Source organism: Sturnus vulgaris, chromosome 8 (genome assembly GCF_052056855.1).
Source record: "Sturnus vulgaris isolate bStuVul1 chromosome 8, bStuVul1.hap1, whole genome shotgun sequence".
Lineage (NCBI taxonomy): Eukaryota > Metazoa > Chordata > Aves > Passeriformes > Sturnidae > Sturnus > Sturnus vulgaris.
In genome coordinates, this window is record NC_142250.1 from 22369281 (window position 1) to 22420368 (window position 51088).

Here is a 51088-nt window from a genome sequence, read left to right on the forward strand (position 1 = left end):
TATTTCTAGTAAGTATTTGATGTGGACAATCTAACAGAGCAGAGATGGTTGTTGTGTATTTATGAACATTTGATATGCACTCATATGAATAAGTTGAGAACTCTATTTACAAGTATTACTTAACATATTACATTTTAAACATTTTGTACTTACATAATAGATGACAGTACAAGGACATATTTAGGGTGTCCTTGAGTAAGAAATAAACGTATCCTTGCACGAAGGCTTCTTTAGGTAAGAAGGTGGATTTAAAGGTTAATTCTCTGTCATCTTGCATCTTGCCAGCTTGGCTGAGAGTCAAATCCAATCTGCAGCAATCTGCTTAAGCATGTGCAACTTGCCCAAAGGGGCTTTTGTCAACTACATTGCTATATTTGTTGCTTCAAGTATTGTATATTAAGTAAGTGTTCTGAATAACTAGCTTCTCTTTGGGTCTTTAAAATACAGTTATAAAAAGTTACACTATACATATTAAATACATAATTTAATACAATTTGAATAAAATTACATTATCAAACAACCTTGAAATGGTTTTCTTTAGTAGTGGCATTTAATACAGAAAATAACATGATACCCAGTTTTATGTCATAACTGTTTGCATAAAATATTTGGCCCATTTATAAGTCCAGAATGGTGTAAGTGTTTGGAGTTTTTTGTGGATTCCTTTAATTCCTTTAATTTTGAGTGATAAATGTACACAGTATCTCTGTTCATAGAGCATTCTTAGAAAGGTTTAGAAAGAGCAAATTGCTCATTTTCCCTTCCATGTGGATGTGGAAGGTCCTTCAGAGGGAAAAAAATGTGTGGGTCTGCTTTGTTTAAAGGAGCAGGAAAAGTGGCAGGATTGAGTCTGAATGTTGAATTTCTTTATTACAGGAGTGGCATTTGACATCCATCTCCTTAGATTTGAAACTGGTTCCAGTGAATACTCAGGTCTGTGCCTAACACAGTGGCCATTTGCCTTCCTCCATCCGCAGGAGGAGCTGGCGTCCTGAGTGGAAGGTATGGAGTGCACTTGCTCCAAACGTTTGGGGAGGAAGATCAGTGTTCATGAAGAGCTAATTTGTGTGCAGTCTGTCTACTTGGTTGTAGAAAGACGGGTAATGGGAATTTCGATGTGCTTTACTTCTGCTTTGCTCTCCCTCAGAAGATTAAATTGGTGCCAATTATTTGGTTTTCAAATACTTTAATTTATTGCATTTTGAAAGAGATGCACTGGCAGTACGTGAGCCTTTTAAAATGCCCTTGAATGCAGATCCTGCTGTACATATGCTGGTGTATCTTAGTGAACTTTTACTTGGGTGTAAAGTATGATGTTTGTGGTCTGCTATTTTAGATTTTTAGAATAAAAGCTGGTCAGTTTAGGAACTGTGGGGGAGCCATTTGCATACGATCAAAAGGCTACAATGGCTATAATTTACAGATTTATCATTGATAATTTTGGAAAAAAATACATAGGCCTGCTTTTTATAGATAAGGGCTAGGGAACTGTGTGTGCATTCCTAAAGTGAAAGAAATGTTTTACTCTAGGACTTTATATAGTATTGAGAATGAAGGAAAATGACAAAATTACAGATTAAGGAAATACACATAATATAAAAATCTAAATATCCAAGTTACGAATACTGCAGTTTTTGAATGTTTGAATTTTACATCTTAGATTTCATTCAGTAATTTTATATAACAACTGTCAAAATTATATTTTTTCTGGACAGTGTGTAGAAGTTACATATTTTAATAAAAGTACTGTTTGTAAATTGAGTGACATGAAAAAATACCTGGAGCACACAGTTAACTAATTTTGCACCATTATTTTTTCCAGTTTTTAATTGTAACCATTTTTTTAATCCATTAAAAATTATTTCCAACAAATGGCAAGTGTTTAAGAAGATAAAGAGATGGATCTATACTATTCTATGCAAAGCAGAAATCCACTGGGGCTCATTGCAGTTCTTTCTAGATGTCTTTTCTTGTAGCAGGAACAGTGTCTGAGACAAAGAATTACAAAACTACACATGTTTTGGATTTTCCATCTTCACCACCACCTCCACCACCTCCAGCAGCACTTTCTGTTAAAAAACAAGGAAGGAAAGTAAAATGAGTATTTTCTGTTAATTTTAGCTGCTCTAATTCCTTATTATGGAGTGCTGCTTTTATTTTATGCATATTATGTGTGTTAGGCTGTCTGAAATTTCACTGCTTGTCTGGGATATTGGAATAAGAAACAATGACATGTTATATATACATATGTGTATATAGTGTAGGAGTTGATACCAACATTTCTCAAAGGACCAAACACACACTGAACCACTCTTACTGGAAAGTTTCAGTATTTAAGTATATGACTCTGTCCCACACATACAAAACTGAGGTATGTAAGCCATGCAAAAGAAAAAAATTCCTGAATCAATATAATCTGTGAATCTCTTTTTGAAGCAGATGATACAAAAACTTTAATTTTACCTAATTGCGTAAACCTTTTTCCAACCCTGCATGAATCCCTTTGTAATTACTAATTAAGAGAGAGAGACACTTTTCATATTTTTATTTATAGCTACTGATTCTGTTACTCTCTCTCAAATGATGCCACAGATATTCATTGATCATAGTTAAGATTCTTTCAAAGTAATAAATTGCATTTCCAGATTCACTTAAGGTAAGATACCAATATTAGAATTAAAACTTACATTTGAAAGCTGTGGATCACCATGTTACTAGGTCATTTTCGACCCTTTCCACCTGCATTGAAACATGTCACATAATCAGTGTCCTCCCCTCTGTAATTTGTGGATATAATCAATCAACACTATGTTACTAAATATGTATTTGATTTTTCTCAGTTTAATACTGTATTTTGCTTTATTTCAGTTCTGAACTTTCCACAGTAGTGGTTCAGCAAACATGTTTATTTTATATCTACTGAATGGCTAAGAATAGCCAGGTCAGTGTGATCTAGAGAAACCACCATGGTTCAGCATGTATCAAATCTTTGTTTGTATGAACTGACTTAACAAACCCATATATTTGCATGGCCTTGATTTGACAGTCAGATCTGTTCTTCACAAATGTCCACGGTCTCATTCCAGTGTGTGTTTTTAAAGGATGCAGAATAATTCCCTTTTGTTTTGTATTGCCAGTTATGATATGCAAAGACCAGATCCTTAGCTTCTGCAAATCAGTCTGTCCATGCTTTCCTGCATAAGATTTCCTGTTTTCTTATAACGAAAATATTTCTTAATTCAATTACTTAAATGATTCCAAAATACCAATGATGTAGGATGGTCCTAACTTCCAAGTGAGAGTAGAAATACCTGACTCTTCCTAAACTGATTATTTCATTTCTATTTAAGAAGCTTATGCTTAGGAGCACTGGATCTGAGTTTGGTAACTTTTTTTGGTAATATTCTTTGCTGAGAAAGCAAATGTATAAGGAGATTTGCTGAGAAAGCAGAGTTGTGTAAGGAGGTCTCAGGTCTTGTTTTGTTTTGTTTTGCTGGTATTTCTGTAAAGTTCAGATGGTTATGTTCCAGCATAAGGAAAAAGTACTTTTTTCATACTGACAATCAGCTAGTTCTCAGCAATAAATGAATCTTAAATAAAATTATGTGATTTAAAAAAATGAAGTGTCATTGAAAATAAATTTGGGAGCAAGTAGGAGGGTGGAATTTCTGTGAAAATGTGTGTAAGTAGTATCACAGTGTGAGCAGGCCAAAATATTGGACTCATTCTATTAAACCCTTTCAAAAATCTGCTTTGATTAAATCATGTAACTTACAAACCACTTTACCACAACTTTTTGATTTTTTTAAAACATTTTTATTGTAACCTAGTATCAATTTTGTAGGAGCTAATAACTAGTTCACACACTGACAGTAACTTGATGGGTGACTTTGAATAGCTTCTTTTGTGTGAAATGTGAAGAATACTCACCTATTTCCCACAGATACTGATTACCAAATAAATTATTTTGTACTGTTTTATATTTTAAAGATGTAAACACAGACTAAACTAACTTTTCTTCAAACTAGCTGACCATATATCGTTTTAATAACACATGGGGTTTTTTTAATATTTGAACCTTTTCAGTCATCTCAATCAATTGGCAGAGCTGTAGACCTGCTGCCCCACATGCAGTACAAAGAATAAAAGTATTTATTACTTCACTCTTATACTTGAGTGACAGGTTTCAAGTTTCTATAAAATCAGATTCTCTTCTAGGTTATGCTATGCAGAACCATGCTTCCAGTTTTAGGACTTGGTCTGTCTTTGGAAGATTAATGTTGAATTTGTTATATGACAGAGTGTATTTTAGCCAAGAAACTGGTGGTAGGGAACTAGAGCCAAAAGCTTTATCTTAAACTTGGAAGAGAAGTGGAGATTGGCACTGTTCTTTTATGTTCTGAATGCATACTCTCTGTTCCCTGATGTTTTTCATTTTCAACTGAAAACAAAGCACCTGAATACATTTGGGGCTGATGCCACACAGAATTTTGATACATCTCTTCTATTTCAGATAAGCAAGTGTTTAATTACATTCAATTTTAAGTCTTTTGATAGAAGAAATGTTGCATTCTCTTCACTTTTCTGGTGGTCATATTATATAATTCTGCAGGTCAGAAAACGAGGCCAATGTACTGGATTTGTATAATCTTTAAAGGTTACTTCTCTTTCAAGTAAAGATAAAGTTCATTTGGCTAATTCAGAACTTGCATACCATTAGTATAAAGTTTAATATTGCATAACTGCTCTGCATATGTGAATTTGAAAGAGAGAGAGAATATGTTGACTGCTGTAAAAATATGTAAATGAAAACCTAAGAAATTAACCTTTTTGGGCAGCTGCTTCTTCTTCCTTTTTCTTTTGCTCCTCAAGAGCTTTCATCTTCTCCTCGTATTCATCAGCTCGTGTTTTCCATTCAACCCTGTTGTTTTGAAGACCATCAAACATAGGTGTAATTTCCTTGTGAAACCTTGAGAATTCCTGTACAAGCAATTGAAATAAGTAAATTAGAAATCTGTAAGCACTGATGAATTTTTAAATCTGAAATTGTGGAAATGTTGCTGAGAAAACATTTCATTTTTCTATTACATCTAATTCCAAGGCATATTGTTGGAGTAATTGGAGTGTTGGTGTAATAATGCCCTATTGTGCACATAATCTGTAAGGAAAATACTGGAATTTATGTGATGCACATTTTAATATCTTCCCTAATCCCACATATGATAGTCTGACTTATATAATACAACTATGATACATGATATTTTATCATATGGTATCATATGATATATCAGTATCAGGATACAATTAAAAAGGTCTGTTATCCTGTAATATATTCCAAGCAGATGAGGATATTTCTGAAGATGTTAAAAAATCACATCACATTTTTGCTTGACGTTTTTGGATAATATTAAGAACTAGACAAGGATTAAGAATGTGGATATTTCAGTGCCTTACAGAAGAAACAGCATATCTATATGCCCCAAATATTGCATATTCCCATTCCCTTGGCTGTGCTATTAATGGCCTTCTGTAATCATCCCCATTGCTTGCTTATATTAAATGGGTCTGGGAAGAATCAAGCTGGACTTTGTAACTCAGTCTTTCAAAGCAATAACAAAACCTCAGCACCCCGAAGTTTCACTGGGATCTTCCTCTTTTATGAATTTACTTCACATCTCCTGAATTAACTCTATGGGAACAATTCTTGGATGTAACAAAATACTGAAACATTATGGTGGTTGTGATAGTTGTTCACCCTGTGCCCAAGAGTACTGCTGCTGTCTGGAATTTTTTGCTACAACATCTTGTCACTAATTGTGTAACAGGAAAACAAAACCAGTTATTCTTACCTTGTACACGAATGTACACACAAAGTCTATGAAACCAACTTGGAGCTTAGGTAGTTCATCTCCTTTGTTTCTGTCCATCATAGGCTAAAATAGAAGAGCAGTAATTTAGAATATGTAGCTTTTTGGTATAGTGATCTCATAAGCATCATGTTTCATTATTTATTCAATGTTTTAATAACAGTTAATATTGCTTAACACAGTTAAATTACTTAGTACTTACAATAGGTTGTTGCTGTAGCACAGTTCGTTCCAGGTCACCTTGCTCCCAGAATTCATTTGCAACCATGAGGGCAACCTGAATAGGTACAATTCAGTTGGATTGTCAGTAGAAAGTAGTACATTTAAATAAATAAAACAAGGCTTTCCAGAAAATGTGAAAAAACCTACAGACACTGTCTGCTGTACTTAAAGCTTTTCCCAGCAAATTATCACTAGTGCTATTTTGATGCATGCTGAGTAAATAACAGATTCTTGCCAACAGAAACAAGGCAATTTTAGCAATATAAGAGTCTTGTAATACCTGTAATGTGTATAACTTAGAAGTACAAATATTTGCAGTTGTATTTTGATGATGCTTTGTTAAAACATTTTCCTGTAAGGCTAAGTGATGAGCTTCAGCAGGATGGTCAATAATTACTGGAGCACTTGAAGTACTTACCTACAGAATTTTAGTGTGTTTAAGCTGCTTTGCAATGGCACCAAGATCTACAGAATATACACAATTCAAACCATACTGTTGTTAAATCTGTTCCTTAAAAATAGCTGGAAAGTAACAAAAGTTGTCTAGCAAAGAAATAATTGAGTGATATTTAAGGGTAGCCAGAATCAGCAGTGCCAGTTTTAGTGGAAGGACAAGTAGAGAAGGGTTGACAACTGTAGAGTGATTGAGACATCACTGATCACCTACACTCACAGTGAGAGAAAGGTAGAAGTTCTTTTCTGGAAGCAACAGGTACTTAAATATGTATCAAGTAATAATAGGTTATTTTTTTTTAATTTATCATGCACCAAATGGGCAATAAAACAGAGAGTAAATGCAGTATTGTCCACTTCAAAAGTACCTACCTTACTCTGCACTTCCCAGGGCTTGGTTATCGCAGACAGGTCACATCCAGTCATCATCATAGCCCTTTGAAAACAAAAACCAAAACAAGAGTATAGTTTTGGGTGTCAGGAGGATGGTACCAGACTCTTTTCAGTGCAGTGGCAATAAACTAAACCACAAGAATTTCCACCTCCACATGGGGAAGAAAAATATCCATTAAGGGTAGAAGAGCATTGGAACAGGCTGCCCAGGGATGTTGTGGAGTCTGTCTGCAGACATTCAAAACCTGCCTGGACCAGGTCCTGTGTGACCTGCTCTAGGTCACCCTGCCTTGGGAGAAGGGTTGGACAGGATGATCTGTCCCTACCAACCATAACTATCCAGTGCTAGGATGATTATAAAAAAATAAAAGGTCTAGATTTTAAGGAATTTAAGATGACAAATGAATTAATATTTTGCACATTTAAAGAAGATTATAGGCATCCATTTCTAAATTAAAATCATGGTTATGCTCATCATTGCATTTTTAGGTGCCCAAATTCTTTTAAAATCTAGTCCTAGATAATTGATTGAATAAAGAGTAAAATGTGAACCACCTACATGATGACTTCTTTTTTTGTTGGGTCAATAGATATATACTTAATTGCCTGCTCTTCTGTTTCCATTTTTTCAATTGCATCCACAATCTTTTGAAACATAGTTCTTTTCCTGTTAAAACAAACCAATAAGGCATATATTACTGAATGTGAGTTCCTGCATTAAAAATTTAATATAAAATAATATTTATTATATTTGTGCTTTTCCCAAGTACCATCCTAGTCATAGTAGTATCCAAGTAATACTTTCCTGCTGTCGAATGCAAACTTTTTAGGTTATCTAGACACTTTGATCTTTTTGCTATATACCAGTGACATGTGAAGTAATTTGTCAGAGTTCCTGACAAAAAAATAAATAACCAATTTCCTACCTCTTCATATTAAACTCTTTGGAGCAACATTATCATTTTTTAGCATTACATGTTCATTATTTCCTGTACTGAACATACTGAATTGGGAAAAGTGAAGCAAATACTAATAGATGCTCTACCACTCCCTCCCATCAAAAGTCCTAAGAATTGGTAACACCTTACTGAAAATATCTTTCAAAAACATAAGCCTGTCTTGCTATTGCTTCATAAATCTTCTAGTTTGTGCTTAGAATGAATCAAATAATGAAATTACTCTTCTCTAAATCTTAATAACTGCTATTAAACAGTTTTCTGAATTTTTACCTGTCTTCTGACTTTAAATTGTCCCAGTCATAAAACAAAAGTCTCCACATATCTTTAAGGAATATACCCGTTATTAAAGCACGTAAATTCACTAACTTAGGAACAAACCAAAATTGATAGTTTGATATTTGGAGTCTTTGGCATATTTAGCACTGGGATCAGTGGATGTCTGACAAGTTTTTTTTAGTTTTCAGCATGCTCTTGTTTACTCTATCTGTTGTATGTTACATATCACACAAGCACACAACCTTATGATTAGGCTACTGAATCCACACTTCTGGAATATAGTGTTTGCTGTAACTAAAAGTGTACTGGAATGACCTACTAAATGTATTACCTACTAAGTATTATATACATTCATGCATTCTCCAATTTGAAAGCTTATCATCAAACCAAGAATGTCTTGGTTTTGCAAGAATTAGACTCAACAGCAATGTTAAATAGAGCTCTGTTCTCTGCATATAAACATCTTTGTATGCTGCATATAAACAACTAAAAACTACAGTTATACATTCAATTGTATTGGTATTTTTTTCAGTAGGAAGTTATACAGAATTTAGTACTTACTTGAAATACAAAGCCAAGTCAGTTGCTATTATTGCAACTTCAAATAAGTGTAGAACGGTTTCATACTGGCGCTTATTTAGGTTCTGGAAGATGTTTAAACTCTGCAAGGTGGAAAGTTTAGGATTTCAATTCTTTTTATAACACTGCCTTTGGTTTGTACTATACAGATGGTCTCACAGAATAGGGTAAAAAAATTGGTCAGTTACAGTCCTTAAAATAATGATAAAAATTAAAAATTCACATTTGATTAACCTAATTTTCCTGACTTTTTAAAGCTTCCCAGTTCCCCTTCCTGTTAAACTGGGCTGGCACAATTGCCTGCAGCAGTGTATGGGACCTACCATGGCACGTGCAATGTCCTTTTCCTCAGGCAAAGGGAATGCAACCATCACATAGCATTTTTCTAAGTGTCTTGATTTTATTTCCTTCCTTAACAGAGATACAATGCCCGTGTGGGCCAGGGCACAGTGATGCTGCTGCTGAGAGCCTCCCGAGGTCCTGCCAGCTGCTCTGCCCAGGAGCAGGAGCCAGTTCCTGGCATCTCACACTTGAAAAAGTTCATCACCATCAATAAAGGGAAAGGTGTTTGTTTGTTTTTATATCATAAATCTTCAGGGTTTTTTATTAACATAATAATCCTTAGCATAAGGATTTATTCTGTGGCCTCATGAGGTCAAGCAACAGCATCATCACAGGGATTAGAAATGGAAAATGAGGGTGAAGTGGGTGCCTGCCCTGCTGCTGCAAACAAGGGATGGAAGGAGTGCCTATGTGCATGCCCTGCTGTTATATCACCCTGCAGAACACATGGTAGAGAGTTTAAGTAGCGTCCTTTGCTGTAGCCGTGGCACAGCCTGAGGTGGCTGAGGGCAGAGGGGCCGGTGCCAGTGGAGGAGCAGGGCCCTGAGGGGCAGTGGAGGGGCAGGGACCTGAGAGGCGGCTGAGCCCGGGAATGCGGCGGGAGCATCAGCCCCGCTGCTGGGAAGGGCAGCTGGAAGGGCAGGGGAAGGGCATGCAGGAACATCGGTACTGGAGCGGCAGCAGAGCCTGCCACTCCCGGCCCTGGAAACAAAGTAGGGTGAGGGGCGGGCCTGGCCTGAGGGCACGGGGCCCTCCAGGAGCATCTCCCTTTGTTCCTCAGCTCCCAGAACCTGCAGCTGAATTCAGACCTCATAAACCAAGCACAGCCTTTTAATGACAAAATTTTGTGTATCTATATATATATATATGTATGTATATTGCATTTTCTGCTTTGGTTTCAACATCACTGTGTTTTTGCAAACACGAAAAACCTGAGGAGGGTGAGCAAGGCCCAGAGGAGAAGCCTTTCTATCTGAGGTGAATCTGTTCCAGACAGAATCACTGGTGTTTCTCTAAAAGTGGAAAATGCATAATAATTCGTCTTAAACTTCTGAATTTTAGTGTTTCTTATGTGGACTGAGAGAATTGCATGAGACCCAGTAAAATTTGGAATATTGTCACTTGATTGGATCATCAGTGTTGATTGGTGTGAGCAGAAGGTCCATGACGCACCTCATCTTGCAGCAGGGTTTTACTGTACTCTAGGTGATGCCTTTCTAGAATGGAAGAGCCGTGAAGTTTTGCCAGGGGAGCAGCTGACCTGTGGAAAAATAATCAATCCTTTATATGTGTGTGTATATATATATATATATATATATATATATATATATATGTATAATTTTAAGGCAACAGTTTTTATTCAGTTTTCATATTTTTGGTATGATAGTGTAATCTGTATACATTAGCTATTGGTATGATGCAGAGAGAAAAACCCAACTTGTTTCCCTTTTTTTTTGTGACTGAGTCATGATGAAACTTAGAGAGCACTGGGTGTTCAGTGCCCACTAAAGTCAAAGTCATTGTTAGATGCCTCAAAACTCAAAAACTTTGCTATTTAAAATATGCCTTTATTTTGTCTTGCATGTTCAGTTTTGCTGTTTGTTTAATCTATACTCCTTTTATGTACCTTTAAAGTAGCCTTTATCCATCTTTTAGAGTTTATTCTGTGGCATGGCTTTTGAACTCTTATATGTCTGTAATGACTGGGCCATGTGCCCTGGGATTCTAGTTAACTGTAACTTAAATCTAAAGTAACAGTACAATGGAGTTAAATTCCTCTAATGATCTTGGGCTACTTCACTCCCCCAAAATTGCCATTTTATGGACAGCAAAAGTCCTGATAGCTCAGGTTTGTTCAGTTTTACCACAGGTCTTAAAGCATTCCCCTGACATTGGACTAAGCTTCAAGAAGAGGAAATTCCACATCAGATGATGATTGTGAGATGAAGGGAAAAGCATCCTACCTACATGGGCTCCAGGTAGTTCTACCTGTCTGAAAGGGTATTTTCCTCCTTTCCACCTTTTTCCCTTTTTGGTTTATAGCTCTGTTTCCCGAGGTGGATTGCTACATGGCACCTGTATTTTCTGATGTGATTAGGACTGCCGTGATAAAGCCTGATGAGTTCTATAAATAGCTTTACTGTGTATGACCTCATGTAGAGGGCTTTCATCTAGGGAAGACCACAGTGGAAGATTTAAACCCCACCCGCTACAACCCCCCCTTCAACTTGTTTGGATGAGAAGCTGTGTGTTGAATAAGAACCAGCATCTGTCATTCTCTTTCCTACGTCACCTGGAGAATCCCTGGGAATAATCAGAAAATCCCTTTGCGTCACTGCTCTAGCACACAGGCTGAAAAGGCTGAAATGTGAGGAGTGGATTCAGGGTCAGAGGGGTAGGATCAATCATTCTGGATATATAGTTGGTGGAAACTAACCAGAAAATTATAATCTTCTAGTACACATGACATTCTGAGAAATGTGTTCTCTAGCATATAGAAACAAACTCTCACAGATCACATAAAAGACTACACGGTAGGATGTTCACTCCTCAGGAGAAGAGTGTCTCTCACCATGATACATAATGTTTTAATACAAAGGAAAATATAAATGAATTAATATTGTTTCATAATAAACAAGGTAAAAATCACAAATCCTTTAGAATATTTTCTCAGAACATATTACAGCATGAATTGCAAAGCTTTAACCTCATTATGTGTAACATCTGGCCTGTGGACTCAGCAATAGAACTCAAGCTTGTTGACTCAGACTTTTGTATAATGTGAGGTGATTACACCTCAGGAAAGGACCTGTATCAGGAAACTGAGTGTGGGGAGGAACAACTGGACTAGTCAAATTAGACAGTGGAAAACAGAGAAAAAAATACTTTCTCCCTCTAAACTGGCCCTTGTCTATGTCACATCTTGAATCCCTCTCCAGAAAAGTGCTTATGCCCTGTCTTGAAAAGTAATCCAATTATGGATTCTAACTTACTTTACTAATTTCTTTGTGTCCTCATGCACATGAGGCTCTGTCTGCTACGATCCAAACATTGTTAGAGTTTTAAAAAGCTAGAGTCTTAAAAATGGATTGCAGCTTCAGAGATCCTTCTAAGATTCTGCCTCTGCCTTTTGTCTTTGTGTTTCAGCTGCCTGAAGTGCTCTGGGGCACTACAGAATTCTCCTCTATTCTACAGAATATTACAGATACTACAGAAATCTTCTGTAGCATAATTATTTGTTCATGCCAGATGAGTATGGAATATATACCTTATATTTTTTTGCAAGTTTTCACTTTTTTATTGTTTGTTTTCCACTAAAACTAGTACATTACCATATATTTGATCACTTATACTTACTTCATTTGATACAAGTTATTGGTCCCTCTGTGATCAATGTCATGGCAGAAAGCAGCAGCAACCATGGCAAAGGCTTCTAAATCAGTATAGTATTTCTTTATTTTGCCTGTCTGTAAAAGAAAACATAACTCTGAGTGCGTGTTTTCCTGAATTTATCATCTGGAATTGAAAGAATACTAATTAATGAATAGCAACATTACCATGAGCAGAGTAAACATGGTTTGTCCCACATTGAATCCATGTCTCCAGTTATGGTAAGTGATATCCCGATAACCCTTCCTGACTGTGTACATCCATCTTGTAAGGACCTGTTGGGAACAAAAGTGAGTCAGACAGCTGTTAATTGAAACAAAGGAGTTCTCATTAAATAACTAGAATATACTATGAAATTATTTAATTTCAAGTTCTTTGAAAACAAATGTTTTTCATTCAATTAAACATGGAAACAGCAAATTTTTCTTACATAGAGACATGTGGATTTAATTCCTTACTTAGCTTACACAATTCAGGGTTAATTTTATGTTTTTATGACAAATATGTAAGCGTTTCATTGAGAATGGTAGATTGTTAAGCATACCACTAATATTTTAGTATTGCCTGCTTCTAGATTAAAGTATGTAAAACCAGCTATTTTTCTTCTATTTAAAAATAAGTATAAACAAGAAAAATTAACCAGACCTCAGCTGGGACTTTGAATTTTTCAACAACATTTATCTCAAAGAACAGTCGTATTCCACAAGTTATCAGGCCATGTTCTGTAACAGGGAAGTCACTGAAGCGGAATTCATACAGTTCTAAATCTTTTGGATCAGGTAATTCTTCTTTCTGTTAGGAAAAATCAAAAACAAGGGGTTTTCTGTCAAGAACAAAGTTGGAAAAGCTTTTTAAATTTTCTTCAGAAATATTTCTCAAAGACAGTATGCTTACTATGTCTTCAAAGGTCTCAGGTGTCAGTATGAACTAATGTGTATTAAATTATGAAATACAATCATAATACTGCTGGCTTTCTTCTCAGAAGTAATAAATAAAAGCCTTGAGCAATTCCTACTCTGAATTCCAGCACAATGTGTTGTGACCATCTCAACATTTCCTTAGTTTAGAAATCTTGGTCCTTGGAAATTCTCTTCCCTAGTATAAAATCCCATGATTCTCCCACTTTTAACCTGATCTCAAGGCTTCTTCTCAGCCAAATTAAATTGCCAGTTTTGTATGTACAATATAGAGCCGTATTGAACAGCCTAACTGGTAATAATGCTATTAGTGAACTGTTCTCTAACCCTCTTCATCTTTCTCAAAGCCTAGGGAAAGCAGCATCATATTTTAAAGAATGTGTTCCAATCCAAACAGGAATTCTTCAAGGAAGTCTGATGCAACACAAAAAATAGCTTTTATTATCACAATGACTGCCTTCCTCCTCAGTAGTGGTCGTCTATAAATGATCTTCACTTTATGGAGAAAGAAAAGGACAAGTGAATGTAGGCATATATTGAAACAAATAAGGCTGATCCTCCCTTTCCTTCTCCCTGGGTTTTTCCTTTATATCTATGCAGGTCTGAGATCAAGGACAAAGAAACCCAGACCAGTGCTGTTTTAAGACCCATTACTTGGTGAATCATCAGATCTAGAAACACCTGCTTTATCCTATTAGTTATCTGGGATTCCAGGTCTTGTAATAGGATAAAGCACTTGCATTGGAATTTGGGAGTGCAGAAGATATTAGACCTTTGAATTTGTGACTCCACAATGTTGAAAGAACAAATTGATTTTTGTAGATTTAAAAATTCATACCAGTATTATGTTTTTAAATTTGGAGCCTGTATCAGAAAAATCAGATTTTGTTCTACCTGTGGAGAAATTTTATAATGTCTATTATTTTTTTTAAAGTTTTCATGTTGCTAAATTAAATTTCCTTTAAAAGGCATGTGAAGCTACACACTGTTGATGTTTTTTTATTTCACTACTTGCAAGCTATGTGAGCATCTGTTGTGTGGAAGCCAGTAAAACATTAGCACCAATGCATTCCAGCATGCACCTAAATATAACTAAAAAGAGTTTCATGAGATCTTTTCCCTATGCTTATGTGTACATTAGCAAATGTGGTGCAATAGGAGGAAACATATTAAATAGTTGGTACTGCAATTCAATAGATTTGTGTATATTTTGACCTTTTTTCTTCAACCTAGCTCTGTTTTGATCCATTAACAGTGGAAGTCCATTCAGTGTTTTCATTCAGAGTACGTCTTTACTCTGAATGTGAGGTTTTTTCAGATAAAGTAGGTCAATTCATGTGCTCCAGGACTGAAGTGCACTAAATGGGGAAAAATAGGAGCTTTCTTCCAAAGACACTGCCTTTCTAGATTGAAATGCTAAGGCAGCCAGAGGACTGCACTACAAACTCATTTTTGTTTGAGTAGTAGCAGAGTAGTAGAGCAGAGAACTCATTAGGTCAAATCTGGTTTGTCACTGTGGAGTCATGGGCCACTGTCTTTAGACTTCTCTGCCAAAGGAAATGCAGGAAAAATAATCTAAAAGTAAGTTTGTTCCACTGGACACTCCTACCTATGTTCTCTTACCGAGAATGACAGTGCCTTCACCACAATATCCCTTCTTTTATTTTCAGAATTAAAGAAATTAAATTCAGTTATAGATATAGCATTTCCCTTATGAATATTTTAAGAAATTTAACACTTCAAATGTTAATTAATATAAAAATGTCTATGTAACTCTGACTGTCCAGGTGTCTTGATGTACAATTGGGACAGAATGCTTCCCTGTAGGTAGCAGTGGGGTGTGCACAAAGAAGGAGAGAAGAGGTTGAGGATGTGTTATGAAATCAACTCTGTCTAGCCGGTGCAACTGCTAACATTGATTGTATTAATTGGGATTTCACCATACACAACCTTTTATATGATGAGGACACATTGCTGTCTGAAATAAATATACCACCAGACTTTTCAGTTTAATGACTTACCAAAATCCTGATGAGATCCTTTTGCTCACATTCATCTAAACTTTTTGCATTTAATTTCTCCTTGTATTTCTAAAAGCGAAAAAGAGTAAGAAAATTCAGGTTTTGTGTACTAAGTTTCCCATTTTAATTTTGTGGCTGTGGACAGAAACTTACCAGGATAGATTCAACTTCAGCAGGAGTAGCCTTTGTCTGGTACATAAGCATTTCCTGAGCAATGTCTTTCCTGTTTTCAAGTTTGTTCATTTTGTCATAAGTGTCAGTATTTAAAACAGACCACCCCAGGAACTGTGTGAGAGTCTGCAACAAAGTCAAGTAAAGCAGAGATGATGTCATGACAACAGAATGAACCTGACAATTTGAACTTAGTTTTCTTAAAGTCCCATTTCTGTTAGTGCCCTTTGAAAAGCAAGGTGCTACTCTGCTTGTTAGAGGCCTTTATCTTCCTTCAGCCAGTTCTGTTAGCACTCACAGCTTCTAATGACGTTTGGCTCAGCTTAGTAACTAAGTAATTAATATTCCCACTTTACATACAGGACTTTGAGGCTTATGAAGCTTAAGTCAGGTAGGTGGACTTGGGTACACTGTGTAGCATCTTATCTCGCCTGAGTGCATGCGATTATGAATGCTCTGTGAACCCCCACCATCACAGGCTTGGCATCCATTGGCAAGCAGCACACCATACCTGCTTACCCACTGCTACTTAATGATGCTGACCATCATTAAAAAGTCAAAGGATTAAAAGCAAAATTATAAGCAACTTTTGTTGATCACTGCAATGTAAATGATCAATCAAAAATGTTCAGTTTTATAAAGGGAGATAAAGTCTCAGATTCTTAAGAAACTGCATTGTGAAGAAGATAGACACTTGACTAGATGCTAATATGGCCGTTTTGAAAAATTTTTGACACATAAAAGTGACTTTTTCCTGCAATTTTTTTTTTAACATCACATAGCTCCTCCAACCCTTTAATCCTATTAAGCTTACTTCAATGATCTGTTCATCATACTCGTCAAAAGGTTTTCCATCTTTCCTATTGTAAAACGTTGCAACTCCCACAATTTCTTCTTTTTTGTTGACAATAGGCAGTGATAAGACGTTTTTGATAACCCATCCAGATTCATCCACTGGTCCTTTCTGTAGGAAAACCAAAAACCAGGAAATGTGTATTTCTTTGAAAGCAATAATAGAGCTGTGGACATAAGCAATGTAATGAAAATATTTTGTCTGTGCATCACAATCAAAAGAGAAATTATTTATGCGATCAACTGAATAACCAATTAGTGGCAAGCACTAGAATATTTTTCTACAATATTTATAATTATTAACATTATTGAATTTACCTGAAAATTAAAGTATTCATCTGCTGGTGCATTCATCATGTTACAAATCTGCAGTGTAAAGAAAATGACACATTGTTTAAATGGAATATAATGTGCGTCAAAAGTTGGTCTAATATTTTTTAAAGGAATATTTATTTTCTAAGCTAACAATAGTGAGCTAGCTAGCTACAGAAAGCAAAACTGTTCCTCTTAAATTAGATGTGGTTATTCTAACAGACATCATATTGGAATGTTTGCAGCAAAGTCCTTCAGTTTCTCACAGTGCAAAAGCATAATGGTTAAGAAAATCACTTCCAGTTTAAAATGCCATGGGGGTTTCTAGAAATAAATAATTGAGTACTAAGGGCTCTATTAAAAATGCCTCAGGATTACTCACAGCTGTCATGCATCCTGACTTTGAATTACTTATGTCTATGCAAGTAGATAAGAGGAAATTAAGAAAAATTTTAAGCCTTGCATGTGATGATTTTCTTACTTTGGCATTTTTGGTGACATTTAGCACACCTGGAAAGTGACATCAGACACACACATTATTCCTCTGATATCACCACAATCTGAGGGAAATTATCCTGCTGTTTTCACCATTTGTGCTGAGGCCTTGTCTCCACCCAAAATACTGACTCAAATGATTTCACTGGGAACCAAAGGCACTGGAAACATCATTTTTGTAGAGGATTTCGGCCATGGGGAGGTTTGGGGTTTTTGTGTTCAATTGGAACAACTGCATGATTTAAAATGCTAGTTTTGAGTTTTGCTATGAACTTACAAGACCATTTTCAGCAACATATGTTGGCAATCCACTGACAAGACACCAGTGATCTGCTGGAGGTGACCTTTTGAGAGACAATGAAATTAATTTATTTCTACAAGGTAGACATGCTATTCTATCCCAGCAATAACTAATTACCACACATTCACAAGCTGCCAGTGAATACTTACGGAATGACTTTGATTTCTTCTTGTCCATGTAACAAATAGTCAATAATCTTATAAAAGTTGACTTCCTAAATAAAAATATAAAACCATCTAGGTGACTTATACAACTTCAATGTCAAACTTAAGATTCATAAAAAGAAAAATTAATATCCTCACTCGTCCATCAGGTGTCTTGGGGCCTTTGTAAGGCTCTGCCTCCCCCAGCCGGATTGGCCACTCGTCATAGAACTCCTGAGAAAATGATACAATGGGAAAAAGAGAAAAACAAATCAGTTCTGTGTTCATAGATAATATTACATCTGTGTACTACAATTTGGATTAGACTTCACCTTAGAAGTTTCTAGCAAGTAGGAAAAATAGTTGTTACCTTCTCTTTAGTCATGTCCAGCAGACCAACAGAGTATCTTTCACAATTCAAATACATTCGAATAGTATACAGTGCTTTATGAAACTGTCGTTCTATATCTGTTAGCTCTTCAAATACTTTGTTGGCAGACCACAAAAGCATCTGTTTGCAACAAAAGAGAAAAATGTTCAGAAGAGTAAGAAAACAAACATATGAATCCTAAGCATTCCAGAATTAAATTATAAGGTGCATCACTGTCAACAAATTAAAAAGGAATAAATAGATTGTATCCTTAATTCAGTAAGATTGCAAGAATATAAAATAATGGGAATAAGAATTGTTTCAGAGAAAAATGAAGAATTTTTGTTTTAAAAATGCTTCTGTACCTGGCTTCTTCGTGATTCAATATTGTGGAGATATGATGTATGCTGATTTCTTACCACCAAAGATATAAAGTTGAGGTATTTTTTAAATACCTATAAATGAAAAAGATCAAAAATAAGACAAAAGTATTAAATTAAGATATAGAGTCACTCAAATTACTTGTTGAACTGAAAGCTGTATTATTGTGTGACATTTTACCTCTTCATCCTCTTTTGAGAACTCAGGGGCATTTAATTTGTTGAGTGCCATCACAACAGCAAGCACCTCTTTACCCTGTGTAATTGCAGTTGCCAACATATTGACTGTTTTATAGCCAGTTTTTTTGTCCATGAAGTCAGAAAAATGGTTGTTCTGAAAGAAAAGGGAAAAAATCACAACTTAAATGAACGACAATTACCACGCCATGGGCAAATGAGAATTTCATTTGATAACTGATGTTTGCAATGCTGTGAGCACTGTTTCACAGTGCAGTAGGTTTATACTTGAAAAAAAACCCCACTATCATTACTTAACTCAATCTTTTAGAATTATATGTACAGGCTTAACTGAGGCATTGGTTATGAAGACAGCTTCTGAAACCAAGATCTGTGCATATCTTTATTATAATGCTGAGGAATTAGAAATATGGGAAATTTAGAATAAGTGAATTAATAATATGACTTGTGACTACCTGTAAACCTAATATATATGGCTTGCATTTCAGAAAATTACTTCATAGATATGTTAATATTTGTTATTAATTAATTATTTCAGTAAATTAAATTCATTATGCATTTCCCTCATACAATATTTAAAAGTACCTCCTGTCATGTATAAAAGTATTAATGGCAGAGAAGCATCCCCAGCAAGTATTTGTCTGGCTGACTTGTTTCTTACTCCTTCCTGTTTGACACACTCCCATCCCTGTTACTCCCAGCTTTACAGGCTCTTTTGGTGAAAGGAAAGGATATAGGTAGAGGATACAGGATATAGGACCAGAGCTGCTTTTGTTGAGTGTGTACGATCCTGTGGGAATAAGGCCATGTGACTAATGAATGGGCCACAACTCACTACTCCATATTTACACTTTCATCCTTAAAACCAAATGCTGAGGAGGGTTTAACAAGAGCTATTTTTAAAAAAATTTTATGTAAAAATACTGAGAAGCTAGTTCATGCTTCATGGTGAGCTGTTTTATTTTCTCATATCCAAGAAATTCTTGGTCTTTTCTTCAAAGGCTTTAGTGTTCTCTTTAATTTAATAAAAAGGGATTTAAACATTTTCAGGGAAATCTATTTGTCAAGGGTTGTTATATTTTGTTATGTTATTACGAAAATACATCTGAATGAGGTGACTCATGAGTTGGAGGTTAGACTTTTCCTCTTCATTTCCTTTTGCTCCTCTTCCCTCTAGCATACTAGACTAGTACAGCATACTGTTTCTAGTATATGCTGAATTTATAGCATATACAACTCTAACAAGAAAGACAGAATTTTATTATGTCATCAAAATATTAGGGTTTGGACTTTTTCCTTGTTTTTCGTAGTCTTTAGGCAGTCTTTTATATTTGCATTTTATATTTCCTTCTAGGGCTGCATTTCAGTGAAACAAATTAAATGTCTGGAAGTAAATCTTAAATATTGTATTTATGCCCTGGGCTCTCTTATAGAGAAATGATTCCCTTAAGGACAGCCTGTGTCATCCCCATAAATCTCATTCATTGTATCAGGCTCTATTTAGATCTCTGGAAAGTGTAGTCACTTTTGAATGTATTGTCCAGGTGAAAAGGGGACACTTTCTCTGTTTCCAACAAACTCTCTGAGTTGTTATTTTCTGTTTTTCTCAGAGAAAGGTAGAGGAGTATCTCATTTAACAGACATCCAGAGAAAATGACAGGCAATCTGTCTCTTCTGTGTAAGAATAAAATAGTTGTCCTGCAGCCTGCTAAACAAATATGTTATTACATGAAAATATTCGTTTTTCTGTGGGATGTATTATCTACTGACAGAACCATTCTGGACTTGGGTGTGGTTTTGAGCTTCAGGTTTTGCACTTCTGACTGTTTTAGCCATTGAAAACCCAGTAAGTTAGACAGGTAACTTGACCCTGTTTTGTAGTCCCTCTGTCACTAAGAACATCTAGCATTCCTGGAGACGCCCAGGTTCCTGGGTTTAGGGTACTGTATTCTGCTGTGACGGAATAAACAAACATTTCAGACACTCCTGGATTTCTGAGCACTTAAAAAGGATCTGTAGACACCAAATGAGCTGAATCAGCAGGATTTAACTGCTTTGGCTTTCTTTGTTTAAAAACTCCAGAATGAAGGTACAAGCAGTAGTGATCAGAAGCGTTCAGAAGAAGCACTTTGGTCATGCAATTTTTGCAAAGGATAGAAACATTTTAATACAACTCTCTGTTAATAAACAGAAAGTTCAGTAATCACAAGCCATCCTATGCCTGGATAGTGTGAAGTAGAAAGATAAAAATACCTTTTAATGCATTGGCAGCATTCTCACAGCATACAAAAAGACCCCTGTCTCACATGATTTGCATATACACACAAAACATTGTGCTTAGATTTAGGTTTTTCATTATTGAATATTTTACACATAATTTCTAGGAGTTTTGAAGCTCTTATTTCTGACAGTTTAAAAAATATTTTCTCTTGGGAACATAAGCTCATTCTTTTTTCCCAAGCAAATAATTTTTCACAATATCTAAGAAATCATGTTCATAGACAAATCAGCAAGAAATGTGATCTGCAATACCAGAGCCAGAAGAGCACCTTGGTGCTTCCATGACTTCATGAATGTGAAATTAGTCTACTTGAACCTGATCTTATGAATCAAACCATCTTTTAGAGCAATGTTTTGAACTTTCAGCTCTCAGTTAAATCTCAAAATAGGCTTTGAAAGAGAAATTATGGAAAAGAATTCTGCTGCTAACTCCCTAACTGTAGTACCTTTGCAGACATTTCCTACTAGCTCCATTTAATGCTGAGCTACCAAGCCATTTACGATACAATGACCAATTCTTTAAATAGGCCCTAAGATGTGCAACATATCCTGGGTTTGCAGGAAGCCAGCACAAGCACCTAGCTAGCACAAGCAGCTGCCACAGCCCTATGGATGGAGGAATGTTTCCTAATATCCAATCTGAACCTCTCTAGGCACAACTTGAGGCCACTCTCTGTTATCCTATTATTTGTTAGTTGGGAGAAGTGGCTGACCCCCATCTTTGAGGGATTTGTAGACACTGATAAGGCTCCTCTGAGCCTGCTTTTCTTTGGCTCAACACCCCCAGCTATTTCAGCCACTCCTCATAAGACTTGTGTTCCACATCCTCCTTCAGCTTTGTCACCCTGCTCTGGAGATGCTCCAGCACCTCAATATGTTTCTTTTAGTGAGGGTTCCACAGCTGGACCCAGGATTCAATGTGTAGCCTCGTCAGTGCATGGTGCAGGGCAGCAATCTCTCCCCTGGTCCTGCTGGCCACACTGTTTCTGATCCAAGCCAGGATGCCCTTGGCCTCCTTGCCCACCTGGGCACTGCTGGCTCATGTTCAGCTGCTGTTGATCAGCACCCCCAGGCCCTTTTCTGCCAGGCAGCTTCCCAGCCTCTCATCCCTGCAATGCTGCCTGCGGGTGAATCACCCAACACAACAAGGGGTAAGACTTCATCCTGCAGCTGATGTGATAGGGCCAAGACAGCAGATGCCTGCTTTCCTTCCCCCTGGTAAAGCACAGAGGAAGAAGGGGTGACTGTGAGCCATTGCAGTTAGGACTGTTTTGCTCCTGTTGGGTGGAAGGTTCTGTGTTGGATAGATGAGCTCAGACTGCACGTATTTCTTTGTGCTATCTCCACATGTTTCTGGTTTTATTTCTGGTAATTGTACAATATTTTCTTCCTGATATTTTGTTCTTCCACTGATTGTCTTGCACTGGCTCAAATTTGTCAAAATTGTAACCTCTTGATAGATGGTATCAACGTGCTATAATGCTTCATCTCTTACTTCTACTTAGCCTAATTTCAACTCACAAATGTTTTTGTTTCATAATGACATAATTGTGTATGAATAGAAAAGAAAAAGCATGTACTAGCATTTACCTGGCCCTTTCTTAGGCCGCACTGCAAAAATGACATATTTTTGGAGATGTAAATTTCATTTTAAGATGTAACTTACTAGCATTACTGAACAAATTGACTTTGTTGTTGTAAATATGACTAGAGTTCTGAAATAGACTCAAGGAGAAATTAATATATATTTAATAGCACTTGGGTGTTGAACTTTTCAATTATGTCAATGAAATGCCTGCTTGTTATTTGCCATGTGTTGACTATTTTGCAATTTCTTGAAAATGAACTTGTGTTATATTTTTTTTTCATGTGAAACAAGAAAATTAGATAAAAGGGAGCTTTTAATTTTAATTTTTAATGTACATTTTCTCTTCAGTTTTGGAAACTTTCCTCTTGGAATAGTAAATAAAGGAAAGAATTGGTTGAGGTTTTCTTCTGGTAGGCACAATTAACAGAAATTTGTTCCTGTGTTAAAATATTTTCTGGTAAATTGACTAAATCTGCCCATAATAGAAGATTGGAACGTGTTTCCATTTTTCCAGTTAATATTTGTTGAGTATTAATTTCTGACAATGTGGTGTTTATTATCAAGATGAGATAAAATGGAGGAGCAGACATTAACATTTACAGTACATATTTTTCCCATGCAAAAAGCTACCTCAGACAGCCTGGAGTCTGGGGACCAGAACATCCACATTAATCTGAAACGTTTGTCAGTTTAGACAGGCCTGGAATTAAAGTCTCTCCCACTCTTGGGTTAAAGTGTGGAGCTGCTGCTCTGAAGCTGGATCAGCTTACAAAGGGATGATACCAATGCTTGCAAGTTGAAGATGTGTTTAAGTTGATTTGTATCATAGGTTTCCAGTGGCTAACTTAGGTGCCACAAGGATCATTCTTCTGGATGCTTAATCTGAGTTGGAATCTCCCATGGTCTCTTGTTTCTTCACTTCACTGAGGGTTGTGAACTCCAGTGCAAAACCTCTAAAAATGAGGACTGGTTATTTCAGCATCAAAATATTTCGGCCCCTTTCGAGATCTAATCAAAAGGCTGCACTTCTTTTGAAGCATTTTTTCACCATTTTTATAATTTTATGCTCAACTAAAACAAAGATATTATTTCCTGAGTTTCCAGTCCTTAGTTAAATCTTCGTCTTCAAACATCTTTGAATTGAAAGGAACAGTGCAATAATTTAAATAGGTTATGGATTAAAGCAAATATATAAAGTCTTTATTATTGGTTCTTACAAGCCGAGAATGTGATATTTTGATTCCCCCAAAAATACATATTCCTTGTAGAACTAATTTTTAGTTCTTAGTTTTATTTGGAAATAATGTCTTGGAGAAAAATGTAAGGTAATTGTACTCTCCTTTAAAGTATTGTCTGTGTTATCAGTTACTCTTAAAAGAATATTAATAGAAATACCCAATTTTTGTAGCCTATTATTTACTTTGTAATATTTGGGGGACATACTCTGCTAGACCCTGTGAATAATGTGAGACAAATTATTAGGGTAATGGTCCTGCCTGGCCTCCTGTTTCTCACAACAATTAAATCCTGGATTAAACACTATTAGCTCTCACAGTCAACAGGTCCATAATCTTGTGGGGAGGAGACTGACTACTAAGTTAATTATTGAAGGTCTGTATCTTTTCCTCTGCTTTTCTTTTCTAGAGCATTAGTCAGGATGAGGAGCTTCCTCACGTTTATTGGTACCTTTCCAGTTAGAAGAAGGAGATAATCCCTAAAGAACTGGTTACCAGGCACTAAAAGTGGAGTCTTTTTTTCAATGATTTATGGCTGTTGTGATCTTTTATTGCATTTACTTTTGTTATAAAGGGGTAATGATTGAAACATGAAAATGTCACACGATGAGTTTGTCAATGTTGTCATGTACTTAAGACTTAAAAAACACTATGCTGTTTGCATATGGACTGTGTCAACAGTAAAAAGCGGCTAGACATAACATTTTTAAAGTACTATAGCCAACTAGAAGTAATCATTGTGCATTTTGTATTCTGACAAGGCAGTAGGGGCAAAATTCTTCTCTGGCTTAACTCTTTCTGTCATTTTTTGTTCAGAATTTGGGTAGCAGACAATCTCGTTTGACTGAAGTGTGTATGTAGTGAAGTGAGAAATAATTATCCTTTCTAAAATGTGATAAAGACTTCAGTGGCTGTGTATTTCTGCTGCCATGGAGTAATTATGTGTTTTAAACATGACTGACTCAAGCTGCAGTTCTGGGTTTGCTATGGAGATAAAGATTCTGGTGACATAATTGGGAGCCCTGCTTGTGTGAGGAGTGTGAACCTGGACATTGGCTTTTAGTGCACAAAGAAAGAAAATGCTGACATTTTTGAGATCTTTTGGGTTGTTTATAAATACCAAACCTTGGCCCCAGAGAAGTCTCTGAGAGTTGTGCAATCATCTAATAAACTGCCAATATTCTGATGATATTTAGTTACCAAATTTAGATTAATGGAGGCATAGTTGAATTGCATTTTTAAATGCGTGCCTAATGGCACAGACCTCTGTAATCCTAAGAGAGTAAAGGGGTGCCTAAGTAAAGATTACCTTCGAATGATTGAATAGGAACAGATACTCAGCTGACATAAATTAATTAATTAATCCTAGCAGGATCAGATGGACAGAAAAGTTCCCTTCCTCAAGCGTATATAAATAACATTTACCACAAAATTTTGAACAAATCCTGCTGCAAACACAGAAATATTTATTTAGCCCTGCTCCAGGCACCTCTCACATAATGATATTAAGAAGCAGAGCAGTGTCTGATAGGAGACACATCTTTCTTGATCCTCATGATCTTTTCTCATGTAATCAGTTTTATGAACTTGGACAGATTATCCTCCAATCTTCCCACGTGGTGGTAAGAGGCAGTAAATCAGACACTTCTTGTCAGAACAGTAGCCATTGAAGAAAGGATATCAGTGGTCAGTTGAAAATGAACTCATTGTTTTCTCAAATCAGTCAGTCTTCTGTTTGCCACTGTGATTCCTACTTACATCTGGGGAATTTTACTGTGTATTGGAATATTACTTTCATATATATAAACATTTGTTTCTGAGCTTTAAATGTAGTCCTTTATAACTTTTAGCATGATAAAATTTATTGGTTTTTGTTTACCTCTTGCAAAACATAGTTAATTGTAATCTGTAAATATTTTGGTTATTTACATGGAGTTTAGGACACTGTAGTGGTTTCTATCTCTAAAATATTCTGGAATTTTAAATTGACTGTATAGGTAATATTGAGAACCCAGACTGTCATCTTGATAATTATCTTAGCACCATTTGATTATGTTCAGATTTTCGACATAGGACTAAAAAGAAATGAAGATGCCAGCATTTGATGATGCAAGGTTAGTTATTTTTAAAGAAATCTTAAAATTCAAAGCATGTTTACATTTCCCCATGTATTTCAGAGCAATTTCTAAAGCAGACCTCATATAAGACCTTTCACTTTTGTTAGGTCACTCATCATTTTAATTAACATTTGTAATGAATAGTAATAATAAATATTTAACTAAATAAATAAATTCTTATCAACATCTTAAAGAAGATAATTCAGCACAGATTCAACAGGAAGCTAAAAAATGTCAGAACAGCTCTGACTCAATGATTTTCTTCTATAGATGGTTTTAAACAAAAACCCTGGATCCAGTCATACTCATACATCAAACCCATTTTAAATCAAACACTGACATGAAGCTGAATATGTATGTTGACATCTTCCTCGGTCCTCATTCACTTGCTAATAAGGATATAACTTCATTACAAAAGCTGCAAATTAAAGGATTCAGAGATGCATGCATGGCAGCATGAAATAATAACAGAGAACCCTTGCAAGCCCATACTGAAAAACAGAATACAAGCCTACCTTGTTCAGCAGATACTCAGGTAGTTAATGGTCTCTCTTAATCTAATATTTTCCTCCTTTATTATAGTCATTGACATTACAACTACAACTACAAGGGCAATGAAAACATCTAACTAGGCTACATGATGTGGTTCTATTGGATTTTAAGCCATCTCTGCTGATGCCTTTCTCATGTTACTGGTCTGGATTTCTGTCTTTGAGATTTTTCTGAAGAACAACTTTTTACCTCAAGCCCTGGGCAGGAAGCTGAGTAAGCAAATGCACAGAACAGCATTCCTCAAGAGAAGTCACTTACCTTTGTCACATCAGGTATATTAAAAAACTTCTTCGTATGAGCAACCCATCCCACTATCCCGATGTCCAGAGGAAAAACAATCTCATTTTCTGGTTTCACCAAATTCTGCTCATAGTTGGAAGTTGGAGTGATATCAAGAATCTTGGAGGCTACCTCTGGAATACCATTCCGGGAACGACAAACAAACAGACTACACCGATCAGCTGCCAGCAGCTGTGCCAGTCTCTGCAGGGTCTTGTGCACTATCTTTTCCATAACACATGCCTCATCCTGAATTTCTGTTATCAACTCAAAAATTATGTTACACTCCTCCAGACGGGACATGTCTTTGAAGCTGACTCCTTCCTTCACATCTCCAGGGTTCACGTTAAAGATACTTCCCACCACTTCTGGTCTCATTTTCCGGTCGAAATACTCCTTGGCAAACTGGGGATTGTTCTCCAAGTATTTTTCAACGGCATCTTTATTTACCTCACCCATTTTTGCTGGATTTTTCTTAGGATTTCTTTTAGAACTGCATCACCATCAAAGCAGGAATGGTTGCAAGAAGTCCTAACCTGTTATGAGTAAGAAAAATGTACTTTGTACATATTGTATAGCTCACAGACATAATACATTCATCTTCCTCTGTGGCTTCCAAGCCTTCTGATACTCCTGAGATATGACAGAAGGCACTGGCTTAGCATCTTCTTAGTGTGAGATCTTGGAGACCGCTAATTAAAGAGATGTCAGGACACTAAACCCCTGAGCATTCTTAGCTCATAAATCCTCAGGGAATCATTTTAGCATTTTAAACTAACCAATTAGTTCTTACAAAATTGTCTGATGTGGAGATATCTATACCTGTATGTTATCTCCTTAATTCACAGTATATATATTGTACTGTGCACACAGAAGTTCCTATTAAAACTTCATATGAGAAATTCCACCCAGATACTTACTCCACACTCTACACGTGCACAGATGTACACACGTGTATTTCTGAGAGGCACTTAAGGGCAGGAAAACAGAATGTTACAGAGACATCTTTTAAACTTAGGTAGAACTTAGTTTACCTTGAAATAGTCAGGAGGTGATAGAAATTGAAATACTAAAATTAAATAATTATGAAGATATACATGAATAAAATGGGTGAAATCCTTAAGACCTTACAGAGCGTGTTCAAGTGCTCAAATGATTTACCTAGGTGAAGACGGAATAAAAGAATTAGAATTTGGCTTAGCACAGCTAGATATGGCTTATCCTTTTTTTTTTTTTCTTCAAAAAGGGAGAGCCAAAAGAAATAATAAAATCAGAAAACTGATTAAGTACAAACTGAGTTGAGGAAACTGTAAAATTTTTATTCTATAAGCATAAATATTCAGTCAGGGTCTACACTTTCTTCAGAAAAGTTGGAGATGTCTGTTCTATTAAATAGCATGAAAAGGATATTTGACAAATATTAGGCATAGAGAGTCTTAAATCTGTTCACAGATATACCTTAGATAACCATGTATCTATATAGATACAGATATATGGTTATACATGTTTAAAGTTTCCTGCCATTAGAAGTTTAGTGTTACACACATGAATGGAAAAGGAATGGTGGAAAATGTGTTGAATTTGAGGAGCAAACATTCCAAAGCTACATGAGTTAGAAGGCTGAATTTAAGTGACAACTTAAAAAATAAATTTTATGTGCTTATTGAAACAGATCTGAATTCTAGCACAGTAGGAGGACTGCAATACAATGAAACTTACTGCTGTTTATGGCATCCACAGATCAGAAGGAATGAGAGAGTCTTGGTGTAAGAAAATAGCACATATACTCTTTGGCCATTCTTAATTTGAAAAGAGTATTGCCAAAGTGCAACATCATCTGTCTGCCAGAAGCCACAGTGTGTTGACATTTGTTTTTATCAACAGATCTCAAAGAATCAACATGGGCAACTGACACAGATACTCTCGAGCACGAAGACCAGGTCACTGATAGATGCTCAATGACACCTAACATTACTTTTCCCTCTGACCATGATATGAAGCACTATGATGGCACTAATTTTTGCCATACTGCAGATGCTCTGCAGTTTTTAAACTATGTATGAAAATCAGCACATTGCAAACACATTTTGGCCTGACTCCTGTTCTCTGACTGGGTTGCTGCCCTAGCAGCCTGGGGGACAGGCCCCTCCCTGGTGGGTGTGTGAGTTTGCAGCATCTTCTTGACAGGTGACTCGTTGGAACTTGTGGCAGCACAGCAAAGTGTTCTCACCATTGTACACACACACACAGTTTACAAGAAAACAGCAGAAGAAAGGCACATTTATTCTTACTCAATTTCAATATTAGCAGTTTCAATATTTGATCAATATAAAAGAGTAGAGACTTGAAAAGAATTTTATATGTAACTATATAGAGTTAAATTATTTCTTGTCATCTTCCTTATTTCTAGCTTATTATTTTTCATTCTGTGCTTTAAGAGAAGAGAATGTCGAAAAGACTCAATGAAATCATAAGAAGGAATAGTAACATTTTTTTGCATTATGTGTTCAGTCATATTTTTTTACTGACTTTGGAACATTCCACATAGTAGTTTCTTTGAAGTAGAAGGTACCTATAGAGGATCTGTCCCACGCCCAGCTAAAGCATTCTAAAAAATTGACTTCTATGTAAGAGTTACACATTCATCTTTATCACACATGATAAATCAGTTTAAACATTAATTCTTTATATTTTGATCACATTAATTCCGTGAAATATAGTGGCATGTCACTCTCTGGAGGGAGAATAAGTTAATACAGGCAACCTTACCAAGTGATACCATTTTCTTTGGGGGCAGGGAGATTGGGGGTTTACATTTTTGTAAACTAACAAATTTACTGTCATTTTATTATCTTTTTTTTCCTCTGTGCAAGATCACCTAAAATGCTTATCATGCTTTCACCAAACCTCCCTCATGCTCATCTGTTTTTACAAAGGATAAACTACACTATTTGTACTTCGAGATAACAAATAAAGATTATTGTTTAATTAGGTACTACTGTAAGGTGATACATTTTCTTTGTAACAAAATATTTCAGCTGTAGCTGGGCTGTCCCATTATCACTCTTATACCATAAAGCAATTCATATTGTATTTTCCTTAATTTAGGTTCACTCTTAAAATTGCACTCTTGTGCTGTCAAGTGTGAAATGACATGGAAAGAAATACCAGAAACCAATAGAAGTTCTTTTTGAAATGTTGCAATGAATTTTAAAGTTTCTCTGCTGGAATATGACTTTTATTTTCTGTTCTACCTCCTTTATTCTCCTTTTTTTTCCACACTACTGTACATTTTATCTTTATTAAAGCTAATGCACATTTGTATTTAAACAATTTAACTTCAAAGACTCTCAGAAGTATGTGTGCTTTGTGATTTTAATACATATGATGTCATTTGCCTTTGACGTTCCTAGTACCTACCGAAATCAAACTATTTATGGAGTAGTTCTTAGTAGTAGACCATTCCTGAGCCCTTGTGATACATGGAAACTCCTAAGAAGGATAACTGACAGACACGGTTATTTAAATAGATCCAGGCAGCACGTAAATGTCAAAGGCATTTATAAGGTTTCCCAGTTCAGCTCAGTGTTTGTATCTGAACATCTCTGCCCCTCCTGATAGCAGTTAATGTGGTTTATTCAGTTAAGATTTTCTGAAAAAAACACAGATCAAACGTGCTTATTTTAATTACATTACTTTTGATGTGGTTAATATTGTGGTCACTGTCTGGATATTGGAGATTCATATGTATAATCCAAGAAATGAATATTCAGAGATGTTTGGGTTTTTTTCTAAATGGATAGGTTGTGAAAATGGATTCTGTAGGTTTTTACAACAGGTACTGTGTGACCCTAACATAGCCAGGCTTTGGCACTGAAATGTTTTGGTGTCACTGGCTTGGTATCTTCTGGGAACCCTTATAAACATCCTGAATTTCATGTTTCTTTTACAATAATTCTCTATCTCTTGTCTTACAAAAATAATCTTAAAAACATAAACACTGAAGATAGTAAGGTAACTACTTTTTCCATAGATGGAAATGTTTATGTTCTCTTAAAACAACCAATTATTAGCTCTGGGGGATCATGAAATTAGTAATCAACAGAGTTTATAGACTCTGGGGGAGATTTCCTGAAGTAAATGGCCGGTCCAGTGTGAAGGGGTTAACCTGAGTTACCAGATGTACTGCAGCTTTGACCAAAAACATGGATTTCTTCATAGGTCAGCATGAATTTTAGTATACAGACTAAGGAAAGGGCAGCAGCCTTTTAATCTCAGCCATTCTCACATATACTCTCTGGTGATCTTAGGTTACTTGACAAGTTTTTACTGTTGAAATTGTTATTCAGCACTGCTGAGAAGGGTCTGACTGTCTTCTTCATGCTCTCCAGTCAGGTATGTATGTTCTTAAGATCCCCTCAAGCCTTTTTAGGCTGAAGAGTCCCAACCCTCTCAGCCTCTGTTTTTGTGAGATTCTCCTATTGCTTTGTGATCTTTGTGGTTCATTGCTAGACTCACTTCATCATGTCTGTGTCTTCCATCATTTATAATTTAGAGCTCTTCTCATCTGGCTGGCCAGCCTGTTGGCTGTTTAGATCTTTGTTTCCAATTGTTTCCATTTTAGTAATATGCCCAGAAAGAATTTCAATTCAGAATCACAATCCTCAGAAAGACTTGCTAAAGAAAATAGAAATACCATTTAAAATTAGTTTTGTTAATAAATACTGTTTGTAAAGAGTTCAGTGTAAATTTACTCCCTAAACAAAATGTCGCGTCATTAAATTACAAAAACAGGTAGTACACAGGCTGGCGTGGAGCAAAGGGCAATCTTTTCTATTCCCATCTGTCCTTGACCTCTGTACTCAGACTGCCACCAAGAGGAACAGCTGTGATGGCGACAGCTTACACTATTGTCATTTACAAAGTACACGGAGCTCCTTGGCTCAGCTCGTGCCATTTGTTGTTGACAGGAGTCTGGTTTCACAGGGCAGTGGCTACACTTGCATCCCCTGCTCTGTGCACACAGTGGTCATTCATTTGCCTGCAAATCTGCCTCTGAGAGTTTAATGGATACCCATGTTGTGAATGGCCTTCTATAAATAAACAATCAAGAGAAGACAGCAAAAACTCTTTCAATCTATGTGTAGTCTGTCTGGAAATGGGTGATCCATTTCTTACGAGCACTTTTTTAGTCAACTTTCTCCTAAGAGCTCGACTTATTCTTGTGAACAAAAATAAAATTTTAATTCTTTGAATATGTAAAGCTTGAAAGTTGCAGCACTAAAAATGTTTTAAATAGCTATTTGACTAGTTTCTTCCTTTTTTAAAAGTCATAAATAAAGATGAAATAATTCCTACAATAGAAGTTTTTTTCCAGCCATTGCCTTCCATATTTTTTCTTTGCTATACCTAATTGAAAATATTGCAGAGTTTTACATGCTATTAATGTAGAAAATAATCCAGTCACAGAATCACTGCCAGAAGTTAGCCCCTTTTCTGTCCTCTTGGCAAAATTCAAAGGTAGAAGACCTTCTTTCCCTCTCATTAGAGTTCAAAAAAATACGTAGTGACTTAAAAAAAAATCTGTAATATTCATAATACACTACCAGCCTCAGGTATCAGAAGTCATTTATGAAACTTATCAATATTTAAATCATTCATCAATATTTTAATAATTCTCTTAAATATAATTGTCTGAGCTTTCCCAGAACCTAGAAATCCTTGGATATCATTGACTTTATCTATGTATATTCCTCTCAGATTCAATTGATATCCTGGCCCAAGTTCCTTTCCATTTGCATGAGAAGTATAAATCTGTGAGGTGAATATCTAGGTCTGGATGAGGATCATTCCCTGACATCATTTCTCAAGCAAACTCAGACCCCAGTCAATCCAAACGATATTTAACTGAGGCAAAGTTTACACTCTTTATGAGTTTACACAGTTCTGCTGGCACTGCTATATCTCTTAGGACTGAGGAAGAATTCACCCTTGAATTGCTATAGTGATGCTCATCTGCCAGAAACCTTCCATTCACCCCCCAGCATACCCTGATCTTGACGTAACCAACAACAGAGCAGCCTTTTTGCCTAAAAACCTTGTCCCACCGAACCAAGGAAGTGCTTCATCGGTAGCTCTGAAAGGACTTCATCAATGTAAGCCGTGTCTCTGGTAGGCAGTATTGGAGGTACAGCTAAAGCAGAGGAGGCAGAGCCCAGCTCCCTGTGTAGCCCTCATGTCATTCTGACTTGCCTGGCTTCTTTTCTGCACTTGTCTAAATCTGACTGGGAAATACTGGTGTGATTTCACTGTAGCTGCATTGCCCCAAATTTCCAATGATAACATATCAAAAGAAGAGTTTCTGTGGGCATTGTCTAGAGTTTGTAGAGATCCCAGATTTGAGGACCTGAATGAGTGGAAGTTATAATTACTAAGTCTGTCAGGCACCTCCACCAGATAGATATGAGTTATGAAATATTGCAGAGATCAGTAGAGGTACACAATTAATGAAATAGTGTGCCAGAACTTATACAAAATTACATGTCTCTGATTTAGTTATAACATCAGATTAATTTAGGAGACTGTAACATCTCTTGCATACATTTAAAACTGATCTTACTAAAACTTATTAACAGAAGTAAATTTTTGTTTCATTGACACCTGGTTTCATTTCCTGTCTGTAAATCTTCTGACAATAGCAGTATTTGTAACAGGAACACTAACCTAGAATTTCAGAGGTGGTCAGAATTCAGCAGGTTTTGATTTATGTGGATGAGTGACTGTAGACTCCTTTGAAAACTTCATAGACAATTATGCTATTGAAAAAACTTTAGTGGAATAGATTTGATCCTGCAAGAACGTCTCTAGTAATATAAGGAAGTATGCAGATTTTTGAACAGGACAAGCTTAGGAGAAAGGATAACGTTTCACAAATTGGCAGAGAATAAAAAAATAATAGTTTTCCTTGGTAGTAAATGAAGTAATAGATTCAAAGCTTATGAATTAAGCTATAATCCATTTTATTGCTGTCAGTCATGTGAGACACTGAACAAAGAAAATCCATGTTGATTTTGGTTTTGTTCATATTTCATATGATGAATTCATATATTAAGACCAGTGAGTGTTTTGTAAAGGTTTTATAAAAGTGTATGTGTATCACTGGTATCACCATTGCCAGACTAGAGCAAGATTCTGAAAGTCAGAAGAACAGAGTTTACTTTTTCTCTTCAGTCTTTGTAGGAATTAGCAAATTTGAAAATCTCAGCTTAAAAATGGAAATGTTAACGTATTGCAAAGCTACCACTGAAAGTTTCAGGACAATTAATATACATACACCCTTCTAGTTCCCTGTGTTAAATATGTTCTTTACTGTAAATAGAAGCTTAATATTTAATATAGTGGAATTTTTACTGTCTGATGTTATCCAGGAAATCAAAGGCAGACATGGAAGAATAGATTGCTCAGCCTTGAGCAGTAGATGTTTGAGACAGTGAATAAGACATACTCACTGTGCAAAAAGCCTCCAAGATAAAGCAGAAAAGGAAGATAAATCAATCAGACTGTTTGCATTGTATATGAGAAGAGATTGTAAAGGACAGCAACTGTAAGAAGTCTAATATTTTTATGAGTGCATGAAAGGAATATTAAGTAAACTTCTGGGAAAGGCCATGCTGAATAAATTGATTAAAGCTGTACATTGGCTACTATTGAGGTATTTTTTATACTACATTGGTATCTCCATATTTAAATTATATTTTTACTTGATTCTTAAAGTAATGAATACCAGCCTTTCAAATAACAGGCTTCTGCCTTTATTCTTTAAGAAAGTGGGAGGTGAAAAAAGGAGGTGAATTAGTTCTCTTGGTAACAATCATTCCTGTCCTGCTCTGGTTACATGCCTAGAAAATAATTAACAGATTTTCTCTAATGCTTCCTAAAGATGTTGAAACTAGAGAACAAATATTGACTGAGAGGCAGCAAAACTTGCCTGGACAGGAGAAAATTATGGTTTATATAACTGAAAACAGTTTGCCAAAAAACAGAATGGAAATTATGGAATATCTGATTTAAAATTAATCAGATGTTCAAATGGCCAAATGTGGTGTGTACATGCACTTAGGTATTTGCAGGCCACACTTAAGTCCTGCTACCATATTAAAGGGCTCTTTCACCATCCTGTAGATCTGCAGGGCCCCCGTTCCTCTTGCTGGGAGCTGCTCAGGAGATGATTTAGCACCCAAGAGTGCCTTTTGGATGCAAGAGGGAACCAGAAATGAGGACTGGAAGAGGTTCTGGCATGACCAGGCTTTCAGAAAGATGAGCAGAAACTTGCAAGTATTATGGTTGCCACTGTTTATCAGAATAAAAGAGGAAAGGACTTTGAGGAGGAGGTGGAGGAAACAAGTCTGCACCTTGTAGCTGGGTTGAGCATATTGGGTAAGGTGGATTTTGGACTGCAGTGTATAAAATCACAGAGGAGATGGAGGCAATTCACTCTCCACCATGCAAAGGTGGGATGCCTCTCATTCCATTTGTTCTCCCCACACATGTGCACACCCCTTCCCCCAGGTGTAAGCTCTACTTTTGGGTTGGGAAAAGCAAAGAGAGGCATTTGCTCCTAGTGCCTGCTTGGCTGCAGATCAGGGTCAAAGGCCACCCGAGCCCATGGGTGTTACACAAGAGGCTGTTATGAAGGGGCCCCAGGCTGCAGCATCCATCAGCCCGCCTCCCCACTGCCTGTCCAGTGCTGGCTCCGTGGCTCAGCAGGTTGCGAAAGCCCCAGGGGTACATAAAGCATTCCCTGTCTGGGCACTGCCACCACCATCAACACTTGGGCTCTCAAGAGGCTGCAGGGACCGGCGCTGTCTGTAAGGGACCCTGCTGTTGTGGGCTGGGGATAACCAAGTGCCTTGGCTGCACATGCATCAGGGAAAGCTGCATGATTTCTGGCGACTTATCAGGGCAGCCTTCCTCCTTCACTTGTGTGACAGAGCCTGTTTCTGATGCTGTTCTCTGTTTGCTTCAGGGACAGGATGGCCCACACAGAGAGAGCTCTGCCCTGGCTGCTGCTGCTGTCACTGGCCTTGCTGGGCAGCAGCACTGCAGAGCGGGACTGCAGAGTAAGCAGCTTCAAAGTCAAGGAGAACTTCGACAAGACCAGGGTAAATCTTCTTTACTCTCCTGGATCTGTGATGTTTTGCATAGCTCTTTCCAGGCTACAAAATTTGGTATTCAGTAGCACAGTGGTCACATTTCAAAATCATAGACTGTAATACTGAGAAACAGCTAAAGTGTGTGATGTCCACACCTCCACAGATATTGGATCTTGATGCACCATCAAGAATACTGCAGAAACTGAGCTTTAGCAGACTGGTCTCAAACTCTTGGGTATAAGCAGAAGGAATATCTTGACTTGGTTGTTTCTATGAAACATTAATACTCCGATGTTTTCAGACACCATTGCAAGGAAAAAAATATACATAGATCTGTCAAGATCTGCCAGTTGTTATTCCTTTTTCTACTAAATTTTGTATTCCTTGTACTGGATGACTGCAGATACAGATACAATTACCAAAGAATGGTCAGTATTTTCTAGAAATTATGACTTCACTAGGATGTATTGATGGGTTTATGCTGTTGAAACAGCTAGATTTGTTTCTTAGGTACACCTTTGAGGCATGGTGTCAAAGATCTGCATGCTCTTCCCTCTGTCACCTCCCCTCTTCTGTACTGTCTGGTTGTAACATTTCCATTGTTCTAGGTCTAACTGCAGCCTTTCTTATTTCCTTGCAGTACAGTGGCACCTGGTATGCTATGGCAAAAAAAGATCCTGAGGGGCTGTTTCTGCAGGACAATGTGGTAGCCCAATTCACCGTAGATGAGAATGGACAAATGACTGCCACTGCAAAGGGCAGAGTGAGACTCTTCAAGTAAGCTGTTTGCCATTCTCCTCTTGTTCCATTTCACTAAGCTACTGCTCCAATCCTACCTGCTATCCCTGTGCTGGTCAAACTGAACCTGTGCTCTTAGATTGGAATGTGATGTTTCTTTGTCTCTGGCTACAGTAACTGGGATGTCTGTGCTGACATGATCGGCTCTTTCACTGACACAGAGGATCCTGCCAAGTTCAAGATGAAGTACTGGGGTGTCGCCTCTTTTCTGCAGAAAGGAAGTGAGTACTTAACTATAGAAGATGCAGAAGACTACCTGCATAACATAGTTATGTTCTATGTCCGTGCTGGGGAAGGAAAAAGTACTGTTGAATTTCTTAAACACACTTAAAAGACTCATTAACTATCATATTGCAAGGCTTAATGGGAACAAGGTAATCACTACTTTTTATATGGGACAGCAGGTTGGCATATAACTACTTTTTATATGAGACAGCAGGTTGGCTTTCTTCAAACAAGTGAAGACCTGGCCTTTGTATATCTTCATATTTCTTTTGTTTGTTACCCAACAATATAATTGAAAGCCACTGTTTGGAAAGAAATGAAAGGCAAATGAAATATTTTAATACTTGTTTCAGTTCAGAACTCAGTTACCAGATGCTTCTGTTCTCTCTGGAGCATGATGTCAGAGCTGGCCAAGCAGGGAAGAGGATTTAGAAAATGTTATTTTGTTTGGTCTTGTGTCTGCAAATGTAGAGATTTATCTGTTTTAAGAGACAAATATGGTCATATGTATATATTGATATATTCATACTTTTATGTCATCTCTCACACCCTATGCAAAATCAGTTCCTTGAGCCAAGTAGAGATTCAGACACTTTGTAGCTCAAGATATTTCTTTGGGTTGGTTCCAAGAGAAGCAGGTAGAATTTGGAGCTGACAGGAGCTCCATTCCATCCAAAGACATGGTTACAAAGCATATTTTGGATGCCAATTTGTCTTATATAGATCCCAAGTCTTCTCAGAATATGCTGCTGAGTTATGGGTTCTGCAGATTGCTGGTTGATCTCAAACTCTACTCTTCTAAAAAGTCAGGTGTCCCCCAGAGGAGAGAAGGGGAAGACAACAGAGTGTTGTCTTCACCAATGCAGATGTACTGCAAGGGAGAATCTTTTGCTCCAGGAGAGGAAGGTGCAGATATGTTAGGTTTTGCTGCAAACACTGAAACAGCCTCACTTCTGTTAGAACAGAGTGTGTTTTGTCAGATTACATAGCTAAACGGTTAAGAATTCTCTGAAATTGTAACTGTGTTTTAAGAAGAGGGTTTATGGCAGAACTTGTAGCAAATACACTTCTAATACACATACAAACTGCATGATAATCTTTTTCCTTAACAATGCAGTCTAAGTAGCATCCTTGGTAGGAAAATATTTATGGATTTAAATCATCTTGAGCAGGCCTAGCATGTCCATCTTTATTTTGTTTTAAAAAAATAAACATGGAATTAAATACTGGACACAGGAATAAATGAAAAGCTAATCTGTTATAATTTGTATATATTATACATATGTATACCTATATCTTCATACATGATCTTCATTTTAGTATTTTCTTTACAGAGTTGTGGCAGCAATTCTTTCTGATTTACTAGATTTCACTGATGTCTCTAACACTTTTCCTTCTTTGCTATGGCTTCTTCCAGATGACGATCACTGGGTAGTGGACACAGATTACGATACATATGCTCTTCATTACTCCTGCCGTCAGCTAAATGCAGATGGCACTTGTGCTGATAGCTACTCCTTTGTGTTCTCCCGGGATCCCAAGGGACTGCCTCCAGATGCACTGAAAATTGTCAGACAAAGGCAGATGGATCTCTGTTTGGACAGAAAATACAGAGTTATCACTCATAATGGTGAGAACTTTTTTTTTCTGAAGAATTTTATTTCAGGATTTAATGACTAAAGCACTGGAATACTCTTCCTCATTAGATATCAAATGCATAAAGCCTTTTACTTAGTGGCTCTAATGTTGTCTTTTGAAAACTTAGAGCTTGCAATAAGTTATTTCCAACTTTTACTTCCCTTATCTGAAGGAGAGCTGAGGTACATAGTTTTTCATGCAGCTTATCAGATCAGCTGAAACAGTAATTAGAGGAAGTTGTAAAACAATCAAATCAATGTAGTGTGAGTAAACATGGTAAGGATAAACTTCATAGCTACAGTAAAAAGTAATAGGGCAGCTTTTATCAGATCTCTTTGCCCTTGTTCAAATACTTGGAGAAATTCTTCAAAAAGGCTTTTAAGGAAAGTAGAAGCCTTGGAAAGGATACCTTATAGAAGACCCTTTCTCACAAGTCCTTATGCCAACTGTTTCACAAAGAGGTGTGGAAGAGGGACATAGCCCTCATACTGGAAACATGATACTATCTTGAGTCATATAGTGAGGCTGAGCTTACAACATGGGGAATTAGCTCACTTGTGCTCAAGTATATTACAAAAGGCCAAATGGTAATAATCTTGAAGAAGCCATAAGGTACTTACTCATAAGAATTACACCCAGAGTGGGGAATTGTAAAAAGTGAAGGAGAAAAATCAAAATATTTAGAACCAATATAATAGCAGTACCTTGCATCCTGGAAGACATTCCTCGCATCCTGGAAGACATGCTATTTATGAAAAACGACTGGTGAATCAGCTGAATGGGAACTCCCAATGTAATATGTGAGCAAAAGAGTTAACACAATTCCTGGAAACATAAACCAAGACTCACATGAGATTGTTGTGCTTGGCATAGGTCTAATTGCTATGTCATGTTTTGTGATAAGCATAACTGGGAAAAGGATGAATTAGAAGTTTCAAAGAAGAGCAGAGAAAATGATTGAAAGTTTGTAAAATGTCTCCTCTAGTGAGTGCTTCAAAGATCTTAATCTTTTCTCATTAGAAAGAGGTTAAAGGCTGACCTGAGCAAAGTCTGTGCTTGTCCACACAAGCAATAGGAATTGGAATTGGATAGAAAAGGACTTGCAAACACTGAAATAATACATTTAAATGGATGGAACTTTAAACTGGACACATTCAGAGCAGAAATAAACAGCCATTTGTTTAACTCCAAAGGTCATTAACCTTTGGAACAGTTTACCAAGAGCTGTTGTGTGTTCTTCATCACTGAAATCTGTAAATCAAGATTAAAGGATTTTGTCAATTACATGCTAGAACAAACCGGCATTGACTGAAGGAACTTTTGCGTTTTACAAAGAAAGTCAGAACAGATCAGCGAAGTCAGCTGCTGTGGCTCTATTACCTGTTTATCTGATCCATAAACACAGAGTAATGAATTGCCATGCTGTAAAGTAGTATGTTGATAACAGCGTGCCTTGAAGAAAGGGTGTCACCTACTCTCCTGAAGTAGGTGGTGTTTACTGTATTAATCAGTGACCTGGGAAAAGGGCCTGACAATAATGAAAAAAAAATTGTCTTGAATGAGAATTTGGAGACAACATAAGTCAGCTGACACTTAGAACAGTCAAGAATAAGAGATATCATAAATGCAAATGGAATCAGCTGCTGTGAATGATTTGTATGATTGCACAAATGGTAGGATAGAAAAGAAACAGTGTCATTATATAAATTGATGATACTTTTCTGTTTTGAATCCTGGATTCCCTGCTTTTCAAATCAAGTCCAGCAAGAATGAAAATTTCTGAAAATGAGAAAGCCAAATAATCAGATGTTTAGGGATATTCTGTTAAATCTAATATAATTTAAAAGTTGGTCATACTTCCTCTAGTTTGTTATAGATATCAAATATCTAATCTACCAAGTCATGCTGTTCTTTGATACCCTTAACTCAGCTGTTAGGTGTTGAGTGCAGTGTCTGATATGACCGTGTGAGTTTTGTAGTTCTCAAATGAAAAATAGGAGCCCGGGTACTTTTTTATTAAGGATTATGCCAGGGTTTATAAACCTAGTATCAAAGTATAAATTGAACTTAAATCCAACAATTTGCATTTTCCCCTTTATTGGTCAGGACCCTATTATTAGTTGATTCTGAATTCCCCAGTATTATTAAGCCAAAGTTCCTGCAAAGTAAGGACATTTGGGACTGAGGGAATGATTGTGAGCTGAAAAAAAAAAAAAATCTTGGAAGGTTCATATTAGAAACTCTTTCAAAATTAGCTTAATTCCTTATGTGTGGATTGGAAGCCTTACTACTTCAGTTTTAACTCTGCTATTAAGAGCTACAGAATTATTACCGAAACAAACCAACTTCAATTTTCTGCACTGACCTGCATCCCATTGTTACTGTGATAAAATTCTGACTGATGGTAGTAAGTCCTGCAAGAATAGGCTGGTATCTGTTGCTAATTGTGCACACTCTGCCTATGTCTTAAAGCTAATTAAGAGTGTGTGTGTGGGTGTGGGGGTGTGTGTGTGTGTGTGTGTGTGTGTGTGTCCCCTCAGTTAATAGCCGTACAAAACTTACCTTGATTTAAAAAAAATTAAAATATCTGTACTGGCTGTTCAATGGAAAAGAGAAACCTAGGAAATGAAAGGTTTTTGTTTTAACTTACACTCCATTTATGATGGTAGCTCCTTCTGAAATAGCTCAAACTAGGATACATTTAGTCTCTCAGAGTAATAGCTCAAGTAACTTTAAGCTGTGTAATGTCAGTGTCAATATTGAGTGAGAGTACTTGTAAATATAATGTCATGTCAGTAGAGCTGAAATCTGCATATCTTGTTAGCATTTTCTAGAAGCAAAAATTGTGAAATAAAGAGTGGTATATTCTTTCTGCTAATTTACTATTGCCATTAGAAGTTTTGGGGGTCAGAAGATTCTTACTTTGTTGAAAGATATTCTTAAATTAATTCTTTTTAGGTAAATAACTAGAACCTTATTGAAGTATAGACTCTTTCATCACTGAAAGACACTCTTTTATCACTGATCTGCCCAGTACCTTGTCTGCAAAAGTATTAAAATGCTCAGGAGAGGTGTAATAGATTGGGTGAATTCTCATTTTGTTCCAAGTTGAAAATTCCTTGGAATTATAAACTGCAGGGTAAGATAATGGCATTATTATTACAAGTAACAGACTGCTGGACTCAAGAGCATTTGAAAGACATTAGATATGTATGCATTTTAAATTTGGTGAAAGTTTGTGTAGTTAAATTTTGTCTAGAGTGTTTGACAAACACAACTGTGGTTTTTGTGTGTTTCAGGATTTTGCTCTTAAGGAGATCCAGCCCTGTGGAAAGAAACCATGTAACAGCACCATGGATGTAAAGTTAACACAATGATCATATGTTCTGTGGAAAATGTTTTAAATGGCTTCATTTAGATTTTCAATATATTTATCTGAGCTGTGTAGCTCACCTTGTTAATAAACCAATGAAACATTTTAATAAATTTGGATTACAGGGGATGCAAATTGTATGCAAATCTGTACATATGTAGACATTGGTTACATTAGTAGCCTGATAGTGAACTGTTTTGACTTGGTGACACATGGTGATAATTAAGAATTTAATCTTGCTTTTTACGTGGTTTCAATTTCTGACTAAAAGAGTATTTATCATAAACCTCCAAGTATATGTTGTTTTTTTTTTTCAAACAGAACATTGTATTTTCTCTATAAAATACTGGAAATCATTTAGAAAAGAGAAAGGAATTTCAGTGACCATATATATATCACTAATGAACTTTATTATATGAAGACATAAAAAGACATAAAAATATCCATATTTTCAAGAGAAATATTTTACACATGACAATCTTTTATTTATTTATTCTTTACTTGTATATTCACATGTATTAAGTCCATATTTCTAATTTGAGATGGAACCAAACTGGTCATTTACTTGGTGATAACACATGTTCATTACCTTGTTTCAGTTACGCTGCTCAAACATACATCCAGGCAGTCAGTAATTGAAGTGTTTAATCAAGTTCCCTTTAAAAACTGGATTTTAAAAAAGCAGCTACTTTCTGAGGATGAACATTTTCACTAGAAAGTTTAAAGTATTTAATTCAACTATTTTACATTCACTAAGTTTACTGCCATATTTCTGTTTATTTCAGCGTAAGAGAAGAATCCAATCCATTGGATTAAATTGTCCGAATCTCACTGAGGCAAAGCAATGAAGTCAAGAGAATTTTACCTGCAGGAATTAAAAATACATATTTAGCTTTTTTTCTGCCTCCTCTGGCATGTAATACTATAACATAATGACCTATGTGGCCTGGGATAGCATAGACAAAATCCAAAGTGTGGCACAGCTCGGACTGTAAATAATTATCTGGTAATGAAAGACAAATGTGGCTGTTCACGGTTACTTCTTTTGGCAGTGGTTTCTGAACCTGCTCCCTGCCTTTCATGGTTCCCTGTACAACAGAGAAGAACTTCCTGACATTTACGTCTGAAATGGGCAACATTATACAGAATTGGGTTGACAGCAGAATTGGCAAAAGTGAATAATACTATCCAGAAGAAAACTGACGGCAAAATATTTAAATCTTTTTTGAAGTTCTGAACTAAAATTAAAAAAATAATTACTATAATTGGGCTCCACATAATGAAGAAAGAGATCATCAGCAGAAAAAGGGATCTAAATAGTTTGTAGTCTTGCTGGGAAACACGAATCTGATGATGTTCTGAGTAGGCTAAACCAGCATTTAAACTTCTTCTTGATGCTTTTGTAATCTGCAGTAAAAGAGAAGAAAGCAACTTTCACTGAAACATTTCTACAATTGAAAAAGTAAATATTGGCACATGATATTTTCTTTTGAAAAATGACTACAAAAAAATGGATTGCAGAATTCATTTGTACTTTTTGTCAATGTTTCCATTTCAAATGTTCTCACTTCACTAGCAATTCTTTTCCTCTCACCTGTGAACTCATCTCAATATTAGGCAAAGTGGTTGTTCTTTTCACGGCTCTCTACCAGCCACAAATACTTTTCAACATAAAATAGTCTTAATTACTCATGAAATCTCATCCAATTTGAATTATGATGTCATTTGTTCTATCTAAAGAAAGCCATAGATTTTTTTTCATAAATGCAGACTGGAATATAGTTAACAATACTGTTGATGCACAAGAAGGGATGAGATCCAATTCTCTTATGGTCATGCTGATTTTATAAGGTAGGTATTAGAAGGAGCATGAATTTATTATGTATTGGTTTGTGTCACACTTAGCTCTTCAGACAGTAATCACAATTGCTTTCTATGAACTAGCATGAAATCTTACAGATCCTTACAGTCATTATAAAAATCTGTGTCTTGTAGAAGTACTCTCTGATGTGAGAAACTAGTCTATGGGTAGCTTGGAAACCTAGTATTCATGGGTATACATTATCTGCCATTAGGTAAAATATTGAACCCAGTGGCTTGCAGAAAACTCTAAATCTCCTGCTCTACATCCCCATCATCCCTGAAGTTGGCATGGCACAATAAAGTTCATTACATTCATACATCTGGTGCAAATAAATTAAAATAAAACTGAAATATTTAGCAAACAAAGATTAGTGCTAAATAACTGAGAGGCCACTTTATCCCCTGCATGCATATAGAAGGGATGTTTTCAAAAGCCTTGATCAATTAGCTGTCTACATAGGAAAGTCAAAGGTAAGACTCCTCCTGCCACTTTTCCCTTTAGCAGAAGCAGCAGGAAGGATAACATTAATACTAGCAACACTTTTTAACTTCCTGGTACAGGTAAGGAGGAAAATATTTAGAGAGAGTAATTTTTTATTCTGTTTGCAGTTTTCTGAATTTGTCCCAGAGATAAATACTCATTAAGAATCTAGACGTCTTCTAAATAATTCAATATAATGTAAGTGTATAAATCAAAACCTGTGGGGAAAAAAAGGGTTTCTTAGCAGCTTTGAGGCTGTGAAGGGGACAGTATCACTAGCTGCTTCGTCTATTTAAAAAGAGCAGAGAATTCTCATGTCCTGAGCATGTAAAACTCTTCCAGCTTGATGATCTCCTGCTGTACCATCTGAAATCCAGAAACTAGTTTAATTCCTCCAAACAGTCCAAACTGAGAGTTGTTCTAACCTGTCTTAGTAAGAATGAAGGTTTCACAAAATCCAAAGGACTAATATCCACTTCTAGTATAAAAGTAGGAAAACTGGGAAGTGTGTGCACTTCTCAGTCTCCACTGTTGAAAACTGGTACAGAACCTCCATGTACAGAATGTACAGAATTTGTATCTGTCCCCTATAAATACTTTCTGTCTTTCCTGCAGGAGCTGCACAGTCTAGAACTAAGAATGCAAGAATCACCAGGACTGTGGTAAATAAGACACAACTGCATCTTAAGAAAGTGTTCAAGAGAAATGGGATGACAGTGGTTTGTTGTGGATCCCTTTGTGGTCTGCCCAGTATAGATACCTATCCTGGGCATCTGGACCACACTTCGACAAACAGGAACTTAGAAGTCATATATATATATAAGCATTTAACTTCCAAAACACAGATATCTTCCCTAGCTTCCCTCTGAAAAAGTCTTGCCTGAGAGGCAGAACAATGGAAAACCAAATTATAAATCAGGGCTTCTAATTTAGAATTTTTGCCAGGGTTCTGGGAAGTGTTATGTAAAAATAATACTTGGTTTCAGAGTAAATTGTGAAGTACACATTTGTAGTAGTGTGTATTTGTTAAAAAATTTCAGGTCTTATATCTGTAGTCAGTCATCACCATCCTCATCCTCATCCTCATCCTCATCATCAATGTTGTAACATGAATACATGAATGTCTGGCACTGATTCCAGCAATACTGAGAATCATGCTATGTGTGCACTGGCATAATGGAGCATTCTCACAAGGAGTGAGTCTGCTCTTGGGAATGACTCAGAGATTGAGACATTCTCCAGTTCAGTTCTGGTTGCTTCCTGGACAGAGAGAAGATCAATTATATCCTGCTATGGACCTCAAGCCTTCTTCATTTCAGGGGAAATGGTAATGTATTTTAGCATCGCTGTTAGCAAGTTAGAAAAAAGCAGGAGCAGAGCAGCACAGGGATGTCTTGTAATCCAGTATTTCCAACACTGATTTTGGTTTCTAGCTCCCCATGTGCCATTTTGTTTTATAAATTTACCTGTAATCTGGAGTCTGCAAGGACACGACAAACACCATTTCTGTCCTGGCCTCTGACCAAGAACTGTGGCATTCCTTGACCTGCATTATTTTGCAGTTCTTTCGAAGGATTCACACTCTCCACTGAGTTACTCTATGCTCTTTGCCTACAGCATTATGTGATTGCAAGTCATTTATTTCACTAGAAGAGGTTCATCTAATGCATTTACCTCAAGCTTATAGTGAGTAAGTTTAAGTTTGATCAATAGGCAAGGATATGTGGAGACCAGATTCTAGGTCCTAGTTCATTTTACACCTACATCCAGCTCTGGCACGTGCATCCACAGCCCCTTGGTGCTCAGCATTTCATTAGTTAACTCCTTGCTCAATATTCCATGTATGTTGAGGTACCTTTCCAAAACCTATAATTTTCTTATACATGTTATGAGAAGTTTAATTGCCCAATAAAGGAATCAAGGATCTTGTGGGACATTGCTAAAAACTAGGCATTGCAGTGACTAGTTTGAAGTGCTTGGTTTGAAGACTTCTAGATCTTTCTCACTCTGGTTTTAGATAGTATAAAAGGAATTTAGATGCTAATATAATGCTTGATAGACTATAGATTAAAACTCTGTGGTACTGGGTGGCTTGGCTTATATTTCAGCATGTATGTTAAATATCATCCCCTTATAAAGAAAGTGGAAGTGGAGAGTTTAATTTACAGGTTTTGTTTACAATATTTGAAATTGTGGAGGATTAAGTATAATCTAATGAGATCTGTGTACTAAAAACAGATGCAGAAAGCCAGTAGATCAAAAAGTGGATGGGTTTTTTTTCTAGTCCTGCCTTTCTCTGCTTTCTTACAAATCCCTTATGACTGGAGTTCAGGCTCAAGGAAAGCAAAATCTAGTTTTTGGTTATTTCAGATGCTCAAGTTTTTCAGCATTTAGGAGATTGACAGTCTTTAAATATGGACAGCACATAAATGAAGAAGTGTATTCAACAATATATATAAGAAGACAAACCATATGTTGGGCCTCTGGTAATGTGCTGTTGAATCATGTTCTTAATTGAAATATATAGGCTGTTATGTGCAGGTTGAAATACACATTTTTTATATCATATATTTTATTGAACAAATAATGTTTGTTTCCTTTACATGTATTTGTATTCAGTGACAATATGCTGATGCCTAGTGAGTTATTGTTTACACCCCTTTGTTTTACAACAAAATTTAAAGGAAAAACGTACCTGTAAGATTTTGGAGTAACTGATGACAATGATGAATCCTGGTATCAGAAAGAAAACAATGGCAGAGGTCGTATCCCAGACTATTTCTCCTGCAGTGCTGGGCCAATCCAGAGTGCAAATTTGCATATCCTATTTACAAAAAAAAAAAAAAAAATTAAGAAGTAATATTGTGCCATTATTTTCAGTACAGAATTGTCCTTATCTCCCTCTATGCTTAGGGCAAAACATGGCTAAGCCGAGACTAAATCAAGACTGTGAAAACTTTCTACTTAGACAAAGCATTCAAGTAATACATTATTGGATGGTTTTAAAAGCCCATACAATTACAAATGGATATATCCACAATTTGAATACTCCCATTAATTTCATATCAAATTGTAATGGCAACTTTAAAATTGAAACTTACAGACCGTAAATTTAATCATTTATTCAAATGTCACTTTGCGTGCACTTTTGTGTGCATTTCAAAATATTAGGCAGAAAAATCTGTGCATGGTCATTTTGTACAGAGGGGGCTGCGGGTGCACGGCAACTCTTCCAGGATGCTGATCCCTCGGTAAGGAGATGTGAGCTGAAAAGGGGATCTGTGAGCCGCACGGAGGAACGCAAAGAGAATCCCATGGGAGCCGATGCGCGTCTCCCATCTAACGGGACGGTCTGGGGAAGGACGGGACGAGGGGGAGTTCCGGGCACAGCGTCACACCTGCCCGGCACGCAGAGCGCTGCCCGCCCTGCCAGCGATCTGCTCGCCGGCCGCTGTCCCGCCGTGGCAGAGGCGGACGAGCCTCCACCGCCGTCGGTCCCGGCGCCCCCCGGCCCGGCCCGGCCCGGCCCAGCTCGGCCCGGCTGCCGCGGGCGCGCCCAGCGCTCGCCCTCACCTGGCCGGCGGGGGCGGGCAGCCGCACCACGGTGAAGAAGCAGCAGAGCGGGAGGGTGAAGAGGGCGGCGAAGCCCCAGATGAGGAGCAAGGCGGCGGCCAGCGCCTTGCGGCGGCGGAAGGCGGCGTGGCGCAGCCGGGCGATGCTGACGACGCGCTCCAGGCTGACGGCTGACAGGGAGAGGATGATGACGGCGCCGCTCAGGCTCACCACATAGAAGAGCAAGTGGCAGACGACGTTGCCCAGCACCCAGGACTCGGTCCAGCGCACGACGGCGATGAAGGGCATGGCGGTGATGAAGAGCAGGTCGGCACAGAAGAGGTTGAGGACGAGGCAGTTGGCGGCGCAGAGCCGGCGGTGCCGCCTCACCAGCAGGCAGATGCCCCAGACGTTTCCCGCCAACGACAGCAGGAAGATGAAGACCAGGGCAGACGACTCTCCGATGCGCAAGGCCGTCGCATTGTGGCCTCTGAAGTCCGAGAAGAAGGGGAAATAGGTCCTGTTCCCTCCTGGTGTGGCCCTGGACACCGGCATGAGGGTGGCCAGTGGGCATGAGACCCGCCGTGGATGGTGGCACCAGCCCTAGGGGAAGGGCTGTGCTCCCATCCACCACGGCGGCACCTGGGATGCCCTCCCAGCACAGAGCCAGGGGATGACCGCCATCCCCCTCCCTCCTCTTCCTCCTGCCCCTGCTGCCAAGGGCTCAGCCGTGCCAGCCGGGCGGTTTATGGCCCTCGCACTGGAGTGGAACAAGGAAGTGGGAGAGTAAACACGGTGGAGCTCACACAAAGGCGAGGCCGCAGTGCGTGGGGCGGCAGTGAGGGGCTGCCCGACACCTCCCTGGGGCAGGGTGTGGGCCAGCACGCTGGCATCTCCGTGCCCAGGCCCAGCCACCTCATCCAGTGCCAGTGACTCGGGGAGGTCACCCAGTCTGCTCCCATCACATGGGCTGGGCATGGCTTAGAAACATGGATGGCTGCCACACCACTCTGAGGGATCCCCTCAGGAGCCTGGAATGACCAGACTAACCGAGGGGGAAAAAAAGAATTTACTTATTGCCTCCTGTATTGACATGTAGAATGTGGAAACAGCAGACCTGTGCATTGCTTGTCCTAAGTGTGGAGAAGTGTCACTGACATGATTTTGGGGATCTGTTTACGAATGGATCCAGAATCTCGCCTGTGTTATGCGTTCTTGCTGGAGAAGCCTGTAAGACAAACCTAGAAAATACCTTATTTTCTCTGAACTTCAATTACTAGAAGCAGTTGCTCAGATTGTAAACCAAAATAGGGCTTTCCACTTAGGCTCTTCACTCCAGATGATTTAGAAATGGACTGGGAGTGAAGCATGTAAATTGTCACAGACAGGCAGATAATATCTCATAAAAGAAGATAAAATGTTTTCATGAGGTATGTAAACAGTTGTATAACTTTAGACAGCTCTGGGTGAATTCATTTGGCTGAGTGCCAGCGCAGGTGCAAAAGGGTGCACTTACAGGCTCAGTGTGTGGACCTACACCTTTTGATTAGGTGAGAGTTATTCCTGTGTGTGGAATACAAAACCGGTGCCGTGGGGAGCAGGTGACGGGCAGCGCTTCTGTGGTACCCTGGGTGTGACCCTGCCATCAACCATTTACGCAACAGCATTAGCGGGGATTCCAGATTAGTGGGGATTCCAGAAACTCGGTCCATTGAAGGGGCAATCTCCTAATGAGGGATGACAAGAGTGACATCTTTCCTGGACTGCTTCCTACGTCTTTGCTTGTGCAGAATTTGCATTTATTTCAATTAGCATGTTTTCTCCTGAACTACAAGTGGTTCTGTCTATGCCATCTCATCAAACAAGGAGTTTGCAGGGCAGCCTAAGCAGGTGGAGGAAATGCTCCTGCTGAGTCCTGCTGACTGATGACTGTATGAAATGTGGGCACAATTGCTGTTAAGTGGGATGGGCTATGAACTCAGGTGAAGACAGTAAGAAAAATTGCAAAGATTGTGGCTTTTTAAAGCAAGCAACACAAGTGTCTTGATACAGATACTTTTTTCTAAATCATTTGATGGGAGAAAAAAAATCTGCACCCATATTACAAATATTTCAGTAAATTTAATAGACCTCCTGGTTTTTTATTAGTATTTATGATAAACGGTTGGCATATCTAGCCACAATTTATGTTGGCTCTGCTACTAATTGATTCTTTAAAATTATTAGTGAATCTTGAAATATAGCAACATCTTCCAGTTGCCACAACCTCGCAGGTCTGGGACTTTATAGAAGCTGACAGACTAGCCCAAATATTCTGGGGAGCTGGCAGTAGCAGTGGTGTGGTCAGCTCTAAATAATGGCAGGGATTTGGGAAAGAGCTATTGTTAATAGTCTGGTTCTACCTGTATGAAAACTTGGGAGGCATTAAGAGGACAGGGGGAGTGGAGGTGGGGCAGCTGGAAATGGTAGCACAGATAAATGCAAATTTTATTATTAATAAGATCTTTAGCCCCTTTGACATTAATGGAAAGTTAAATTAGAAACTGGCCCTGTCAATTCAGGGTAAAAGTAAACTTATTTGAAACAGAATAGGGGAAAGGAAACCAGAAGTGAAACATCCAAAGCTGCATTCTTGAAGAAATTAAGATACTTTTAGTCAGGGAGGAAAGGAATGCCAAAGGAGAAGAAGGTTTGAAAATGAAATTATGTGTGGAAGTGTCTGTGGATCTTTGATATTCTTTAGAAAGGATTACCTTTAGCTTTGGGTCCTTAGGTGTGAGTGAGAACCTTACTTGGCATTAGCATGTTGTTTGCTCAGGAGAACAGAAGTAAAATGTTGCTTTTAGTGTGCTGTTAATGACTGAACTCCACACTGACCTGTGTACAAAATCCTGTGCCTGGGGACAGCAGAGGTGTGAAGAAACATGCTCTGTTTCCATCAGAAGTGGGAGCTCCTTGCAGGAGCAAAAATAGTCTGATTACTCATGGGTCTAATGGACCCATTATCTAAAAGAGTAACTTTCTTTTCCCTCCCATGAATTTGCTATTGGGTAGGTCTAATGATAGCAACCATCACAACATGAAATCTGAGGAAGAGAGGAGTTGTAACCTCCATGGAGTTCCTCTGGCTTTACTGTAATAGGTGGATGCTGTGTGTGGTATGTGCACCACATGCTTATGACAAGGAAGTGATTAACAGAATGCCTGGAAACCTGTTATGATTGCTTAACCTATATAATTTTTTTAACCTATGTTTGCTTCTATGCTCAGAGTCAAACATGGAGTCAGCTCAGATTTCATTGCTCTAAGTTAAA

General features: G+C 37.4%; 3 protein-coding genes across 3 annotated transcripts; 1 reads left to right on the forward strand and 2 right to left on the reverse strand.

Moving 5' to 3' along the window:
- Window positions 1–1813: 1813 nt before the first annotated feature.
- Window positions 1814–27151, reverse strand: PDE6C (phosphodiesterase 6C). The gene is made up of 22 exons (XM_014875393.2): window positions 26672–27151; window positions 18625–18777; window positions 18429–18518; window positions 18064–18204; window positions 17853–17927; window positions 17700–17764; window positions 17527–17593; window positions 16761–16808; window positions 16405–16554; window positions 15573–15716; window positions 15420–15488; window positions 13127–13273; window positions 12649–12756; window positions 12449–12558; window positions 10265–10352; window positions 8732–8832; window positions 7495–7602; window positions 6915–6978; window positions 6070–6144; window positions 5850–5933; window positions 4827–4980; window positions 1814–2069 (listed from the first exon to the last, which is right to left on the reverse strand). Exons 1-22 carry the CDS (start codon window positions 27149–27151, stop codon window positions 2002–2004), a joined length of 2589 nt encoding a protein of 862 aa, XP_014730879.1. The 3' UTR covers window positions 1814–2001.
- Window positions 27152–35305: 8154 nt separating this feature from the next.
- On the forward strand, window positions 35306–42164 carry RBP4 (retinol binding protein 4). Its single transcript, XM_014875389.2, has 6 exons — window positions 35306–35559; window positions 35718–35853; window positions 36485–36621; window positions 36757–36863; window positions 38285–38497; window positions 41805–42164. Exons 1-6 carry the CDS (start codon window positions 35357–35359, stop codon window positions 41816–41818), a joined length of 810 nt encoding a protein of 269 aa, XP_014730875.2. The 5' UTR covers window positions 35306–35356; the 3' UTR covers window positions 41819–42164.
- A 27-nt stretch (window positions 42165–42191) lies between these two features.
- FFAR4 (free fatty acid receptor 4) lies at window positions 42192–48347 on the reverse strand. Its single transcript, XM_014875390.2, has 3 exons — window positions 47796–48347; window positions 46918–47046; window positions 42192–43285 (listed from the first exon to the last, which is right to left on the reverse strand). The coding sequence occupies exons 1-3, from the start codon at window positions 48327–48329 to the stop codon at window positions 42878–42880; spliced, it is 1071 nt and encodes a 356-aa protein (XP_014730876.1). The 5' UTR covers window positions 48330–48347; the 3' UTR covers window positions 42192–42877.
- Window positions 48348–51088: the final 2741 nt, after the last annotated feature.

Coding starts and splice junctions, on each gene's coding strand:
- PDE6C (XM_014875393.2), bottom strand. CDS start 27,151: ATGGGTGAGGTAAATAAAGATGCCGTTGAAAAATACTTGGAGAACAAT. Junction 16,809..17,526: donor ATGTTGCTGAAAATGGTCTT/GTAAGTTCATAG, acceptor TTTACACTGCAG/ATTTGTAACATGATGAATGC. Junction 6,979..7,494: donor ACAAAAAAAGAAGTCATCAT/GTAGGTGGTTCA, acceptor TTGTTTTCAAAG/GGCTATGATGATGACTGGAT.
- RBP4 (XM_014875389.2), top strand. CDS start 35,357: ATGGGTGTTACACAAGAGGCTGTTATGAAGGGGCCCCAGGCTGCAGCA. Junction 35,854..36,484: donor AGAACTTCGACAAGACCAGG/GTAAATCTTCTT, acceptor ATTTCCTTGCAG/TACAGTGGCACCTGGTATGC. Junction 36,864..38,284: donor CTCTTTTCTGCAGAAAGGAA/GTGAGTACTTAA, acceptor GGCTTCTTCCAG/ATGACGATCACTGGGTAGTG.
- FFAR4 (XM_014875390.2), bottom strand. CDS start 48,329: ATGCCGGTGTCCAGGGCCACACCAGGAGGGAACAGGACCTATTTCCCC. Junction 47,047..47,795: donor TGCCCGCCCCCGCCGGCCAG/GTGAGGGCGAGC, acceptor TTTTGTAAATAG/GATATGCAAATTTGCACTCT. Junction 43,286..46,917: donor GTTACTCCAAAATCTTACAG/GTACGTTTTTCC, acceptor CTTTTACTGCAG/ATTACAAAAGCATCAAGAAG.